Raw genomic sequence first — 70,378 nt, 5'->3', positions numbered from 1 at the left:
AAAAGAATAGCCAACAGGGGAGGCCAAAATATGGGAGGAAGTGATTCCTAATCTGAGTTTATATGTTCTCTATTGCCTCTGCTTCTTCCCTGAGCAAAAACCCAAAGCTACCCTCTTTTGGATGTTATAGCATCATGAATAGCATTCAAACCTGGATGGCAAATTGGATCTCATTCATCATGGATTGTACCTGACCGTTGACAGAAGAGAAGCCATCTTGCTTGATTTCCCTCTTCACTGAAGCCCCCTAATCTACATGGCTTTTTGTCTGACGCCTTCTCCCCCCCACCCCCAGAGCCCAATGCCTTTTCAGGGGTCACAAGAGGTTTCAGGAGAAATAGGAAGGATTCTCTTCCATCAGCAGGACAGGAATAGGATACAATCCTGTGTTTCTTCACAAGAACACACAAACCTGCCTTAGACCAACTCAGACCCTTGGTCCATCAAAGTCAGTATTGTCTACTCAGACTGGCAGCAGCTCTCCAGGGTCTCAGGCAGAGAAATGTCTTTCATATCATCTATTTCCTGGTTCTTTTAACTGGAGATGCCGGGGATTGAACCTGGGACCTTCTGCATGCCAAGCAGGAATCTACCAACTGAGCCACAGCCCCTCCCAAACACAGGAAGCGGCCTTATCAGACTCTCGGTCCATCAAGGTTGATATTGTCTACTCAGACTGGCAGCAGCTCTCCAGGGTCTCAGGCAGAGGTTGTTCACATCACCTGGTACCCAGGTCAAGTTAACTAGAAATGCTGGGGATTGAACCTGGGACCTTTTGCACACTGTGCTGATGCTCTACCATTGAGCCATGGCCCTTCCCCCTGCTGACATGTCATGCAATCCTGTGTCAGGTAACAACTGGAAGACAGTGATGCTGGTTCTGAGCCCGCTGGCCTTTATACTGGGACTGATCATTTTGGCTCTCAACATCCACTACAACAAGTAAGATGCGGGGTTGGCTCGGGATTTGCTTAGGTATTTATTTAAGCTTTTAAAAAAATTCAAGTTTATTAGAACATAGAAAATAATATAAGCGCATTTTCCTTCATGCATATTTAAATGTTCCCTATAGCACAACAGCATATACCCAGCACAGTTAACATTAAAGAATTTGACTGCTAAGAAAATAGAGCAGCGTACATAATGTTGTTATACATTTCAAAATATATCTTTCAAGAATGATTTACGCTATTGGGGGGGGGGAACATTGTTGGATTGGAATAATCTTTTTCATAGGGACCCCATGTTTTAAAGATTTTTTCCATTGAGAATATAGTTCCCCCCCGCAGTTTAATTTTGAATGTTGGATTCTCCCTGAATTCCACTCGCCAGGCCCTGGAGTACCAGATATTTAAGTTAAAGGTTGGTTTTGCCTTCAGATATTCCAGTACAGTTTGTTTTGCCGCTATCAGTAGAAAGCATAGCAATTTATGCTATTTCGAAATTTTAAAGTTAATCCCGGCAAGGCTGAACCCAGCTCCGAGTGACTTTGTGTATATATAACTTTGCCAGCTCAAGTAAAGATTTCTTTCCACAGCTTTTGTACACAGCCACCACACCACCATTGCCATTAGATACCACTGAGTTTCGTATTCAGTTCAGAGCAGGTTTCAGGTTTTGAGGGGCCCTGGGCACATTATTGGTTTATTTGTGTCATTTATACCCCACCTTTCTCCCCAATGGTGACCCAGAATGGCTTACATCATTCGCCTTTCCTCCAGTTTACCCTCACAACAACCCTGTGAAGTAGGCAAAACATTAGGAAGAACTTCTGACAGTGAGATCACCAATGCTGATCACCATTTTGGGGTCAGGAAGGAAATTTCCTCTGCGCCAGATTGGCTAGGAATCATGGAGGTTGTTTGCCTTCCTCTGAGCATAGAGCAGGGGTCACTGGGGGAGTGGGGGAGAAAAGAGAGTTCTGAATTTCCTGTGTTGGGCAGGGGGTTGGACTAGGTGACCCCTTGAGGTCCCTTTCAGCTCTATGTTTCGATGTAGGCTTAGGCTGAGAGTGTTCCACTGGCCCAAGGTCACCTGGTCAGCTCCCATAGCAGAGTGGGGATTTGAACCTGGAGTCTCCCAGACCCTAGTCTGACACTCTCACTACTGTACCAAGGTGGCTCTCACTGACAAAAGCTATAGCCAAAGCCCCATACACATGCAGAAATTGTTTCCCATCCATTCTTGTATGAGATCACCATTCAGGCTCAACTGCAAAGCGAGACACTGTTTTTGTCTTACAGCCAAAAGAGCCATCCATATAGAAATGTGCCTGCCTCAAATTGGCTCAGTTGAACACTCTATATTCTACTTTATGTGGTCGGCCCTCTAACAGGCTGCTCTGACATCATCTGCCGTTCCCGTGTTTTCTGTGCCCTACATCGGCATGCTGGACAGGGCTTTGTCAGGGGTGGCCCCCAGGCCTAGGAATTTCCTGCCCTGCCTTGGCTCCACACACTAAGCCTTCTCAAGATCTCAGAAACCGGTCCTATTGTCAAGGAGATCACAATGGGTAGTCTGTCACTAGCAGTAGAAAAGAGCAAGAGTCCAGTAGCCCCTTAAAGACTAACATTTCTTGCAGGGTAAGAGCTTTCCTGAGCCACAGCTCACTTCTGCAGTTAGAGCTAGAATGTGATTCCATCTATCCTTAAGTAGAGACAAGTGAATGGCAATGTAAATGTAAAAAGTAAATGACACTGTGTGTGTGTTAAGTGCCGTCAAGTCGCTTCCGACTCATGGCGACCCTATGAATCAATGTCCTCCAAAAAGTCCTATCTTTGACAGCCTTGCTCAGGACTTGCAAATTGAGGTCTGTGGCTTCCTTTATTGAGTCAGTCTATCTCTTGTTGGGTCTTCCTCTTTTCCTGCTGCCTTCAACCTTTCCTAGCATGACTGTCTTTTCCAGTGACTCTTGTCTTCTCATAATGTGACCAAATGTGACCACATTAGCAGGCGTGATTGGATTAGGTGTGATATGCTGAGGGATAGTAGGCGTGGAGAAATCGTCTCTACTTAAGGCTAGATGGACTCACATTCTATCTGTATCTGAAGAAGTGAGTTGTAGCTCATGAAAGCTCCTGCCCTGCCAGAAATTTTGTTAGTCTTTAAGGTGCTTCTGGACTCCTACTCTTCTACTGTTGTCAAGGGCATCTGATGAACTGATTCTCTGACCCAGCACTGATCTGCTTTTCTACTCTGGGTTGTAGTGCTTAGTCTGTGCTGTTAATAAGAACGTAAGAAAAGCCCTGCTGGATCAGACCAAGGCCCATCAAGTCCAGCAGTCTGTTCACAGTGGCCAACCAGATGCTCTCCTCCCCGCATTGAAAGCCTTTTAAAAATTTGCACAGCTCCCTGTTGCTGTTTTCAGACCCTCCCCCCATTTGCATTGAGGGGTTTAAACTGCTTTAATTTTTAATCTTACCTGCATGCCAACTTGGGTAATGCTTCCGTAAGAAGGCAGGATAGACGATGCCTACATTAAGGTGTGTGGGGAGAAGAATCCTACAAACTGCAAGGTGAGGTCTCGTGTTTCCCCTACCAGGAAGAAGAAGATGCTGTATAGTCTGAAAAGGTACCCAGAGAAAAGCCACCAGGTGAGCTTCGAGGAGCAGCTGCCCTTTTCAAAGACCCCCAGTGCCAGCCACAAGACACAGATCATCCAGTCATCTCCCTCCCCTTCTCTGAAGCATGGGGAGATTCTTATCGAATGGAAAGATGGAACCGTCACCCCCCTCTTTGACAACATGAGCTATCCGATCTGCTAAACATCGCTTGAGACAAATCTATTGCTTTCGAGGCACCGCCTTTCCCACCAGACCTTTTAATCAGCAAACGGGGCATAAGCCGCTTCTATGGAGTCGCCTTCTTTAGACTAACAGCCTTGATGAGAAAGCAAGTAACAAATGTGGCCGGTCACGTTTGCTACACTAATGTAAGACTTTTATGTCACTGAATGCCCAGATTTCCCCAAAGCACACGGGACATTGCCTGCATCTTGCTGGCAACTCTGAGGTGATACTGTCCTCAGGAAGGCACCGTCCCACCTCAATTTAACATGAGGAAAGTATTTGCTGTGAATTGCAGGAGTTCTTGTATCAGGCATGAGGCTGGTTTTTAATCTGTTGATCAGGCACGATAAATCCTGCTGTAAAGGCTCCCTAGGAGGAGAATAAAAGCTCTGGAAATGCGGACCTGGGTCCACCAAGCGCCTTAACAGCATCTTCTTCGTTGTGCCTTCGTCCTTGTGATTCTTCCCTCTCTACCAAAGGCTCAGCTAGCATTGGGAGGTTATGGGGAAACCAATACCTCTGCATAAAATAGGAATGGAGCAGCTATGCCAGCCATCGGTGGATCCAAAAACAGGACACGTGGAGGAAAGAAACCAGTTTTTTCATAAAGCTTCTCTGCCTGGTCTCCTGGATGGTATCTCCCCTTGCCCCAGGTAACCAGGGAAGTGGCTTATTTACCATCCTGCCTCAGTAAGCTGGTAAGGAGTCCTTGGGATGGGCTGCCGATTTCACATAGCCACTTTTTCTTTCCGGGAGGCTAACAGGGACTGTGCAAGCGAATATGATGACCTCTCAGCAGGATGATCCTGGCCTGAAAGGCTTTCCGCCTACAGCGGAGAGATAAAATGGAGCAAGAGGGAGTGGCCGGGAACGAGCAGGTGGGATGGGGCAGAGAAGAACCAGCAGGCTCATGACAGCCAGATAGAGTGGCGGACTGGCACCCTGGGCAACCAGGGTTCGAATCCACACTTCTGCCATGGAAGCTTGGCAGGGAAGACAGCATGGTGTAGCCTGATCTCATAAGAACATAAGAAAGGCCCTGCTGGACCAGACCAAGGTCCATCAAGTCCAGCAGTCTGTTCACACAGTGGCCAACCAAGTGCCTCTAGGAAGCCCACAAACGAGGACTGCAGCAGCATTGTCCTGCCTGTGTTCCACAGCACCTCATATAATAGGCATGCTCCTCTGATCCTGGAGAGAATAGGTATGCAGCATGACTAGCGTCTATTTTTACTAATAGCCGTGGATAGCCCTCTCCTCCATGAACATGTCCACTCCCCTCTTAAAGCCTTTCAAATCGTCAGATCTCAGAAACTACGCAGGGTTTGTACTTGGATGGGAGACCAACAAGAACAGCTCTGCAGAGGAAGGCGACGGCAAACCACCTCTGCTTCTCACTTGCCTTGAAAGCCCCTTGCTAGGATTGCCATAAGTCAGGTGCTACTTGATAGCACATACCTGGAAGTTTGCTGGGTGACCTTGGGCCCATCCCAAATTCTCAGCCTTGCCTTCCTCACAGGTTTGTTGTGAGAAAATGGAGAAGGGGAGAATGGTTTCCTAAGCCACTTTGAGTCCCAACAGGGGGGAAAAGCAGGATGAAAATAAATAAGTGCACCAAAACTGCAAGATTTTAAAGACAAGATGTTGTTTCTTAAACCACTGCAGGATTAATACCACCTTGATAGAGCAGCAGCCTGAAAGCGTCTCCTGGCAGAGGTACTGCTGTGTGGACATTCCCAGTGCATGTGTCAAACTGTATTGCTGCTCTTTGCTGTTCAGTTTTGTTTTGGATCCCACTAACTCAGCTTGACACCCTCCTGTGGTCACAGTCAGACTGTGCCTTCACCGAAATGCAGTTTGTTTTAGACGCAGTACAAAATAAAAAGTCTAAAACTGAATGGAGTTTCTTTTGAGGGGGGATCTAATGTCCCATACATGCCCGCCTTTCTTTATTTGGATCTCTCCGACAAAATTTTAGTGTCGTAAGGACATAAGAAAAGCCCTGCTGGATCAGACCCAGGCCCATCGAGTCCAGCAGTCTGTTCACACAGTGGCCAAACAGGTGCCTCTAGGAAGCCCCCAAGCAAGACGACTGCAGCAGCACCATCCTGCCTGTGTTCCAAGTCATAAAGGTGGAACTTTCCTTTATAAGTCATTGACTTCAACCAGTGCTCAATGCTGGAAATCCAAAGCTAGAGCATTCCTAACATAGGGCCACTTAGCCTGTGGGATTTAGATCAGTATGGCCCAGGCTAGCCTGATCTTGTCTGATCTCTGTAGCTAAACAGAGTCGACTCTGGCTAGTACTTGGATGGGAGACCACCAAGGGAAGTCCAGGGTTGCTATGCAGAAGCAGGCAATGGCAAATCACCTCTGAATATCTCTTGCCTTGAAAAACCTACAGGATCGCCATAAGTTGTCTGCGACTTGAGAGCCACCTAGCCCTGTCCACTTTCTAAAAGCATGTGGCGGGTGCTAGGAAAGGTGTCGTTGGGCACCACGTTGGAGACCCCTGGGCTAAATGCTTGTCTCTGAGAATTTAGTGGAATGGAAGCACCAAAAGCTTCTAAGACAGCTGGACACAACAACGGCACGTTTTTGACATTCCGTTGTTTATTCTTACGGAATCAACAGCCAAAGCTTCCTCTAAAATGCTCCTCTGATCGTTGCGGAGCGGTCACGTTCGGGAACAGAGAAACCGATGAGCCTCTCGGATCGTGGCCTGCATGTCCTGATACCCGGAAAGCTCGCAGGCCTCGTTGAGGGGCAGCCAGCGGAAGGCCTGGTGTTCCGACGAGAGCTTGACCTCCACATCGCTGTCCTTCATTTCAGCCAGCCAGTAGATAACGCTTTTGGGCTTGCCTCTGACCGTGTAGTTCAGCTCCTTCTTAAAGCCTTCAAGGATGGTGAACTGACTGGGGTCCAGCCCGGCTTCTTCCTGTGTCTCCCGGAGGGCCGTCTGGAGGTCATCTTCTCCTGGATCAACATGCCCTGACGCAGAAAGAGAAAAGGCAGGGCTCAGAAAAGCAAACAGGGTGCCTCTGTCCTTTGCTTTACCATGTGGTCCTAGGGACCCCTGCATAGCAGTGAAACAAAAATTAATCTGGGGCAGAGGCTGCCTTCATGTTTCATTCAAGAGGGGCATGCATTGAGAGCCAGTGTGGTGTAGTGGTTAAAAGCAGCGGACTCTAATCTGGAGAACCGGGTTTGAGTCCCCACTCCTCCACATGAGTGGCGGATGCTAATCTGGTGAACTGAGTTGGTTTCCCCACTCTTACACATGAAGCCAGCTGGGTGACCTTGGGCTAGTCACAGTTCTCTCCGAACTCTCTCAGCCCCACCTCTCTCAGATTAGCATCTGCCGAGGAGTGGGGAATCAAACCTGGTTCTCCAGATCAGAGTCCACCGCTCTTAACCACTACACCACGCTGGCTCTCCATAACACATGGGCTTAAACTATTTCATGCTATTGATTGTTTACCAGCTAGTAACAATTCTGGCCAGTAGTGTGGTATGATGGTTAGCGTGTCAGACTAGGATCTGGGAGACCCAGGTTCAAATCACCCCTCTGCCATGGAAATCTGCTGGGAGACTCTGGGCCAGCCAGCCCCGTACTTTCAGCCTAACCTACTTCACAGGGCTGTTGTGAGGATAAACAGTGTAAGCTGTTTTGGGTCCCCATTTGAGGAGAAACACAGGCTAAAAATGAAATGAATCAAGTCAAATTATCTCAACAACAACATAAGCATGTCAGTGATATAAAATAAACGATTCTGCTGCTTTCTAAATTTGGGTGTGAAACAGGAAGGGAGAGACAGAGACAAGCATAGAATATGCTGGTGGCAGCATGAAATTCCCTCCCACTGTTCCCTTGTTTCTACTGCAGAGGTCCCATTACGAGTCAGGTATAAATATAACCTACTCTCAAGCTGGCCTTAAGATTTTCCTGAGAAAAGCCAGACTTTACTTTCTCAGGAACATATTCGGAACAGGAACATCAACACAACAAACCACATGAGGGCTAAGAAAAGTGCTGGCGCCAGAAATAATGTTGAAAAGCACAGCTGAGAAACATATTTGGACACAGAAGCTGCTCGAGGATTCTGCTCGAGGATTTGCAGCCTGGCGACTCCTATGTGCCATGTTTGACGAATGGGTTTCTGGGAGCAAAATGCTATGGGGGTCACAGGCTGATAATACTACCATGGAACTGAAATCACCCCTCACTCTCAAAATATCTAAGGGCCCTCAGAGGCAGCAAAAGATAAAACATTCTTCACATACTCTAGATCAGAGGTCATAAGAACATCAGGAAAGCCCTGCTGGATCAGACCAAGGCCCATCAAGTCCAGCAGTCTGTTCACACAGTGGCCAACCAGCTGCCTCTAGGAACCCCACAATCAAGATGACTGCAGCAGCATCCTGCCCATGCTCCACAGCACCCAAGATAATAGGCATGCTCCTCGGATACTTTAGAGCAGCGGTTCCCAAACTTTTTGAGTCATGGAGCACTTTTCAGAAGAGAAATTCATCATGGAGCACTAAATTTCAACTAGCACCTATATACTAAACCAAATGACAGTAGTATTTTTCTTTCCAATCTCTTCATGGAGCACTAGGAGATGTTTCGCAGAGCACCAAGTGCTCCGTGAAGCAGTTTGGGAACAGCTGCTATAGAGGATAGGTATGCATCATGACTAGTATTCATTTTGACTAGCAGCCAAGGATACCCCTCTCCTCCATGAACATGTCCACTCCCCTCTTAAAGCCTTCCAAGTTGGCTGAAGTGTTGCAGAATGCTTATGAAGAGTCTGCCTGCTCACAAGTCAATCATTTCAAAGGCAGAAGATTTCATTCAGCAAGAATTAATTCAGCAAGAACAAGCCTATTAAGAATATCTCAGATCCAGTCAAAACCAAGGGGATACCTTTTGGAGGAGTCCAGTGATGAGTACCATACGATGTCTGCAAGAGGAGGTACTCAATATTGTTCTCAACAGTGGCGGCGGCAGATGGCGATGAGGCCGCCTCACGCAGCTTCCTGAAGATAATCAAGCCGCACGCTCTTATGGTCATGATTGTCCTACCTGGAATGAACATGAAGAGATCTTAGGAACTACAAATGCAGAGGTAGGGTCTGATATCTCCACCACAGGGATTCCCAACAAGGTGTTCATGGGCACAATGGGGCCCATCAACACCTTCCCTGGTGACCATCAAGTATCCGAAGAAAATGGGTGAGGCCAGATTTGGTTCCTGCCCAACAGGGCTTCTGATTGGCTGTGTGGACTAAAATAATGTTGCTTCAGAAATTCTGTCACAGGGTGGTGAGGGCAACCACACAACAACCATTGCAGGAGGAGAAGAGTTGGTTTTTATATGCCGACTTTCTCTACCACTTAAGGAAGAATCCGACCAGCTTACAACTGCCTTCCTTTCCTCTCCCCACAACCGACACCTTGTGAGGCAGGTGGGGCTGAGAGAGTTCAGAGAGAGCTGTGACTAGCCCAAGGTCACCCAGCTGGCTTCATGTGGAGGAGTGGGGAAACCAACCCAGTTCACCAGATTGGCCTCCGCCACTCGTGGAGGAGTGGGGAATCAAACCAGGTTCTCTAGATCAGACTCCACAGCTCCACCACTTTTAACCACTACACCACGCTGGCAGAGCCAACCACAAAATATCAGGGAAACAGATTATGCAGGACTCGAGTGCTTCTTCATTTCAGACACAAGCTCTGTTTAACAGGATGCTTTTAAGATTTCTTTCATACACATAAATATACCTATTGAACTAACCGAAGAACGCTCATCTGGTGGTACTGGTCAGATCGCCAATGGCCTATCAGAAGCTCTGCTGGCCCCACCAAATTTCTAAAAACACCTGGCAGGTACCAGGCAAAGAGTCAGCATGCACCGCGGTGGGGACCCCTGTTCCAGCAGGAAGAGAAGCAGGAATGAAATAGAAAATAGCCACAGCAGGGGGAAGGCTCAACCCTCCTAACCCCAAAAATGTTACGTTTGGTTGTTAATTGAATGTCTGAATGGCTGGAGCATAGGGATGCCAACCTCCAGGTGGGACCTGGGGTTAGAGTTGCAAACCTCCAGGGGGTGGCTGGAGATCTCCCGCTATTGCAGCTGATCTCCAGGCGACAGAGATCAGTTCCCCAGGAGAAAATGGTTGCTTTGGACATTGGACTCTATGGCATGAAGTCCCTTCCCAAACTCTGCCCTCCTCAGGCTCCGCCCCCAAAATCTTCAGGTATTTCCCAGCCCAGAGCTGGCAACTCTACCTGGGGATCCCCCAGAATTACAGCTCATCTCCCGACTGCAGAGATCAGTTCCCCTGGAGAAAATAGGTGCTTTGGAGGGTGGACTCTTTATGGCATCGTACCCCACTGAGGTCCCGGTCTTCCCCAGGCTCCATCCCCAAATCTCCAGGTGTTGCCCAACTTGGATCTAGCAACCCTACCCCTCCATCCCCTGCCAATGGGGACCTGTGGCAACCCTACCAGAGCCACTTACAAGCAAGCACCCTCGTTTTGGAAATACCTAAAATTTCAGTGGGAAACCCGATTTTAAAAGGCAGCCTTTGCATGTGGGGCCTTCAGCATTCATTGCACCAGCTAGGATTGGGAAATACCTGGAGATTTTTGGAGTAGAGCCTGAGTAGGGCAGGGTTTGGGGTGGGGTGGGACTTCAATGCCATAGAGTCCAATTGCCAAAGTGGGCCATTTTCTCCAAGTGAACTGATCTTTATTGGCTGAAGAGCAGTTGTATTAGCAGGAGATCTCCAGCTACTACCTGGAGGTTGGCAACCCTAGCACCGGCCTTGGGTCCCGCAGTCCACTCTGCATCCCGCTGCCTCCACCACCCCAAGTTGGATGGCGATTAGAAAGACAAAAAGGGCATTTTTTTTAGCGCGTGCAAAGTTAGACCCAGTTGCATGCTCTGCACAAGCGGCAGCTATTGCTAAAAAAAAAAAAATCAGCTATGCACTGAGCTTGCAAGTCCCAGAATACCCAGTTTGCAAGCCCTATTTAAATGAATGGGCTTACTTGGAAGCAACGAGGACTAGGAAAATGCTGTCATGTTATGCACACCAGCCTAGCAGTTTCCGATGAAGAATTCTACCCTGCCAAACACGATCCCGCACCTTCATTGCACTGCCCTCCCGCAAGAGACCCCGGGCAGATTGGGACTTCCCAATTGGCAGGCAGGCCTGCCAATCAATTCATAAGCGCCGCTCGCTGAATCAAGATGAGCGAAGGAAAGGGGAGGGAGAAAAAGTGAGTGTTCAATCAACGAAGGGAAAAGGAGATGGGGGCGTGGAGCAACGTAGAGATATGATTGGCTTTTTGCTGTGAGTGATGGAAGACGCACCAATAGAGGATTCCCAAGCTCTGAAAGGGCTCTCCTAAGACCGGGCTCAATAGCCAATCGATGTTGGGCGCGGTGACTTCCGCAGGAGAATCGTCATCTTTCCGCCTTTCGAGCGCCACCCTCCCGCCCTCGCCCCTCTAAGCACCCGATTGGCCAGAGGGGCCAATCCCATTGGACGCCTATCGTGGCGTGGGGGCGGGGTGGCAATCAGGCGCGAGCGTTCGAACGCCGGCTTGGCGGCGTTGCCATGGGGACGCGGCCTAGCCGTCGGCCCCAGAGCCTGGCTTGAGCATCCCAAGCGCGCTGCTCGGGTCTTCCTTCTCTGAGGTAAAGGCAGGTAGCGCAGGTTACTCCGGGTAAGTCGCGAGCGGGAAAGAGACCGTCTGTGTGTTAAGCAGGCGCTGTTGCTGTGGGAGCGTGGCCCCCCCCCCGGGCCTACCATGCACACACCTACCTGTTCCGTTACCATGGCGACATCACTCCCCCCCCCCACCACGTCGTGGCCGCTGGGAATTTAAAGTTTATGTTCAGTGCTAAATTCGGGGGTTCCTTTGCACGCGTTGGGGCATTCAGACACCTTCTGTACACGTGTATGCATTATTGCCTTTGAGAGCTGATTCGTTTAAAAATGCTTAATTTTTTTTTAATGGGGCAGGAAATAAGGCTATGGCAGGGTACAGGTTCTGTAAGTAAATAAATTAAAATAAGCCGTAGAGCTTTTTTCTGAGACTGGGGGGCAACTAAGCATGGGCAGTGCCAAAAGCGTCCCTGAGGATGGGCATAGGGTTGCCATCTCCAGGTTGGGAATTCCTGGAGATTTTGGGGGTGGAGCCTGAGGAGGGCGGGGTTTGGAAAGGGGAGGTGCTTCAGTGCCACAGAGTCCAACGGCCAAAGCGGCCACTTTCTCCAGGGGAACTGATCCCTATCAGCTGGAGATCAGTTGTCATAGCAGGAGATCTCCAGCTAGTACCTGGAGGTTGGCAACCCTAGCCAAGGCAGACTTATTATCAGCAGACGCCACCTTAGCTCAGTTAATGAACACAGGGAGGTGCAGGGGAAGAGATCCAAGAGACCAGGGAATGGAGCATCAGTCCCCCCCCACCCAAAAAAAGAGGTCAGCTGGGCTGAGGAGTAGGGTTGCCAGCTCCAGGTTGGGAAATACCTGGAGATTTTGGGAGTGGAGCCTGAGGAGGGCGGGGTTTGGGGAGAGGAGGGACTTCAATGCCATGTAGCCCCCCCATTGGCAACTACTAAGCTGGTATGCATACTATGACAGCATTTTCCTAGTCATCATTACTTTCAAGTAAGCACATTTATTTAAATAGGGCTTGCAAGCTCTGTGCATAGAAGATTTTTTTTTAAAGTAATAGCTGCTGCTTGTTCAGAGCATATATCTGGGTCTAACTTTGCACATGCTTGCAAAAATGGGTATTCAGGCCTTGTTAAGCTCAGTGCATAGCAGATTTTTTAAATAGCTGCTGCTTGTGCAGAGCATGTAACTTAGGGTTTCCAGCTCCAGGTTGGTAAATACCTGGAGATTTTGGAGGCGGAGCCAGTGGAGTTTGGGGAGGGGAGGAATTTCAGTGGGGTATAATGCCATAGACACCTTCCAAAGTGGCCATTTTCTCCAGGGGAACTGATCTCTGTCGCCTGGAGATCAGCTGTAATAGCGGGAGATCTTCAGCCACCACCTGGAGGTTAGCAACCCTAATGATAGGTAAGCTCCTATGCAGCAGTGGTAGAGGTGAAGATTGGGGGGAGAGGTTCATGATGGTTTCTACACAGGGGCAGGCTTGTGTAGTTTCCTCGCTGCTGCTGCTTTTGATTTTGGCTGTTACCGCACTAGGTATTCCCAGTGATGTATTAAGAGTTTGAAAATGTTATAAAAAAATACTGTTCGCGCTTTCTATGTATTCCCACCGATGTATTAAGAGTTTGAAACTGTTATAAAAAATACTGTTCGCACTTTGTTTGGCCCCTTTAGCTGTGACGATGTCTTCCAACCATTTTTTAGCCGTGGCATTCAAAAACCCTTTTAAAGCGATGTTTTTTATAACATTTTCAAACTCTTAATACATTGCTGGGAATAACTAGTGCGGTAACAGCCATAGTTGTGCAGCGACAGGATTTCCATGCAATGTGGTGTGAGGTATTCAGTATGCCAAAGAGGATGGTGATTCTGCTCAAAGGACACATTTCATCTAAAGTGTGCATTTCAGGCTCTGGGTGTTTGGGTTGTGTGACACCCAATAACTGTTGCCATTACATGCTCAAATTTATGGGACTTTTTTTTTTTAACTCCAAGATATACTGGAATTTGGCTTGGGATAAAAACATACCCCGCATTAAAAACTGTGAACTTTTATTATTTTGTTTTTTTTAAGAGCCTGGTGGCATGTTAAATATTTGAGAAGCAGGAAGCTGTTGTTAGACAAAGGAGCCAAAGGTTTGCTAAAGGAGGGCAGGGAAATGGCAGAGAAGTCTAATGGCTTTTTTACATTGTTCTCTAGTTCTTAAATGCCCCCTTAGAGCTTTGGTGTTTCCTCCTCTGAGCTGGAATATGAAGCTCTTGGCTGTGTTTTTCCTCTTTGTACAACTTGAAAGGAAGATGCTGGTTGCCATGCAACCAATCCCTCTAACAAGGCAACTGAAAAGCAGGATTTGAAGAAGCGACTCAAAATGTGTTGTGACAAATATACCATTACGTAGAAATGTAATGAAGATCTGTGCCTAGACTTTGCTTGCAGGGGGGGAAAGTTAGACACAGTTTAAAAATAATTACCAGCCCAGTCGAATTCGCAGCTTTGTTTTATCTATGCACCCGGAAGTTGAGAAGTTTCCAGTCTCCACAGCAGCTGTTGTTTAAAGGAGTTGTCCTAGATCAATTGTGGGGCAAAGGCTTTTCCTCTGAGATCACCAGACTAAAATTGATGTGACTGATTGGAAAATTCATCAAGCTTGTACAAATTTTAAAAAGTCAAGAAAGACAAAGATTAAAGTTAACCTGCTAGTTTTTAGCCACAGAAGCTCTTGGAGAATAAGCTAAAAAATAGGTAATACTTTTTCTTTCACTTTATCAACATTTGCTATTGAGTTTCAGGCTCTAGTCACTGCTTTAGGCAGAAAAAAGAAATTTAAACCCTCAATTTGTTGGTTCCAATAATACTAATGGCCAATATTATTATGATTTTGTACATACACACACATAGGAAAGGCAGCCTCCAGGTGTGACCTGGGGATCCCCCCGAATTTACCATTCATCTCCAGACTACAGAGATTAGTTCCTCTGGAGAAAATGGATGCTTTGGAGGATGGACTGTATGTCAGTGTAACCCACTGAGGTCCCTGTCTTCCCCAGGCTCCATCCCCAAATCTCCAGAAGTTTCCCAACTTGGATCTGGCAACCCTAACCCTTCCCCCATCCCCTGCCAATGGCCAGGGGAACCTGGCAACCCTAACCACACTGATCTATCTTCAGTGGTCAAACTGGTTAGAGCTATGAAAGGCTGAGGTTAGAAGGTACCATAAGAGAGAATCCCTTAACATAGCTATGCTAATTATATTCCCTGAAATCAGGAATGTGCTGTAGTCACCAGTTGGGGTTGTTGACATGCGGTGTGAGCATGTGGAAAGATGCTTGTGGGCTATTGCCTTTACTATGGAATCTTCCTCCCCGAGTGTGTGATTTAGTAGTCTCCCTGTTAGCTGTGTTGTTTTAACTTGCTCTGGATGAAGACTAAAAATGTGGTTAGTTTCCAGACCCAAGATGTCCCCCAAAGCTATGTTGTTGCGCTCCTTTGGCCGCAAGGACCTACCCAAACAGCTGAACATAGCAGAGAAACTATGCCTGGCATACCTTTGGAAGGCCCTGCATTTGTGCTCAAGAAAGCAAGAACTCAGTAAGGCCTGAGAAATCTCTGCATTTTCAATGAGAGAACATGGGAGGGAGCACATTTTTGTAATGTTTGCTTCGTTTACAAAATATATACCGGTAGGTAGAACATAAGGAGAGGCTAAGGGACAGCAGCAAATCCACCTCCCCTCACCAGAGTGAAGGATCCCACACCCCAGTATGCTTCAGCTAACCCACAGTTGTCTGGCTCAAACCTATTGTCTGGCTCAAACCCAAACCTGCTGTTTTTTAATGTGTGCATGCGCACAAGAACCCCTGTCCCCTCTGATGGGTACTTCACCTGTTGAACCACCTCCTAATAACTAGCACCTAACTGAGGAGCATTAACATTTTTTAATTGGCTAGATTCACATCTAGTAGCACCTTAAGACCAACAATATTTCCAGGATATAAGCTTTCGGGAGCCAAATCTGCTTTTGTCAGATCCCTTCATGTCTGACAAAGGGAGGCTGAACTGTTGAAAGCTCATACCCTGAAAATCTTGATGGTCTTTATGGGACACGAACCTTGCTTTTCTACTGCAGACCAACATGGCTACCCACCTGAAAGGTGGGGGTTTTTTGGTCATAAACTCTGGCTCCCACAAGGGTGTAACTTCACATCACCTTTGTATAATATTACTTACAAACTTTGGATGTTTAGAAAGAAAATGTGGCTGGAAGAAAGAGTCTGGCTGGGGGGTGTCAAAAGGTGCTGCCGCACCTTTGAGACTACAGGTTTATTGCAGCCTTAGGACTTAAAGCACTCAGTGGCTGCAGGTGTCGCTTGTATAAATTGCCAGCAGACTCTGAATATAGTTAGTTTTTGTCCTGGTGTTTGACCATGGCAAAGGCCTCCTTTTGGAAAAGGAAGCCACGGCCTGGCTTTGTCCTTTCCTCTTGTGGGAAGGGGAGAAGCAACAGCTGCTTCTCTTGGGTTGAAACTTAAAACGGAGTGACAAATGGCTCCCAACGCCCTACCCCGGATCTGCACAACTGGTGCCGATTATTTTTATGGACAAGTTTCCAGGGACTGGAACAGTGCTGGGTTTCGGAAGGGGCTAATTCTTCTCTCAAGTGCAATATGAAATGTTTCAGCATTTATTCTGTTTCCATCTTGTTTCTCTTCTTTGGGTATCATTGCTTCATAGATACATAAACAGCGTGGTGTAGTGATTAAGAGCGGTGGACTCTAATCTGGTGAACCAGTTTGGTTTCCCCACTCTTCCACATGAAGCCTTCTGGGTGATCTTGGGCTAGTCACAGTTCCCTCTGAACTCTCTCAGCCTCACCTACCTCACAAGGTGTCCTTTTGTGGGAAAAGGATGGGAAGGAGATTGTAAGCCGGTTTGATTCTCCTTAAAAGGTAGAGAAAATCGGGGTATAAAAACCAACTCTTCTTCAAATAAAATATTTATAATTTGGGGAAATTGACACACATACCCCCATTTCCACCAACAGATGGCACCGACAACAGGAATGTAGGTTTTCCTAACTTCTAGAGAGAGCCAAGTCTTCTTTGTTTAATACCATTAGAAAGAAAGGCAAAATATTTGTGTATGTGTTAAGTGCCATCGTTGCTTCCAGCACATGGCGGCCCTATGAATAAATGACCTCCAAAACATCCTATCATTGACAGCCTTGCTCAGGTCTTGCAGACCGAGGGCTGTGGTTTCCTTGCTTGAGTCAGTCCATCTCATGTTGGGTCTTCCTCTTTTCCTTCTGCCTTCCAATTTTCCTAGCGTTATTGTCTTTTTCAGTGAGCCTTTCCAGTGAGCCTTGTCTTCTCATAATGTGATCAAAGTACAATAGCCTCAGTTTATTCATTTTAGCATCTAGGGAGAGTTTTTTAAATAGGTGTGATTGGATTATTTACTTTTGAAAAATGACCAATTTGTGTGTGATAATGTGTCCTTAACAGAGAAGGGAACCTGTGGGGCTGCAAGGCAATTCTGAGTGATTTGTGTATACATTGGCTGCCAAGTGGGATTGAAAGATGGCTAGAAATATTTTACTACATCTTCTTGAAAAATCTTTGTGCACAAACCAGCAATCCCAACCGGATTAAGAACAACTGGTTTCTTTGGGAAGCGTACTGCAGTTTAAAAGTGATTTGCATTTTAAATCAACCTGGCTCAGTTCATGACTCACAATTAATCCTCCACATGTTCCTGGTGGATGTTGGCACGGATCCTCTTCCATGCAAATAAGTTGGTGCACAAATTAAGCTGCATACAGATGTTACAGCTGCCTGATGGCACTGCCATCAGGATAGGAGGAGCATTTTGGGTGGTCTCCCCGTGGAGATGGTAGCACTTGGATCTGTCATGTGCTGGGTTCCCGCACTGACTACTGCAGCCGATGGTGTTAGCCATGCAGCCTGACTTCTAAGAATGTAATAGGGTTGTGTTGGGGAGAGTGGAACTGCAGTCCCTGGTATGTGTGCATAGGATTTGGTGAATTCCCTCTCTTCTCCTGGCCTTCCTCTCTTAAATTCAGACTAAAAATCATAAGAAAGTTCTCTCTGCTCCTCTTTGTTTAAAAAAACCCCATTTAGCATGTGATTCTGCCTTGTAAGTTGTTAAAATATATTGCGGAGCCTGCAGTAACTTCACCCTCATGGGTATCATTTTCTCCTTTTAAAAAAGGGGGAAAAAACTCCTTTTCCTATCTCTTTATTCATCCTCATGTACACTTTTCAGTTGCTCTAATATCCCAGGTGTTTAGGGTAATATTAGACAGAAGTTCTATTGTTATGTTGCCATATAGTGGTGATGGAAAGTGCTGTCAAGACACAACCAAATGGCTATCCCGTAGGGTTTTCAAGGCAAGAGAAGTTCAGAGACGGTTTGCTTGGTTGGCCATTGCCTGCCTCTGTCTAGCAACGTTGAACTTCCTTGGTGGTCTCCCATCCAAGTACCGTACTAACCAGGGCCAACAATGCTTAGCTTCTGAGTTCTGACCAGGTTGGGCTAGCCTGGGTCATCCAGGTCAAGTCAAGACATGAACAGAGGTGGTTTACCATTGCCTGCCTCTACACAGCAACTTTGGACTTCCCTGGTGGTCTCCCATCCAAGTACTTGCCAGGACTGACCCTGCTTAGCTTCTGAGATCAGGGTAACCTGGGCCATCGAGGTCAGGGAAGAGAAAAACAGGTGGTTTGCCATTGCCTGCCTCTGCCTAGCAACCTTGGACTTCCTTGGTGGTCTCCCATCCAAGTACAAGCCAGGGCCGACCCTGCTTAGCTTCTGAGATCAGAAGAGATCAGGCCAGCTTGGGCCACCCAGGTCAGGGCAGTATGTTTGTAGTGGATTCCGCTAAAGACATTTTCTTTCAGGAAGCTTGTTTTCTTAAGCACAAGGTTGCTGATCGTGTAATTTGCCAGGAAAGACTGTATGAACCATTTATTTAATTCCTCTCTACAAGAAAGAATCAGCTGTAAGTCTAGGCATTTTTTAGCTGTCAAATTAATTTGTAACTGTGATTCCTGCATTGTCTTTAATGAAACCTAAAGAGGAAAGCATCAGTGACTTCAAATAAATTTGAAGTGTGTCACAGTCAATATGTATTTGAGAATTGAGCTCTCATGTGTTGCACATAAATACAAAGGAAATGCAGACTTGGAAAAAATGTGTGTGTGTAGCCACCCACATATTTCTCCTTTGGAGTAAATGTACTTGATTACAACAGTCCCAGGAGTATGCTTGAGATTGGAGCAGAACCTTTTATCTATTAATACTTTCAAACAGCCCCTTTGCCTTTGTTGCATATCGATATCCCTTCCATAGTCTTTTGATAATTAACCATGGGGAGCATTTGGGACACATGGTTGGCCAGGAAGAGGCACGTCTAAATTTAGGCACTCCTTTCTGCAGCTAGTGTGGTACTCTGTGCTGGTGCAGTGTGAAACTTTAGTTGTATAGGCTTGCAAGAATCAGACGGCAGCAGATGCAAGTAAGTGATTGTGTGTCCTGTCCTAGAACAAACTTCTCTGTGTACCTTAACTGTCTACTGTCAGCTTTCCCCCTGACTAATGGTCTGACTTTTCACCAACTGATTGATTGATGAAAGAGTTCAATTTACCCACTTCAGCACCTTGAGGTGTTTTGGAGGGGGGACTTCTGAAAGAAGGTAGAAATGTGTAGCCCAATAGTCACTGATTGGAGAAAAGAAAGTCTGAATCTATGATTAAAACTTTAATCGGTTTCCTTTCTGAACCAGTGGAAGCTTGTATTCCGAATATGTGGCATGCATAGAAGTGTCTTACATTGACTGGCAGAAGTAAGTTCTCACTGGGAAACTTCGGAAGCTACCACCTGTAGCCCCGGCATACAATATGATGATGATAACATGGTCCCTACCTTACTGGGTTGGTGTATGGATTGCTGGGAGACACTAAGTGAATAATTTAAAGGAAACGGAAAAACTGCTATATAGATACTAACTGCTGTTTTGTGTTTTCACTTTGTATTAAATTATATTGACAGACAAAGCAACGTGGGATTTTGTTTCGATGGTCTTTAGACTGTTTACAGATATAAATGTAGAGCCCAGTGGGGCAGAGTGGTAAGCTGCAGTACTGCTCTCAAAAGCTCTGCTCACGACCTGAGTTTGATCCCGACGGAAGTCGGTTTCAGGTAGCCGGCTCAAGGTTGATTCAGCCAAGGTCAGTGAAATGAGTACCCAGCCTGCTAGGGGTAAAGTGTAGATGACTGGGGAAGGCAACGGCAAACCACACCGTAAACATAGTCTGCCTAGTAAATGTCGGGATGTGATGTCACCCCATGGGTCAGTAATGACCCGGTGCTTCGACAGGGGATACCTTTACAGAGATATGTAAATGTACCATCAAGTCACAGCTGACTTATGGCGACCCCTTAGGATTTTCAAGGTGAGAGGTGTTCAGAGGTGGTTTGCCATTGCCTGCCTCTGCATAGTGACGTTAGTATTCCTTGGAGGACTCCCATCCAGGGCTGACTCTGCTTAGCTTCAGAGATCTGGCAAGATCAGGCTAGCTTGGGGTTATCTAAGACTGGCTGCAGTCCTAAGGACCCTTTCCTGGGAGTAAGCCCCATTGACTAATGTGGGACTTCCTTCTGAGTAGACTGGCTTAGGATGGCTCTCTTAGTCCTCCAAGTACTATTGCATGACCCACCCACCCCAATTGCTGCGGGACTTGTACAGGATTTCCAGTCAGACCATTGGCATGAAATGGGAGGTTTGTGGTCGCAGTGCATGAGTGTTTCCTTTGTTGGTCATGACTTCCATACAGAAACCTTTTGTGTTGTGTTTATGTTTTAGCCTGCCTCCAATCAAAGATGAGCTCATGTCTCTATGAATGCCTTTGTGAGGCAGAACTTGACAAATATTATCCCAATTTCACCGCCCTTGGCTTCCAGAAGATTGACGAACTTGCCAAGGTCTCCATAAAAGATTATGCCAAACTGGGGGTGCATAACATGAAGGACCGCAAGCACCTCTTTCAGCTCGTTAAAATAATCAAAGTCTTGCAGATGGAAGAGGAAGCGGCGGAAAAAAACAAGCAGCTGTTTCAGATGGGCGCCGTATGCCTCCAACCTCAGGTTACCCGACCTGGCCCTCGTAGGCAACTGCACTTTGATTTCGTCTCCGACAAAAGAGATGGAGAAGACCCGGAAACTGGGTTGTGTGCACTGTCCAGTTGCTTTGCAAAGAAAGATAAAGATGGCTTAGCCATGGTGCTGGGGCATGACTCGGAGTACAAAAGACCCCAGAAGGACATTACGAATGCGCCCCCCACTTGGACAGAATGCAAGCTAGACTTTCCAACTATGAGTTTGTCTAACGATATTGCCCCTCTGTTAGGGGATACCGAAGCCCCCATTGTACAAAGAGTCGCTCATATTTCTGGCTATAACTACGGAGTGCCGCATTCTTGTGTCAGGTAATAACTGTTCATTTGCATTCCTTTACATTGAAGACGGGTGTCAAAGCAGTTCTTTCCTGCGTCTATGGTGAGGGGGGGTAGAAGAAGGAGGATTATATTTTACGGCCAGTGACCCCAAGTACTATTTTAGGGAATGCATTGTGCATGCATTTCATTTGCTTTAATACGCTGAATGGTTTGTATTGCCATGTGCCTGGGTGTCTGAAACCTTATTTTGCAGGCCTAATACCTCTGAGAAAGAAATGCCCTGGACTGAGACAGACAAGATCCGGGTGTGCGTGAGAAAACGTCCACTGGGCTTAAGGGAGGAACGGCGCGGAGAAGTGAACATCATTACAGTGGAAGATAAAGAAACTCTCCTGCTTCATGAGAAAAAGGAGGCAGTTGACCTCACCCAGTACATTTTGCAGGTTGTTTGTGTGTGTTTTTGTGTTTTGAGCTCCTAAAATCTCCTGATTTGCATGTTAAATTCTTAATGTGGTATATGTCAAGCTTATCCACTTAGAGTACAGTCAAATAAGAGATGAAATAGACTTTACGTCACAGTAACGAAGTAGCTGTTTCTACTCCTCTTTACTCCTTCCAGAATTTCCAATCTGTCTTTGTGGAAAAATAATAATCAAAGGAATAACCTACAAACCTGAACATATAAAAAGCAAACTTCAGAGGTGGTTTGCCATTGCCTGCCTCAGTGTAATGACCCCGGACCTCCTTGGCTGTCTCCTGTCCAAGTACTAACCACGGTTGATGAAATCAGGCTAGCCTGGGCCATCCAGGAAATATTTAATACTGGTCTGTAAATGGACTGGACATGAGTTGCACTAAAAGTCAAACTTGTATTTCAAAATATTAAATTCTAGTTTCTCCTACTCTGCGTGTACTTTCTCTCTCTCTCAAAAGAGAACATGTTTTGGTTCTTGCCTGAGGCTTAAGCACTGAGCGAAGGCTGGGCTACCTCCCTAGTGAAATCCCCTTTTACCAGCTTCCACAGTTCTAGAAGGCAAGGATCCTGCAGCCCTTCAGGGCAGCGGCTCCATCTTAGTGTTCAATGCACTCCATCCCCTCCTTCACTCATCCCTCCTGACGTTTTTCCTCCTGTCAAAGATAAATGATTTTTCTAGCCAGCAGACTTTCCTTCTTTGCCCCAGGTCTCTTCTGCTGCCCAAGATCAAATTCCCATCCTGATCGACAGCAGCAGGAAAGGAAGCCTGCTGTAGAACGGCCCCCGTAGTCTAAGGAATGAGAACAACTGCCCAGAATACCAACCAGCATTTCAGCGGGCTTTGCTCTGTTTGATTGAAGTCTGTGCTGCGGTTCAGCTCTTCCATGCTGACTTGGAAGCATATTTTCTGTTGGGCTGAGAATTCTGTGCCAAAGTAAGGCCTCGAGAGAGTTCTTCACCATCCTTCCATGCTAGGGTTGTATTGGTGTAATAGAAAGTATTGAACACAAAAGGAACAACTGCAACAAAAATCAAAACCGAGGAAGGGAGAGTGCAGAGAAACAATATATATAATTGTATATTACCAGAAGTGAATACAAAATATATCTGTCTACATACGTAGGCAGAGATATTTTGTTGGTCATGCAATTTATTTCTTTGTGCCCATTACACCGTTGGTTGTTGCCTCTTTGTTCTTATAATTTGTTACTGTGTAACCCTTTTTCTGTTTCACTTTGAACTTTGGGATTCTGACATAGGGTGGTGGGGGAAATCACAAAATGGCTGCTACAGGAGGTGGAGCCAACTATAAATTGGCTGCCGCAGGAGGTGGAGCCAACCACAGAATGTTAGTGAGTGAGATTATGCATAACTCTAATAGTAACTCTTCAACAGATTTCCAGTGGCCTGTCAGAGGTCTTGCTGGACAAAAGCCCCACCTGTAGGGTTGCCAACCTCCAGGTACTAGCTGGAGATAATCGTGCTGTGGAACACAGGCAGGATAGTGCTGCTGCAGTTGTCTTGTTTGTGGCTTTCTAGAGGCACCTAGTTGGCCACTGTGTGAACAGACTGCTGGACTTGATGGGCCCTGGGCTGATCCAGCAGGGCCTTTCCTATGTTCTTATGCTGTTACAACTTATCTCCAGCCGACAGAGATCAGTTCACCTGGAGAAAATGGCCGCTTTGGCAATTGGACTCTATGGCATTGAAGTCCCTCCCTAAACCCTGCTGTCCCAGGCTCCGCCCCAAAAACCTCCCGCCGGTAGCAAAGAGGGACCTGGCAACCCTAAAATTATTTTATAATAATATAAACAGAATATAAACAGACCATAATAAAAGTTGAGAATACTACAATCGATATAGAAGGAAACAAGCCATATTCTCTCAATAGTAACCATAGATATAAGCAATATGTAATAATATAGAGTGCTAATTAATTATTAACTTAGTATTTTTTTTTATCTTAAATCTTAACTTTCTGAAAACACTTGACAGGCACCAGGAAAGGTGTCGGCAGTCACCACGGTGCCCAAGGTCACCCCGTAGTTGACCCCTGGTCTAAACATTCAGGTGTCTCTTCGTTTTAAAGGGGGACCCCATACTCCAGGCTGTATGTTTTGCGACCAGGGCAGATGAAAGGGGGGAAATTCCTTCTCACGCAAAATGTCCCTTTTGCTTTTCCAGCATGTGTTCTACTTTGACGAGGTCTTTGGGGAGGTGTGTTCCAATCAGGATGTGTACATGAAGACGGCTCATCCTCTCATTCAGCACATTTTCAACGGGTAGGGTCTCATCTTGTGCTTTTTGCTTACAGTAAAGTCTTGGTGGTGTTTGCACATTGCTTGTTTTATGTTCCCACTTCTTCCTTGGTTTTGCTTTCATGCAAACTAAGCATAAACTCTTGCATATTATCCCATCACAGGAGCTAGATTTCTTAACTGGGAATGGTCCCTATGTTTACCTTGAATACTTCTTTGTAAAGAAGCATCATAAATAACTTTTGCATTTCACAGCTATTTAACCCACCGTTCACAATTTGTTTTGCGCATGTCTGCTGGCTCAGAATTTGCTTCATGCAGCTGCCGAAGTGGACTCTACCTCATGAAAATTTCTGATTTGATAAATCTGTTTGTCTTTAAGGTGCAGCAAGAGCCCTTTGGCTGCAGAGAGTTAAGACGATTTTAGGTATATATCTCGCCATTTAAATGGCTCTCCATGTATACAATTAGACAACTCACAATGATCTGGAGCGACATGGAATAACTGGCTTAAGAATAATAGATAAGGCCAGAAAGAAATTAGGTGACCAACACTGATCATCTGCATCAATGAATATACTTCAGGAGACTTTGGATGATTTTGGAAAAGTATCAGGCTTTAAAGTGAATCAAGAAAAAACAAAGATAATATTTAAAAATTTATCGGAAATACAACAACAGGAATTTATATCATATACTGGCTGGGAGAAAGCTAACAAAGTTAAATACCTGGGAATTTGGATCACTGCAAAGAATAAAGATCTGTTAACCAACAATTACCTCAAGTTATGGGGTAAGATTAAAACTGATATGATTATATGGTCAAACAAAAAATTGTCATTAATGGGACGTATCTCAACGATCCAAATGAATGTCTTACCGAGGATGCTCTTCTTATTCCAAAATTTACCAATAATATCACAAACAAAATATTTTGAAACTTGGAGGAAAGACATTTCAAACTTCATCTGGCAAGGAAAAAAACCAAGGACTGCTTATAAATACTTGGTGGATCTAAAAACTAGAGGAGGTTTAGCACTGCCTAATTTTCAACTCTATGCTGAAGCGGTAGCTTTAGTATGGCTAAAAGACTGGATGAATTTGTCAAATGTACGTTTGCTAGACTTGGAAGGTTATAATAACTTAAGTGGATGGCATGGTTATTTGTGGTATGATAAAATTAAATTACAAGCAACATTCCGTAATCATATAATCAGGTCCTCTCTACTTCGTATTTGGATGAGATATAAACACATTTTGGAACCAGAAACACCGATGTGGATATCGCCCCAAGAAATGCTAACTTTGCGCCCACTTAGACCAGACAAATTTATTACTTATCAAGATCTAATTAATTGGGAAGGAAAGAAATGCTCACTAAAAGACTTTCAATTTCTTAAGGATGATTTACAATGGCTTCAATATTACCAAATCAAATCAGTTTTTGTACAAGATGCAAAAAAAGGTTTCTCTAAAGAAAAATCTCCTTTTCAAAGGATTCTACTAGACAATAATACAAAGCTGATTTCTAAAATGTATAATCTCCTTTTAACAATATACTGTGAGCAGGACACGATTAAACCAACTATGATCGATTGGGCTCAAAATGTGGGACATGATATTGTTTTAAATAAATGGGAAAGATTATGGTCTAAAGATTTAAAAGGAATAAAAGCACAGTCAGTGCGAGAAAACATCTATAAAATGATGTATAGATGGTATCTAACACCCAAGAAAATTGCAAAGATTTATAAAACGATGTCCCCTACTTGTTGGAAATGTAACAAAGAAATTGGTTCCTTTTATCACATGTGGTGGACCTGTGACAAAGCCAAAGACTTCTGGGACATGATTTATAACGAACTGAGATTAATACTACAAAAGAATATATCCAAAACACCAGAAATGATGTTATTGAGTATGATTCCAGACGACTTAGCAACACAAAGAACCTTTTTGATTTATGCCACAACAGCTGCGAGACTGCTTTATGCAGCGAAATGGAAAGGGCTAGAAACTCCAGAGAAAAAAGACTGGATTGTTAAAATGTTTGAAGTGGCAGAAATGGCAAAACTCACAGCTATTCTAAATGAAGAAAATGACGTTCGGTTTTTGGGGGAATGGGGGGCGTGGATGCATTATTGTGAATATGAGTTAAAATTGGGAAGAATGGAAGAATATTTTCTAATCTGATCCAGAGGATTATTTTTGATTTTTTTTTATATTGAATAAGCATAATTATATTTACTAACAGATTATGGTTTTTTATATATGGTATTGATATTTTATCAAGATTAGATTACCTATGACGGGATGAACTTTTTATTAAGAGGCAGATAGAGGTGATGGGGAAGTCAAAAAATTTTCCATTTCTTTTTTTTTTTTTCTTTTTTCTTTTCTCTTTTTTATTATATGATATGGAATTATAACAACTTTAGGTTAGAATTGAAATTCGATACTGGTATAGATGTTGTTTAATGCAATGGAAAATTTCTATCATAAAACCCAATAAAATTTATATATAAAAAAAAAAAAAACACTGATCATCTGCATGACAGGTGGGATGTTGGGATACAACAGCAAACACGTAGCGATGTTGTGTTTAAGAATCCCTGGATTGGGGCCACTGCTGTTGTAACAGAGGTAGAGGTCAGTTTGGCCGCGTTGCAAGTAGAAATCTCACTTCGAGCATCTCATGGATGCGGGTCCCTTCCCACCTGTGTTTTCCATACTACTGCGTGTTATGTACAACAGACATTTACAGGAAAGAAGACAGCGCCACAAAAATGTTTAAAGGAAGGGGGTGGGAAAACATGGTTAGCACTTTTGAACATTCTGCTGGAAGGTGCAGGACAGGCAGACACAGGAGTTATGTGGTTTGGTGGAGAAATCTAGATGGAGAGCAATGGGTTGCTGGGCTGAAACCCAGAGGTGGGCAGCCAGAAAAAGCTGGTTTGTGCCCTGATGAGATTTTTAAACGAATAATAGATAAGGCCCCCCTTAGCCAACGTTGCCATTGCGTGTCTAATTCATTTGTCTCTACTTAAGGATAGGTGGAATCACATTCTAGCTATATCTGAAGAAGTGAGCTGTGGCACACAAAGCTCCTACCCTTCCAGAGATTTTGTTAGTCTTTGAGGTGCTACTGGACTCTTGGCTCTTTTCTATTGCTAGTGGCAGACTAACACGGCTACCCATCGTCAACTAAAGAAGTGCAGCAACAAATGTTTGTGAGGATTCTCTACCCCTGACTCTGTATCAGCTCACTTTTATGACTAACCTCCTTCCCTGTGCCTTGTTGCCTTCTGTGGGTTGGATCCCATGGATCTGTTCCAAGAACGATGCTTCCCCTGAGGTCAGAACTGCCTCTTGCCACAGAGCAACATGCCTTGAGCCAAGAGGAAGTGCTGCCGTTAGCGGATCAGGTCTGTGGGATCCAACCCAGAACATGCCACAGGGTGTATGGAAAATTGCAAAAGGTGATGCCGTCCCTTGGAGATGTGTCCGTTCAGCTAGGAGAAACCGCAGCAATACATGAAAAAGCTTCTTGCAGGTGCCCTCTCAGCTTCATGACACCCATCAGCAAGAGAATTTCAGAGGGTGGCCATGCTGGTCTACAGTGGAAGAGCTAGTCCAGGAGCATCTTAGATTTTCAGGGTATGAGCTGTCGAGAGTCAGATACGTGGACTCAAATCTAGCCCTCCAGTAAGTTGTCTCCATCATCTCAGAGACTTTTGTTGGTGGGTAGGCACATTATCTGAACGTTAAGGTTTTACAAGAAGATTGCTGTTTTGGGGGGTGGGGACTTCTAATCTAATTGTCTTTCTTGTGTTACAGCGGCAACGCCACTTGCTTCGCTTATGGACAGACGGGGGCAGGCAAGACCTACACGATGATTGGCACGCACCAAAACCCAGGGCTCTATGCCCTGGCGGCTAAAGATATCTTCCGGCACTTAGAAACATCCCAGTCTGGAAAAGACCTTCATGTCTGGATTAGCTTTTATGAGATCTACTGTGGGCAGCTTTACGACCTGCTAAATGGAAGGAAGAGGTACTTACATACAGGAATGCAGCTTTTGCCACAGGGACTGTAAATCAGATGGAGCCACGCAGAAGTAAAGTTGCTTAGAACACCATCATCTGGAATAGGTGCATGTGTATGTGCATGTGCTCATTAGAATGTTGGACTAGTATCTGGGAGAACCAGGTTCAAATCTTTCTTGCTTGGTGACCTTGGGTCAGGCACACACACTCAGATTAATCTAACTGACCGGCTTATTTGTTTGTTTACAACTTTTGTATCCTGACTTTCTCCCCTCACAAGTGCCCCCTAGTCTGCTAACAATCTAAAACATAAATGATAAAAATACATTTGAAAACCATTAAAATCAGAAAAAAACCAAACACCCATCATTAAAACAATTAAAAACAGAGTTAAAATACATACAGAACATCACAACAACAATTAGAACATTGGTTAGGAAGGAGGGATTGTCGCGGTCCGTGCCGTTAAGGTAGCCCAGCTCCTAGAATTGACCTCTTCCTAAAAAGGGATCTGTATCTATACAGCCCGTTACCCACTAAGCAGGGATCAACACTTTCCATCTCTCGTGAGATAGACTTTCTATTTAATTGTTCCAGTAAAAATATGAAAAGAATATTTGAATAAAAATACTATTTATTTCACATAAAGTATATGCATGTAAACAGTTACAGAAATAAAAACTATATTAGTTAGTTCAACAGGAACAATAATGTCATTTTATGTATGCAAGCAATATTAGTAATATCAATAATCTCTATGACTCTATATGAGAGTTTCTCAAGTATATATTTCATTCAAGAAATAATACAGTTTACAGAAATCTTGTAAAATAATGGTTAGTGCATTGAATAAGTATTCTACTTCATTTTATGTAAATATAAGACATACTTTACCCAGTTATGTCATTGCAGGGTTTCTGTAAGGAGTCTATAAGTTCATTTAGAATAGTTAGATTTCCTTCAGGTATTATCAGTTATTTCAAAGAGAGATCTCTTTGGTTCCATAGTTTCATGTTAGAGCTGGTTCTATAGCTCTTAACATCAGTCTATTTGTGACTGAAGGCATGAAACCATAGAGTATATGTTTGAGGTTTATGGGTTTGAAGCCCATGTTCAAATTATAAAAAGGCTATGTGAAAGCCATTTCTAAGCATGCATTTGATGTAAGCATTGCTGTATAGCTAAGAGCCACTTTGATGGTTTAACTATACTGTAATTAATCAGTATTTGAAGCTATGTGTAAAGCTTATGTGTAGAGTATAAACTCTATTCTACAATCTCTCTGGCAGTGCCAATCTTTAGAGAGTATTGAATATAGCTCAGTTTAAGAGCTTAAGGCTCCATGGATCTCCATCCATGTATTTCCAATTATATGTATTTCAATTAGAGTAATTCTATGTGTTAGCCATTGTTGGCTGTGATGCATGTTCATGTATGCATGTGTATGTCAGACAGTTCTGTGTGAGACCTTAGTCTTAGAACTGACTGCAGAGTATATTCAGTGCTCTCTCCCTGTGTAGAGAAACCCCTGGAATATGCTCTGTTAGTGGGCTTCTTAGAGAAGCTGCATTTACATCTTGTCTGTCAGAACTAGGAAGTCTATATAAAGCATAGACCTTATGAGAAGACATTAGTCTTGTTAGAACAAATGAACTCTCAATGTCACCATATTCAAACATGGTAAGATCCATACCCTTATAGTCCGTAGAGCATAAGATCCATACCCTTATAGTCCTTAGAGCATAAGAGCCTTCATCAAGATAAAGCATCTGTACAGGCAGTTGTTCCAGACAATCAGTCTTCAGAGAGACAGACTGTGTGGCATAATAACTCTCTTTGTAAGAGTTCTCCAGAAACAGACAAGAATAAATGATTCACGCAATAATCAGTTTCCTAATCCATGCAAGGACTAGGCTGCCAAGGCTTTTACATCTCTTGGTAGATGGAGGAAGTCCATAGGTCAGCATGTTCAGACCATCAGGAACCTCTCTAACCTGTAGTCAGAGAGAGATCTCTATACCTTTTCAGAGCCATTTATCTTGTAGATGGGCTGGTTCAGTCATCTTTTACTTCCAGCATCCCTTAGCTAAGGCATTCTTTAAATAAACCATAGCTAGTTCAGTCAGTAGTTCAATAGGCTATTCAGTTATAAACGGTACTGTACACTTGACTGACATTTGTAAGTTAATGGATGTGACCTTGTCTATCTTTGTCCAGCTGTATGTTTTGCTTAATCGGCATCCCTGCAGCTGTGACCTTTAATGATATGAAATGATTTTAATAGCAAGTTACTAGCCTTGAGCTTAATGCAGTCAAGCAAGTTACTAGCCTTGAGCTTAATGCAGTCACAGGTGTTCCAGTCTATGAAATGACATCATTTCTATAACATATTTGTGCCCTCATGAAGCCTAATGGGACATGCTTTCATATCAAAATCCTGTTCGCATATGGTAGCCCATGACAGGATTATTGAGGGGATGCCGAACAAAACAAAGAAATTTTCACCTACTAGTGGAAGATGGCAGCCGAAGGGGACAGATTATTGTCCCTGTTGTAATGATAAAATGGAGAAGAGGTAGGGTTACCTTAGGTCCCCCCTCTCCATCAGCGGGAGGTTTTAGGGGGTGGGGCTGGGGCGATTGCATTTTGGGGGTTTGAGTGCTAAAGCGGCCACAGTGATGCTGCGCTTCTGGGGGTAAACCTGGAAGTGATGTGATCGCGTCACACGCATGTGCGATCCCCGCTTTTGAGCAGCTGGGTGGATTGGCAGACAATTGCCTGCTGAAACCACCCACCTGGCAACCCTAAGGAGAGGAGAACAATGTCTTAAACGGCTTGGAGCCCCCATTTGGAAGGAAGGGCTGTAAGTGAAGTAAATAAGTACAGGAACACACAATGGGGAAAAGACACACATGCTGGCCAGCATCCAAAGCACTATCGTATGAGTTCAGTGCACTATTTCATGGTATTCATCAGGTACCCATCTTGCATGCAGCATGCCAGGTGTATATGATAGGGATCTGCAACTCAAAGCCCTGAAGCTAAACCTGGCCTCTGGGGAGATAACTCTGTAGCCTTTCAGATGTGACCACAAAGGCAACAGGTTGGGTATGGAGCTACGGCTATAGCAATGGGACTTTCTGACTGTTTTTGAGATGAACTTGGCCTATGCTTTCCCCCATCCCCTTCTTAGTAACGGCCCCTCATAAACCTTACTCCAGGCCAGGTATATAGTTATCAAAAGCCCACCCACCCCTTCCTTTTTGACCATTTTGGCAAGCACTTCTTAACATTCTCTGCACGAGGCTGATATGTGTTTCAGTCACATTTCCCGTTTCTCAGCAAGGTGACCTGAGACTTGAGTGAGGCGGCTACGTGCTAAAGGAACTGCTTAGCGATATCGTACAGAGAAAGTGACTGGGAGGAGCCCTGTGGGGAGGGGGAACTGCAAACACTCCATCATCTCTCTGGATTATTCTCTGAAGCCAGCAGATGACAATTTAAATACCAACATAATTAATTTCTCCTCCACTGCTGATTGTCCAAGCTGATATATTCAGCGAATGTGTTCTGCCCCTGAACTTTTGAGTGTGAAATGAAATGAGGATTCCATCCACCCTGAGAAATTTCAGCTATACAAAAGAATTTAGAATGCAGGGTGTGTGTAAAGTGCCCTCAAGTCGCAGCCGACTTACGGCAACCCAGTAGGGTTTTCAAGGCAAAAGACTAACAGAAGTAGTTTGCCATTTTCTCAATATATCTTGATGACAGTATTGTGAAAGGAATACTTCTATAGGAGCCTAAGATTATGAAGGCAACTCTGGATGAAATATACATAAAACAAATTTTAGACTTTATAATTTACAAATGTCAGCTTAGTCAGCCTAAGGATTGCAATTTTCTTATACATTCATGTGCTTTCAAAATGGCATAGAACTGCATTATTCGGACCACTGAAGAAGGCTTCACAGCCTAAACACGTATGGTCTGAGCTGTGATATTGTTTGGGTGTATTGTCACACTGTTGTAATTTTGTGTTTTTATGTTTATTTGGCATGTTCAGCACAGATATATAGAGGCTAGAACAGTTGTTTATATTAATTTTGTGTTTGTATTACATTTATTACATATTATTCACAAAATCACTTGTATCAATATTAGCCCATGATTTCATGTTGATTCCTTACCTTTTGGGTACCTTATTGCAGTGTACTGTGCATTCAGATAAATACAATAAACTAACTTCTGACGGATGGTTGGCAGCCACTGGCCACAGACCTCGAGCCCAGCTGGAGCTATCTCACTGTTGGCTTCCAAGGGCATTGCAGTGGCAGATCCGTGGCTGCCAACTGGACTCTCGAGCGTACACAGAGATCCCTGTATTGGGGCTCTGTGTGTCTCCCGGGTTAACTCTCCTCCTCAATAGGGAAGCAGCAGGTATTGGTTACGAAGCACACAAGTCCTTCTCCTTGCTAATTGAATGTTTCCTCTGCAGGCTTTTTGCCAGGGAAGACGGTAAACATGTCGTACAAATAGTTGGGCTGCGGGAGGTCCACGTGGATACAGTCAACCTGCTTCTGGAGGTAACTTTGACTAGCAGGGTGATCCTTTTTATCTCGGGAGGGTTTTTGATGCATTAAGAGGGGATTGCAGAGCATGCTAACTCATTATCCTGTGATCAAAATTGCCAGTTAACTAAATGAAGTAAATCTTATAAGGGTTTGTCTGTAGACCTGCTGTTGGTGTCTCAGTGTGGTGGAGACTATCCCATTTTAACCCATTTGGCTTCTGTCTTGCTCTTGCCATTTTGTAACTGACTCTGTTTCCCCCCCCAAAGGTAATTTAAAAAAATCTTTAAATGGCAGAAATGTGGGAGAAGCTGTTCTGCTCTGTCATTAGCCCTTGGCGCATGGAGGGGGAGCAGAGATTAGTCCTCTTGGCCAGTGAATATTTGAAACGTTTGTTTCAAGTCTAGTAGCACCCTACAGACCAACAAGATTTTCGGGGTTTGAGCTTCCGAGAGTCAGAGCTCCCTTCATCCGATATTTGTATCTGACGAAGCGAGCTTTGATGTTCGAAAGGTCGTGCCCCAAAAAATGTTGTTGGTGTCTACGGTGCTACTGGACTCGAATCTAGCTCTACAGCCCAGTAACATCCAAGGAGCCACACTTGGTCAGCCTCATCCCAAGGACTATGCTTAATTCTGTGCTCAGTCACTCATGCAAGGTTGCTCTTTGGGATTTGGGGATAATATATTTTTGGGATAATATTTTTTTTAATTTGTTTTAAAACTCCATCCTACAAATTACAACAAACATAATAATGATGATATATATAAGCAGGAGAAATCTTTAAGTGGCCAAATAAAAGTATTGAAAATTCCAGGAAGCAAAACAGAAAAACATTCAAAACCAGGTGGTGGCTACCAGATTCTAAAAGATCTTAAGCAGGTTGTCTCAGAAGTACATTCCATTTTAGGCAACGAGGCTTACTCCCAGGAAAATGTTCTTTGGGTTGCAGTCTCGGTGGTGTGCTGGTTCGTGTGCCTCTTTAGCTTCTGGCTGACAGAACCCTTCAGCATGATTAGAACATGGTGGGAGGGGGGAGAAACTGTTTAGTTCGTGTCTGGCCCTGACAAAAGACAATTTGCTTGTTCATTTGCTTGTTCGTTTGCACTGTGTATTTATTGCACCTGAACAAGTTTTGAAGGACTTTTACAGCTGGCCTACACAAACGATGACCTTGTAGTGGTGATGGGTATAAAGCAGGTAGTTGGCTTTCAAAATCTATCACTTGGTATTACGTTGATGAGTGTTTTGGCTCGATGATGGTAAAACTTTGGATTCAAACCCAAGGGTTTTTTTCAGCAATTAGTCACCCACCACCTGATATCTGGTAAAGCAACAAGTAGTTAAGCAGAAAAAAATAGGTATAGAGTGCAGCTTTTTTAAATAGAAAAAGAAGGGAAGGAGAGAGCTAAAGAGCTAAAAATAACCATCGCGCTGCTTATTGAAATTCTGACAAAATAAAATTGGGTTAAAATTCATATAACATTTCTTTGGAGAAACTGAGCAGCTGGATTTTGCTCTGTGCTCGGGGAGGGGGGACTACGGCATCAGATATTGGATCCCTCGGGAATTCTTCCCCGGCAAGCTGGTCAGCAGCCCTGCTGGTTTATGGTCAGTATTACAGTTTTCCTGAAGTGCTCACAAAGGCTTTAGAGAAAACATAGATGAGAAGCCTTGCCCTGAGGTTTTAATCAGAGAAGATGTGGAGGAAGTGGTTTTATCTGTCTGTCTAATAATAATAATAGTAAATGCAGTCAAGTAGCAGCCAACTTATGGCAAAACCTTAAGGTTTTGAGGGCAAGAGATGCTCAGAGGTGGCTTGCCACTGCCTGCCTCTGCATAGCAACCCTGGACTTCCTTGATGACCTCCCATCCAAGTACTAAGCAGGGCTGACCCTGCTTAGCTTCCAAACTTTGTCAAGTTCAGTCCCCGGTATCTCCAGTTAAAAGGACCAGGCAGTAGGTGATGTGAAAGACCTCCTCCTGGGACACTGGAGAGCCGTTTACAGTCTGAATGGACAGAACTGACTTTGATGGACCCAAGGTCTGATTCAGAACTAAGCAGCTTTACGTGTTCATGTGTGTTTGGCAGCTTTGCAAACAGGGAAAGTTCATGAGGGGCGCTGTCCTTTCCAGCCATGCTCTCGTTCCATCTTGCACACCCAATGTCCTTAGTAAGTTGGGTGTGTATAAAATGCCCCTTTTAAACTTTGCTCTCTTTCTAGGTGATCTTGAAAGGAGGGAAAGAGCGCAGCACAGGGGCCACCGGAGTCAATTCAGATTCCTCTCGTTCACATGCCATTATCCAGATCCAGATTAAAGACGTGGCAAACCGAGTGTTTGGGAGGTGAGTGTTTTGAGGAACTTTGGGCGAGGCGGTGGGACCTTCATAATTCCCTCTGACGCACCACAGAGCTCAGCACCCCTTCACATGACGCAGCCGCTGGAGCCAGCATGGTGTAGTGGTTAAGAGCGGTGGTTTGGAGCGGTTGATCTGGAGAACCGGGTTTGATTCCCCACTCCTCCACATGAGCGGCGGATGCTAATCTGGTGAACTGGGTTGGTTTCCCCACTCTTACACATGAAGCTGGCTGGGTGACCTTGGGCTAGTCACTGTTCTCTTAGAGCTCTCGGCCACACCTACCTCACAGGGTGTCTGTTGTAGGGAGGGGATGGGAAGGTGATTGTAAGCCGGTTTGATTCTCCCTTAAGTGGTAGAGAAAGTCGGCATATAAAATCCAACTCTTCCTCTTCTTGGCAATGCAGACCCCTCACAGGTCATTTGTATAGCCAAACACCCACTCTGAACTCATCGGAGAATGGGCACATTGAAAGACGATGGCAATAACCACAATAACAACATCATAATCATTGGTTTTGTAGGATATCGTTTATCGATCTGGCGGGCAGCGAGAGAGCAGCTGATGCCAGAGACTCTGATAGACAGACAAAAATGGAAGGAGCCGAAATAAATCAAAGTCTTCTGGCTGTGAGTTCTGAAATCTTATGTTGGGTGTACTTTTCTGAGACGCTGATTTGTCGGCCAGTGGGATAGTCCCTGGCTTGGATGGGAGCTCTGTGCCTTGAAGAAGAACCTCAGTCTGGAGACCTGTGTGTTTTTCTTTCCATTAAAAAGGCTGAGGCCAAAGTTAAGCACTTTAAGGCCCAATGAAGCTGGTGGGAGCATCTTAAAAGTGTGGTTGAAACCATCCTCTGTCCATGGGCACTGAGCAGGGATTTTTTTCTCAGTTCCTTCTGCTTTGTATTTGATTGTGTTTTCTGATATTTCCTGGTGTTTTTTGGTTTTTTACATATAATGTGATTTGGTTGATCTTGTGTTTTTTTTAAAAAAATTGCCCTGACCTAGATGGCCCAGGCTAGCCCAGTCTTGTCAGATTTTGGAAGCTAAGCAGGGTTGGCCATGGCTAGTACTTGGATGGGAGGCCACCAAGGAAGTCCGGGTCGTGACGCAGAGGCAGGTAATGGCAAACCACCTCTGAACATCTTACCTTGAAAACCCTACAGGTATGGTTGCCAACCTCCAGGTGGTGGCTGGAGATCTCCCACTATTACAACTGATCTCCAGGTGATAGAAATCAGTTTCCCTGGAGAAAATAGCCGCTTTAGCAATTGGACTCTATGGCATTAAAGTCTGTCCCCTCTCCAAACCCCACCCTCCTCAGACTCCACCCCCAAAATGTCCAGATATTTTGCACCCCAGAGCTGGCAACCCTATCTACCGGGCCATCATGAGTCAGCTGTGACTTAACAGCACTTTACACACACTTTGGTTCCCCCCCCCCTCCCTTTGTGGCTGTTCAGCCAAAAATCAGGGTAGAATTTTTCAGTCCATAACCTCTGTCCTGTCGTCTGTTTTTCACTGTAGCTTAAGGAATGCATCCGCGCCCTGGATCAGGAACACGCTCACACACCCTTCAGGCAAAGCAAGTTGACTCAGGTAAAAAACAAAACAAAACAGGTCAATATCAGTCTGGGCAGGTGCCAGATGGGCCCCGTGGCTGCTAGGAAGAGGTGGCATCGCATTAATTATTGCAGGGAGAGTGGGAGGAAGGCAAGAAGTGAGCGGATCCATATATCCCCTGGGAGCCGAAGTTTTGTTAGGAGTTTGAGAACTCCCAAGACTGTTGCAAGCCCTTGCAGAACTGTAATATATGATGTAGCCGGGTGGGAGTTCAAGAATATCTTCCAGATTGTGAAGATTGATCAGCTGGCTGAGTTAGTTTCCCAAGGAAACAGTGCAAGTTCCTTTGTGCGGGGGAGCTTGGGGGAGTCCGGGATGCCTGACTCCTGTCAAGGCCAGGTCGGGGCTAACGCAGTGCAACACTGGGCTGTCTACAATTTTTAACTTTCTTATTTTATTTTGCTAGTTCTGTTTCTGCCCTGCCTCTTTCTAAGTGCACAGGGAGGGTAAGGACAGTTTACAAAAATAGGTACTAAAGATCGTAAATCACACCTTCCTCCTTCAAGGTCTTAAAGGATTCTTTCATTGGCAACTCCAAGACATGCATGATCGCTAACGTCTCGCCCAGTCACGTTGCTACGGAGCACACCCTAAACACATTGCGCTACGCCGACAGGTGAGAGGCAGGAGCCTGCCCAGAGGATGTTCTGAACCGAGCGGGGATTGGTGCACAATGCCTGGAGTACGCTCTCCTTTTGGGCCTGGGGAAGGTGGCCTGGGATCAGGGACAGTCTTGTCCCACGTCAGAGAAAATTGGTTTCTCCCCTCTTCAAAATGGGAAATGACCCATTCCGCACGGATGGGGATAGCAAGTTGGGTAAATGGCACGACTCTCCTTGGCAGCGCTAGCGAAATGGATAATGAAGATGGTTCTAGAGACAAAGGCCCTGGCCAGGGCTGTGAACAAAAACAGCCTGGACATTTCTCTGTGTGACTCTTGTTTTGTTTGCTTAGCCCTAATAACCCTGAATCATCAGGGTTATTAGCTTGATCTTGTCAGAGCTCGAAAGCTAAGCACGGTTGGTGCTTGGATGGGAGACCCCCATGGAAGACAAGGGCTGTTATACAGAGGCAGGCGATGGCAGACCACCTCTGCTCCAGCGTGGTGTAGTGGTTAAGAGCGATGGTTTGGAGCGGTGGACTCTGATCTGGGGAACCGGGTTTGATTCCCCATTCCTCCACATGAGCAGCGGACGCTAATCTGGTGAACTGTATTTGTTTCCCCACTGCTCCACGTGAAGCTAGCTGGGTGACCTTGGGCTAGTCACAGCTCTCTTAGAGCCATCTCAGCCTCACCTACCTCACAGGGGTCTGTAGTGGGGATGGGAGGGGAAGGTGATTGTAAGCTTGTTTGAGTCTCCCTTAAGTGGTAGAGAAAGTTGGCATGTAAAAACCAACTCTTCTTCTTTTTCTTCCTCTGTTGCGATGAAAACCCCACGAGGTGGAAGCTCATGGGATCTCCATAAGTTGGTTTGGGCTGGACAGCACACTTGACTTTAGCTGGCTGGTTAAAATACTGGTGGTCCTGAGCAGGGGAAGGGTTGTTCTAGGCGTAACGCTGACTATGGGGACAAGAGAAGGAAATTAAGATTTTGGAATAAGATCGTGGATGTGATGGGTTTTTGGAAATACAAACTTGGTGGCATTTGGCATGGTGCTTACACGAGTCGAATGGTATCTCACAGCATATCTTTTCCTAACACCTGGCTTTTCGTACTCAGGGTGAAAGAGCTGAAGAAGGGGATGAGATGTTGTGTCCCTGTCGTGAATAGGCGCCGGACAACAGGAAGCATGTCTCCAAAGCGCATCCAGAGTTCCCTGTGTGCGCAAGCTGGGGAAAGGTCCTCGCCGAAAAAGGTGAAACTGGGCTTGCCATCTCCTTTGGTGGCCCCAGCCTCTGCCAGGATGAAGACTTCTCCTACACCGTACCACCCGACGAACTCCCCTTTCTCTTCTACCCCAAAAGGAAGGGCCCGCAAAGGGCATCCTGGTGTTGCTTGGCTCGGCCACACCAGCCCACTGAAAGGCGCTTCAGGGGCGGGCCTTCCAGCCAAGAAGACGACCAAGGACCTCGTTCCACTTTTGGAGGACGGCCACCTCGGGCAGGACCGGGTAGGTCAGGTGGCTTCCTCCCCAAAAACCACGAAGGAAGGCAGCCAAGGAGACAGGCAGCGGGTCAGGAGCCAGAAAATCCAACCAGTGCACAAGCAGCTGATCTCCAGAGCCGATTTCTCCTTGGAGGACGCCCACTGTCCGGCAGCCCGTGTTCTGACCAGCAGGCGGGTGTTTGCCGAACAGTGCGCTGCAGCGTGGACGAGCTTCCCACCGCAGCAGAAGGACCGTGAGCAGCACCTCCGCCTTTACCATCAGCAGTTCCAGCAGCTGCCCATTCTGCAGGAGAAGCTGAGCTACCAGCCGCTGGAGAGGTTTCTGGGCCAGTACGGGCCACAGGAGGTCCGGGTTCGGCCTGAGCCCCCCGACCAGCCTCTTGCTTCCCCCCAAGGCCGAGACGAGACCATGCAGCTCGAGGACCTGGATGACAGCGATTTCAGCGAGGACTCCTTCTCACCCGGGCCCAGCCGGAGGAAGCCCAAGGCCGAAGTGGGCGGGGAAGGCAACCAGCATTCATTTTTCCTCCATCACCGAGAGTGCGGGACTGACGGGCGTGAAATCCAGCTCGGGCAGGAGCTGTTTTTTGAACTGCCAGAGCTCGAGAGTAAAGAGGTGTCCTTGCCGAGGGCAGAGGAGGCTGTTAGCAGCGAGGAAAGCATTAAGAGCCAGTCCGACTGGAGCACAGAAGAAGCCTCAATGCTCGATTCTCCTCTACAGAATGACACGCCGGAGAAACCTTACTGCTTGCAAGAAGACAGTGTTGAGGGCGACAGAAGCGGCGCAAAAAACCCTCTTGCTGGGCGAAACCTGCTCCATGGTCTCAATCTAGATCTAGGATGCCCTGGGGAAAGCTTCTCTGGTTCAGAGAAGGCAACTCAGATCTTGCCTTTTACCCACACGCTGGGATCCGCAAGATGTATCGCCCGTGGCCGGGGGGAAGACTCTTTCAAAGGCTGTTCAGGAAATTTAGAAAAGGAGCTCCAAAAAGTCTGTGACCTCTCTGGATCTCCGGCGTTTTCATTGGGCCTTGTTGCAGGAACGAGGACTCCGCTGACCGTGTCGCTCCTTGATGCTGAGAGAGCAGATGCTGCAGAGGAAGATGCTCCAGACCAGCAGTCAGGAAAGACTCAACGTGAGGAGGGGAGAGAGGGGACAGACTCCTTGAGCCCCAAAGCCCAAGTGGAAGAGGATCCTGGGCTGTTCCTTGGGAATAAAGCTGCTCCTCCAGCCCCCATGTGTGAAACAGATCCCTGGAGGATACGAGCTGTCCAGACTCTTTCTCCGCAAGCCAAGCCACAGCAGCTTTCACAGTCTTATCGCAGTCCAAAGCTTCCTTCTGCCTTGGGAGATGCGTCACCCTTGGGCGAGCTCCGGGGCTGTTTTTGCGGCTTCTCTGCTGGAGACGCAGGCCTGGCAGGGATCCTCTCCCCACGGAAAGGGAAGGAGGTCCCTTTGCTTCATGGCAATCTACATGTCGGTGAGGTTGCCGGCGGCATGGAAGCCACCGCAATTGCCTCATTCAGCAGCCCAGGGCAATTCCACTTGGGTGGGAAAGATGGCTCCGAGCCTATGACGCCGCTGAAGCACATTGACCCTCTAGAGAAGGTGTTTGTCTCAAGGGCATCGGAGAACCAGGAACCCTCCGGAGAAGGCCTCCCGCCACAGCCCAGCTTGGAAGTTCTGAAACTGGCGCTTGGCTGTTCACAAGAGCAGTTCAAGCTGACGTTTAGCGGTGAGGAAACGGGGCTCTTTAAGGACAAAAGCGCTTTGAAAGTGTTCGCTCAGAAATCTTCTGATGCAGCCGAACAGGATTCAGGGACGAACGTTGGCTCTCCCCAGAGCTCCCCGAATGACGCTTCCGAAAGCTCACTCTGGTGTAAGGAAGTGTTGGGAAGGTGAGTTATCTGAATCTCAGGTTTTATTTAGGGCAGTAGATCCTCACAGTGGGTGGCAGCTGCATTTGGTGTTGGGAAGCATGAGGTCAGCAGGTGGACCCGGCCGCCCCACACCACCACCCTTTCCATAGCAGCTCCCCCAAAAATAAAATAGCAAACTGCAAATCTCTCCCTCCTCCTCATTAACCCCCCCAAGCCCTGGCAAACAGGCAGGCTGTGCAGCGCCACCTGAAGATTGCCAAATGGGGGAGGGGCTCCCTCTTCAGGGAACCCATTCCCCAGAGAAGAAGAAGAGTGGTTTTTATGTGCTGACTTTCTCTACCACTTAAGGGAGACTCAAACCGGCTTACAATCACCGTCCCTCCCCCTCTCCACAACAGACACCCTGTGAAGTAGGTGGAGCTGAGAGAGCTCTAAGAGAACTGTGTCTAGCCCAAGGTCATCCAGCAGGCTTCATGTGGAGGAGTGGGGAAACAAATCCGGTTCTCCAGATTAGAGTCCACCGCTCCAAATGTTCAGTATGGTTATTTTTCTCCTCTTCCCCCTTGGCCAGAAAAACTTGGTTCAGGCAGGGCGGAAAGCTCTTGGAAGATGGGGGAAGGGGGGCAGGCGGTTGTCCTCTGCTGGCAAATCTGAGAGCTCATGACTGCTAAAACCAGTTGCGATAAGCGGAGCTGAGTGAGTCCTGTTAATATGTGTATGTTTGTGTGTGTGTATTTTTAAATGTCCCCAGTAGGCAAGTTGTGATCCAGATCCGTCAGGAACAGCTGGATGAAATGGCAGCCCTGTCTCTGCAGGAAGAGGGCTTGATCAGGCAGATGGCAGACCTGGTGAGTGTTCTGAATGCCCTTCAAAACAGTTTGTTTCGCCAGGGGCCCCCTCTGACATTGCATTAGTTCGAGTGCAGAATCTCTACACCAAGGGTGTCAAACTCATAGAATCATAGAGTTGGAAGGGACCACCAGGGTCATTTAGTCCAACCCCCTGCACAATGCAGGACATTCACAACTACCTTCCCCCCCACCCCAGTGACCCCTGCTCCATGCCCAGAAGATGGCCAAGGTGCCCTCCCTCTCATCATCTGCCTAAGGTCATAGAATCAGCATTGCTGACAGATGGCCATCTAACCTTAAAAACCTCCAGGGAAGGAGCACTTACCACCTCCTGAGGAAGCCTGTTCCACTGAGGAACCGCTTGAACTGTTAGAAAATTCTTCCTAATTCAGTGGAACTCAATTGATATTACATAAATATCACTTTGTCGTGCCAGGCCACACCTCACCAGCCCAGATTGAGAGTGGGGTGGCTTATCTGGGCGGCCCAGATAAGAGCTCTCAAGGGGCCAGATCCGGCCCTCAGGCCTTATGTTTGACACCCCTGCTCTACACTGCCGCCTGCAGGCAAGAGTCGGGAATGGAATGGTAGAACAGAATGCACCCTCAGGTTGCAGGTGGAGGAGATCTCTGTGAGTTAGCAGGGTTCCCCGTGTGAAACTCTCTGCAAATAGAAAAGTAGCATAAGGAGCGCCGAGAGAGGGGCTAGTGGCTCAGCGGTAGATCATCTGCTTGACATGCAGAAGGTCCCAGGTTCAATTCCCGGCAACTCCGATTAAGGGCACCAGGTAGTGGGTGATGTGAAAGGCCATTCTCTGCCTGAGACCTTGGAGAGCCGCTGCCAGTCGGAGTACACGACACTGACCTTGAGGATTATAGGGTTGCCAGCCTCCAGGAAGAGCCTGGAGATCTCCAAGAATTAAAACCAATCTCCAGACAATAGAGATCAGTTCCCCTAGAGAAAATTGCTGCTTTGGAGGGTGGGCATTATTGCATTATATCCGGTGAGGTCCCTGCCCAAAATATCCAGGTATTTGTCAACCCAGAGCTGTCAACCCTATTGATTAAGTAGACCAATGGTCTGATTAAGTAGGAAGGCAGCTTTGTGTGTGTTCAGAAGCTTTTCCCCTGCTGTGCTGATTTTCTATCTGCATGGAGTTTAAAAAAAAATGTAAAGTGGCATTCAGAGCTGGAGTCCATCCCCTGCAGTGGGGCTGTCCCTTCCACCACCCTGTTCTCCTGCATGGGTTTATCCACACCTGTGTCCCGAGGCTTTGGGGAATACAGATCTCTTAAGGGGAAAGATATTCATTAAAAAATAACTTTACAAAGTCATGCCCCTGGGGATGGAACCCTTTGGCACAGTCTCAGTACAGAGTGCTGGGTTTTTGTCTGGGGCAGCACCCAGGTGGTAAAATACCCTGCTACCAGACACTAGGCTGGTTCCGTGTGCTGACTTCCACATCAGCTGTAGCCACATCTGTTTGCTGAGACTGGATTTTTAGAGGGTTTATTCATATGGTGGTTTTTATGGAGGTGTTTTAATTGTGTATTGCCAGCCACGTTGAGTCTGGTGCATGAGGCAGAATGGCAGATAGGGTTGCCAACATGCCTGGAGAAATGTGTCCTGGCCCATTAATAGAGGCTTAATGAGTAGAAATGGGCAGCTGAAGCTTTTCATGGCGTGGAGGTAAATAACAACACCTGGTTAAATAACAATGCATTAAACTTCTACTACCCTGACTTGGATAAATTAATTCTTAAGGGATGCTTGATTGGGCTCATCCTCATAAATGGGTGCAGATGAGCAAAATTTGGGTTGCTTTGATTAGAAACAGAGCTGGGACTGATCACAAGGGTCATCTAATCCAACCTCCTGCACAACACAGGAAATTCACAACTACCTTCTCCCCCCTCCACCGACTTCCCCAGTGACCTCTGCTCTATGCCCAGAGGAAGGCAAAAAAACTCCAGGATCTCTGGCCAGTCTGGCCTGGAGAATTCCTTCCTGACCCCAAAGTGGCAATCGGCATTATCCCAGATCTCCCTGCTCAAAATAAAACCCAAACCTGAAACTATGGGTCTGCCTGGTGGTGGAAAAACGTGTCCGTGGGTTTTTGGGAAGAATATAAAATTGCATAATTTTTATGTATATAATTTTTCTACATAGGACTCATATTGTGGTGGCTGGCCTTCTGTTTGGAGGTCCTCCCCCCTCCCCCGGTTGGAGGACCTCTTTCTTCTGCTTGGTTGCTCATTTTTATGACCAGCGAATGTCCACAAAGTATACTCCACAGGGTTAGGGTGACTTGAAACTCCAAATTTACTTCAGAATCCACCAGGAAAGCTTTTTAACCGCATAGGATTGCTTTGATGTGTAAAAGTAATATAAATGACATAAGAACGGCCATGCTGGATCAGACCAAGTTCCATCAAGTCCAGCAGTCTGTTCACATAGTGGCCAACCAGGTGCCTCTAGGAAGCCCACAAGGAAGACGACTGCAGCAGCACGGTCCTGCCTGTGTTCCTCAGCACCCAATATATTTGGCATGCTCTTCTGATCCTGGAGAGAAAAGCTTCTCCCTGTCCACTCTCTCCAAACCATGCATAATAACCTGACTCTACACATCGCTTATTGCCCGAACTGCAGCAGAACCAAATCAGCTATTCCATTTACAGCCTTCCCCATTTGCGGAATTTCACCATCTATCTCTCCTCTCTTAGGATCTTGAAAACTTTGTGATGAGACTAGATGAGATCTTGTTGCTGAAACTGAAGTGCATCCAACGAACAAGAACTCGGCTTGAGCCCTTTTTAGCTACATGGCAAAAAATGTCCCCAGCTTAGCCAGGAAGAAGCTCTGCATTGACCCAGCCCCACCTCACCACCTTCAGTGGTCAACGGACCCCAGCAGAGGAATTTGCGTGTTCAGAGTTTTTCCTCGGTGGCATAGAGACTGAGCCTTAATTGCAGCTAAGGGAATCATTCAGCTGCAGTCTGAAATCCTCCAGGCCCCAGAACTCATTTCTGTTCTTTCTAAAAGTCCCATCTGCACATCTGTCTGGAAATAATCACAGCACTGTCTTCCTTCACAATGAGATTTTTTTTGTACTGAAAAAAATACCCCAATCTCACTGGGAAGACCAGTCTCATTTCCAAAAAACGCACTTGGGAAAAAGAGGCCGGCAACAGAGCTAGCAGGCCAGGCCTCAGCGCTCCAACTGGGCAGCCCCACGACGTTACTTTCGAATGCTGCAATGGTGCCAATGAATCTGCGCGAACCCTGAGTTCACCACAGACTCTTCCCGCCATGTCGTCTTGGCTCAGTTGGCACCAATAATGGCTTTCACAGATGAGCTTCCCAAGATGGGAGCTGAGCATCATTTCGCACCGAGTCCCTTGCAAAGATTGGTTAATGTGCTACAGGGTGTGCCACCCGAAGGCCTGGCAGACTGTGGTAAACGCAGCGCAACTAACAACTCTGTGCTTATCTGCATTCTGTCATTTCCAGGTTGCTTCCTTCAGGGCTTCCAGCACAGAGGCTTGGTGCCAGATGGTGGGTGGCAGCAGCATGCGGCCAGGGGGTGGTGCCTGTTGCCACTCACAGGAGTGACCCCAAGCCCTGGTGGTGTGCTGCCCCTCCCTTTGAACCAACGCTTTTATGCAAAAGGGTTGCAGCGAGACACAGCTAGCTTGTATACCCGTCTTCCACAAGGATTAGGCAGGTGCCACATCTGTGGCCCGAAATGCAAAGAGGAATTCAGAGGCTTTGCATCTGCTTTGGCTCCTGTGCGATCAGCCAGTAGCTGGAGCAGCCATTTCCTTGATAAGAGCTGGTATGTAAAGATTTAAGTAAAACTATAGGGGACAAACCCCCACAGAACTGGGTTAATTGCAAAAACTGCTCAGGGCAGAGCAGACCGGTTCGGGCAGCAGAGCTGACTTCTGGCTCTCACAGAAGAGCCCCCACGGCTCATAATTAACACAGCCAGTTTGATAATATCTGTCCCTCTTCAAGGAAGGGGGGGTCAGATTCAGGAGACAAAATTCAGCTCGTCAAGGAGGATGGGGGATCTCACTTGTGAACTATCGCAGGTCCCTGGACTTTCCGGGAAGAGGTTTTGCTACTTTGGGAGAAGTCAGGTTGCTGTAATGGGTGCACAAAGTGAAAGCTTTTACACACTGATTTCCCCCCAGTTTTAATCTACTACTTGTATGTTCAAAGCTTGTTTGTCAGGTAGTTTTCTAGGCCTCTCCAGGCCAGGGGAGGAGGGAGAAAGAGGAACTTCTGCCCCTTTACTTGATCGATGGCACAACAGGAGCATGGACTTCTCTAAACAACCTTCACAATCCAGCAGGCTCTGTGAACCGACCACCCGGTCCTGTCTTAGCTAGTTCACGCAAAAGCTCACTAGCAGAGAACTCATCCCAAGCCCCTGGAGTGTTTATGTACTCCCTGACGCAGCTGGCAGAAGGACAGCGCTTATTTTATTTGTCTTTACATTTTTATCCCGCATCATCTCCCGTACAGTCTCAGAGCTTAGATCCAAACCTGCTCGGCCCAATCTGCTCTTGTGGCCATCTTAATTAGTAAAATACTTAAAGCTGACCATAATTCACAGTGGGTAGCCGTGTTAGTCTGCCTGCAGTAGTAGAAAAGCCCTGACCTGGATGGCCCAGGCTAGCCTGATCTCGTCAGATCTCAGAAGCTAAGCAGGGTCAGCCCTGGTTAGTATTTGGATGGGAGACCACCAAGGAATACCAGGGTTGCTGTGCAGAGGAAGGCACTGGCAAACCACCTCTGTCTCTTGCCTTGAAAACCCCAAAAGGGGTCGCCAGAAGTTAGCTGCGACTTGACGGCACTTCACACACACACAGTAGTAGAAAAGAGCAAGAGTCCAGTAGCACCTTAAAGACTTAACAAAAATATATTTTTGTTAGTCTTTAAGGTGCTACTGGACTCTTGCCCTTTTCTATTAAAGCTGACCAGTTTTTCTTTCTGCTAAGAATGGGGTTGCGTTTCTGCACATTAAGAGATGAGCCTGTCCCAAGGAACTATGCAAATGCCTGCAAAGTAAAGTTGTTAGTATAAAAGTGACAAGCATAGAGTGTGTATTCTGACCTTTTTGCTGAAATCATTTTACTGCATTTTTAAAAAGCACCCTGTTTGCAAGCCAGCGTTCCAAAGTGTGTCAAAGAGCATGTTCTGATTACATGTAACCCAGTTTTGATTGTGAAAGTAGTTCACGGTGAGGCAGCAGACACCATTATGTCAGGTTTTTTTCCCAGAAGCCCTCGTAGGACATGCTGCCCACAGGGTCAGAAAGAGCCTCCAGTCGGAGAGCGTCACGTGGGATGCTGCCACCGCAAAGCAATCCCAATCATACTTCAGCTGAAGGGAAGGAAGATCACCCAGCAACCACGGGCAAGTAGAGGCTGACAGTCTTTGATGCTGACCCACATACAGTGTTGCTAAACAAGTGAGAATGTCACTGACAGGCCATATAATTGAGCACCACCGCAGCACCTGCGGTTCTCGGGCTTAGCCAACCATTTGCTCCTATTTCATACAGAGGAGAAAACCAGAGATAGGCAGCTGGAGAGAAATGACGATGGGGATGCCACCTTCAGAAACAGAGAGCTGGAAGGGAACCTCCAGGATCATCTAGTCCAACCCCCGCACAATGCAAGAAATTCACAACTACCCTTCCCCCCACTCTTCCAGGCCCAGAGAAAGGCAAAAAACCCTCCAGGATCCCTGGGCCAATCCTGCCTGACCCCAGAGTGGCAATCGACATTACCCTGACCATGCAAGAAAGGGCCAGGAGAGCCAAGTACTGACGCATCCCTTCCTGCCCTCCCTCTCATGATCTGGCTAAATTCACAGAATCATCCTTGTTACCAGATGGCCATCTAGCCTCTGCTTAAAAACCTCTCGGGAAAGAGAGCCCGCCACCTCCCGAGAACTTGGCTTGCCTGTAATCCCACTTCTAGGTATAGCACCAGGCTTGAACACATGAAGCTGCCTTATACTGAATCAGTATACATCTTCAAGTACTTGAAGGGCTGGCATATAAAGGAAGTGCCGAGTTGTTTTTTGTTGCCCCAGAAGGTCGGACCAGAACAAACGGGTTGAAATTAAATCAAAAGTTTCCGTCTAGACATTAGGAAGAATTTTGTAAGAGTGGTTACTCAGTGGAACAGGCTTCCTCGGGAGGTGGTAAGCTCTCCTTCCCTGGAGGTTTTTAAGCAGAGGCTAGATGGCCATCTGTCAGCAATGCTGATTCTATGACCTTCGGCAGATCATGAGGGAGGGCATCTTGGCCATCTTCTGGGCATGGAGTAGGGGTCACTGGGAAGTAGTTGTGAATTTCCTGCATTGTGCAGGGGGTTGGACTAGATGACCCTGGTGGCACCTTCCGACTCTATGACTAACTCACAAGAGCACATCTTTAAGCACAAGGCTTGGGTACTGCTGCCGACCGCTCTCTATCAACCTTGGGTCACTTGCAAGCAATTTCCAGGATGACTTACGGTAAAAACGAGTCAGATGGGAACCGGTGATCTCGCTATTGGCTGTCTCTGAGTCAAGTTTTGAAGCACCAGTGTTAAAAATAGTGAGACAAGATCTTTTATTACCTTGTCTCCTAAGCAAGCTCTCTGGGCCATCGTACCTTTCTCCGGTTAAAAGGCACAGGTAGTAGGTGATGGGAAGACCTCTGCCTGACATCTTGGAGAGCCATGGGGAGGGGCTGTGGCTCACTGGAAGAGCCTCTGCTTGGCATGCAGAAGGTCCCAGGTTCAATCCCTGGCAACACCTCTAGTTAAAGGAGCCACGCAAGTAGGTGATGTGAAAGGCCTCTGCCTGAGACCCTGGAGAGCTGCTGCCGGTCTGAGTAGACAATACTAACTTTGATGGATCAAGGGTCCGATTCAGTAGAAGGCAGCTTCATGTATGTTCCCGGGGGGGCGGGGGATGAGGCTGTTCCTTGGACTTTTCATCCCTAGAACTGCCCCCCTGGAAGTTTCCAGCCCAAAGTTCCCTGGAAATTATAGTGTGCCAGGACTTATGGATCCTTAAACTAAGGAGCTTGGAAAGTCTCACAAGCAAGGGATCTTTCTGTTGATGAGGTTGAAACCATTCTTCTTTACCCACTTGGCCCTGCCTTAACCCACTCATGGCTGCTGCCAGAAGAGACAAACTGGAGGAACTGGCCCTGAGAAAACTTGGAGATTTAATCAGCTCTAACTGTTTCAGACTGGGATTTCCTAGAACACAAGATCAAGACACTGTGAGCGGCATTTCAAAAGTTTTATTAGTATCCCTTTCTGCAGAACCAAAATACTTAGCAAATTACTTCAGAGAGTCATCTACTGCTTAATATTTTATGCATTTAGATCTTTAACCATGTACAACATAATACACTTTTTTTAAAACTATCAAAATCAAACCAAAAGTAGGATTCCTATTTCTAGATTTTAATAGATTAATGTAACTATAGCAGTGTGTGTGTGTATGGGGGGATGGCAAATGGAACCAATGCAGTGAATACTAAAAAGAAAGTGCTTGAAAGATAGGACTTCCCCATTTCTCACACAGTATTAATTTTAAACTGTCGGCTGATTTTTTCAGGAACACTTCAGCTTCCGCGTAAATTTAGAAAGGGCCTGGGAAGGACAGAACAACCAAGAGATTCCAGGGTCTCCCCTGCGCCCTGGTAGCCACTGGGCAAGAAGGGAGTCTGGGGGTTCACAGCTTACCCGCAACCGAGGATTTGGTTTCACCCTTCATGGGGCAGCAAAGAGCAGGCAGGCAGGGCCAGAACACCAAAGGAAGAGGTGCAGCTTCCCTCTGCATAGAGGCAGTTTTCAGAACCAGTGTTTCTCTAACTTTCAAACCAAAGATTCCCCCCCGCTCCCCCCAGAACAAAACTGAGAAATCCATTGCACTCAAGGTAGACCTCTGTTAATCTTGACAGAGAGTCCATGTTTCAGTACAAGCAGACACACAAGAAAGCAGCTTCAAGGAACCCAAAGATCTGAGTCGAGCGGCTACTTCTCCAGCCGAGTCCAGTGCAAGAGTTTCTGGGGGGGGGGAGTGGCAGTGGAGGGGGAAAATAACAACTAGCCCGGCCTGACTATGTACAACCCGTCAAGGTTCTCTGTGGCCTAGCTAAAAAAAAAAAAAGGGGGGGTGAATACTCAGGAAAGGACACTTAAACTTTAATTGAAGGGTTGGGCTCTCTCCAGCAGGAACGGCCTACTGGCAGGCTGTGTGCCAACGGGTTAGCTCTCCTGGGAAGGCAGGGTTTTTGCAGCCATCTCCTTTCCACGCCCACAGAGAGAGCCGCATGACGATGGCGAGGATCAGGCTGGCAGGGCCAGGGGCGGGCTCCTCTGCCCTCTCTTCAGCTGGCTCCTGCCCGGGTCATTAGATCTTCCAGTGCATTGTCCTGGTCATTGTGGTGTAATAATAAAACTTCTTTTATGTCCTTCAGTTCAAAGCCCATTTCTTTAAATTTACTCATTAGCTGGAGGAGTGCTGTTGTCTGAGAAAAGAAGAGTTGGTTTTTATATGCCAACTTTCTCTACCACTTAAGGGAGACTCAAACCTGCTTACAATCACCTTCCCCTCCCCACAACAAACACCCCTGTGAGGTAGGTGGGGGTTGAGAGAGCTCTAAGAGAGTTGTGACTAGCCCAAGGTCACCCATCAGGCTTCGTGTGTAGGAGCAGGGAAACAAATCCAGTTCACCAGATTAGCCTCTGCCGCTCATGTGGAGGAGTGGGGACTCAAACCCGGTTCTCCAGATTCAGAGTCCACCACGCTGGCCAGAAAGGGGGTTGGGAAACGGAAGGCAACATTAAAGATTTTCTAGAAAGACACCCCCACCTGGAAGAAAGCTTGCTAAGAGCCAGCTACGAATCTGGATTCTCCTTTTAAGGAGTGGCCACGAACAGGACACAGCCCCAGTCAACAGTTTCCAATGTGAGAGGAAGATCTCCCTAAGATAGGGGCCCCCAACCTTTCTGAGCCTTAGGGCACATTTGGAATTCTGACATGGAGCGGTGGGCGCAGCAAAATGGCTGCCACAGCTTGACTTCAATAACAACGCAAAGCCTTGTGCTGTGGAGGCAGCTGCTGCCAAAGCAATGTTTTTTAAAAATCTGCACAGCCAATCAGAAGCCACCTGGCCCCACCCACTTCCTAAAAAGTCTCGGCACCCAAGAGCACCACGTTACGGACCATTGCCCTGGGAAGTCAGCCCAAGCTATGAGTCCTGCATAGAAATGTCCCTTTCTGAAGACGACACCACACTTGATTCTTTAAGGTCACATCTGAAATGCTTAAAAGCATCAGCACTGTAGGATCTGGTCGCCCATATGGAGGTCTCTGGGTTTTGTTGGCAATTCTACGGCCCCGCACCCAGCAGGTGAAGCCTTACCTGCTCCTCTGAACACTGGTGCATTTCCAAAGCAGCTTCTACAAGGAGTGGATCGAAGCCCTTCTCGCAGAGCTGTCCGTGGACAAACAGGTAGTCCAGAACCTGCCAGGAGACCAAGAGAGGAATTGAGGCACCTTCTATGCCTGCAATATCGGGCTCAGGACAATGCTGAAGATGGACCTTTTCTCAGCTCTCCAAACGAAGATTCTCAGGACCGGATCTTGGCAACAGATCCTCCTACGTGGACAGCTTCATCCGCCCAAGTTTACTGGACAGTGCATTCGACCTTCTCAAACTTCTAAACCCAAGTCTTAAAAGCTGCATTTTTAGGATCTCTTTTGCGCTGACCCTCTGAACTCCCCAACAAGCATTTCCAGAACTTGGCCATCGCTTTAAGGCCAGGAAGAACCAGCGACACTCAGGCATGTCAGCCCTGGTATGGCCACATCCTCAAGTTCTGAAAATGTCTGGCCAGCAGTTACTTCAAGCACTGCTTTCCTTTCAGGGCTGATATGAGTTCCCAGGCCCGGTACTATGAAGCAGCATGCTAGGCAAAGGGCTACAAACACTTTATCAGAAAAGCCCTGCAGGATCAGACCAGGGGTCCATCTAGTCCAGCATCCTGTCTCACAGATTGTCCAACAATAGGGCATAGAGGCTGAGGCCTTTCCCTAATAAGAACATAAGAACCCTGCTGGATCACACTGTGGTCTGTCTAGTCCAGCATCTTGTCTCACACAGTGGGTCAACCAGTTCCACTACAGGTCCAACAACTGGGCAGAGAGGCCAAGGCCTTAAGAATAGAACATCAGAAGTCCCCTGCAGGATCAGACCCGTGGTCCATCTAGTCCAGCATCTTCACTCACACAGTGGCCAACCAGTTCCTCTGAAGGTCCAACAACCGGGCAGAGAGGCTAAGGCCTTCCCCTAATAAGAACATCAGCCCTTCTGGATCAGTCTAGTGAGGGTCTATCTAGTCTAGCATCCTGTCTCACACAGTGGCCAACCAGTTCCTCTGGAGGTCCAACAACAGGGCATAGATGCCGAGGTCTTCCCCTGATGTTGACTCCTGGCACTGGTAGGTATTCAGAGGTGTACTGCCTCTGTATATGGAGTGGTAGTAGCCATCCAATCTCACCACCCTGGCCCAAGGCTGGTTCCCATCCAATCTGACACCCTTCCTTCACACACCCCGGCAGCAAGACAGACTCTCTCTATGGCTCTGACCTGTTCTATGTTCTCCCCCTTCTTCTTCATCGCCTTCAGGACATCCCCACAGGAGTAGCCCATATTGACTACCGTTTCCACGCACTGCCTCTCGCTGGAGGAAAGGGCCTGCAGGTCGCCTTCATACGTGGGGCTGCCAGGCCATTTCGCACAGCTGGTGGCGTTGGGCACTTGAGATGTCGAGAAGCTTTGGTGAGTTACCTGGAGGGAGGGGGAGAGAGAGAGAGAGAGAAGGTGGAATGCAGAACTCCAGCAGGAGAGGCGCAAGAGAAAACTTCATTCAGTCTTCCACCAGCAAGTGCCGGTGGGCAAAACTAGGCCTGAATGTGAAATCAAACCCTCTTCTCCCCCCTATGCATGGATTCACTCTGTGTGGCTGTAGGCATATCCCTGCCTGCTGCTGTCTCTCCCCTCTCATCAGTAAAACGGCAACTGTGATTTACCTGACTTGGCTGTTGCAAAAGCAAGAACCTGTGGAGACAGCAAAATTGTTTGCAAGTGATTGTCCTCAGTGCCAATACAGGAGGAAAGCCATTCCCTAGCTAGGGCGTTGCCAAAGAGAAGAGCACGTTAGGAGGCTGCCGAGTAGCTGCTAGGAATCGGCAGTACGAAGCCCAATTTTGCACAGCCTGTGCCCTCCGATTCAAAAGGATCTAGACTTTTATACAGGCATTTCTTTGTAGCCTGTAAAACACCGGAAAGTGGGATGACCATCTGTACAAAAGGCTATTTGTCTTATGTAGCCTCACTGTGTCCAATCATAGCCCAGATGTACTACAATTTATCTGAATTTTGACATGTCTCTAGTTACAGAGCAGAGTTCTTGGTTGACACCACATTTTGCTGCAACACTCTGCTGGTGAGTGAGGGTCAAGAGCATGACAGACACCCCCAACACGTCAGAACACCCTTGAACACATGAACACATGAAGCTGCCTTATACTGAACCAGACCCTTGGTCCATCCAAGTCAGTATTGTCTACTCAGACTGGCAGCGGCTCTCCGGGGTCTCAGGCAGAGGTCTTTCACATCACCTACTCACCTAGTCTCTTTAACTGGAGATGCTGGGGATTGAACCTGGGACCACCTGCATGCCAAGCAGATGCTCTACCACTGAGCCATGGCCCCTCCCATCTGTGCTCATGGCCATCACTACTTTGATGACTTTCTGTTTGGACAGCCATCATGGTACAGTGGTTAAGAGCGGCGGTCTCTAATCTGGTGAACCACATCACCTACTCGCCTAGTCCCTTTAACTGGAGATGCCGGGGATTGAACCTGGGACCTTCTGCCTGCCAAGCAGATGCTCTACCACTGAGCCACAGCCTCACCCTTCTGGGCCCAGACGTACAGCAGGAATTAGAAGGTCAAATGAAAAGAGGGACAGCTGCATCATTTCATTGCATCGAACCTGATGACCAAAAGGCTGGTTCAGGTGCGAAGCTGTCGAAGTCTACACTCAATGACCCTCCTCTTCTATTTTCACACGTAGCAAAACAGCCTCGCAGAAAAGCAGACCAAACCAGGCTTTTCTCCAGAGTAGATGCTTTGGAGATTCTTCCACGGGACAGTTTCGGAGAGATGCCTCTCATGGGAAAACGAACAAGGGAGCACTTGCATGCAGACATAAGAAATAGAAAACTATGAGTTGGTTGGTAATCACAGAAGTTGACAGCTTTGACCGGCCGACTCACAAAGATCAAGCCCAAGGCTCTTAAACGATGCCATTCTACTTGTCCTGGGAGAGTACTTGCACGAACATGACCTACTTTCCTGCAGCGAGGTCTCCCCACAAGCAGAACACTAGTTAACAGACAGGCGACTGGATGTGACCTTCTCCCACAATGTGTTCAAAAAAAGAACTTGCAGGGATTTCTCTCCCCCACCCCAGAACAAAAGTGTTTGAAAATGTAAATCCCTCTCCCGCAGGCTGAAGCTGTATCCTCTGTTCTATCATATTTTCACTACAGGATCCCGGCTCATCTCAAAGCTCTAAGCCTAAACTCGTTCACTGAGATGATGACTCTGATTAGCAGGTAATTAATACTCCCATTTTACAGGTGGAGAAAAAGGCTGTGCCGGGCCTCAGGGATCATTTCCGTAGGGTGGCTGCCTTGGTCTGCCGTAGAAGAGCTCCAGTTCAGCCCAGGAGCGCCTGAGAGACCAACACTGACTTTCAGAGTGTGAGGTTTTGAAAACCAAACCTCCCTTTGTCAGGCCCAGGGGTGGAGCAGTTCGGCAGAGATTTCTAAACCCACCGTTCTCCCAACAAGGACTCAAAGCAGATTACAGTGAAAAATTTAAAGAGCACAACAGGAAAAAACCAGTTTAATACTGAAAACGCAGTTGGGCAGCTGGCCGCTGCTATCCCCAACAAGATCCGATCCTCAATTAGAAGCCTGCCTAAACAACTCTGCCTTGCCCAACTGTTAGAAGCACAAAATTGTCAGGGAGGCTGTTCTACAACTTAGGTGCCACCACCGAAAAAGCCCTTGCACGAGAAGAGGCTGGTTTAAGAACTCGGCATAAGGTGGATTCTCGGACAAACCTAATTGCTGCAGAGGTCCATACTGGGGGTCCTGCAACTACATGGGTCCTAAGCCATCAAGCGGGAACTGAATCCAGAAATGGACAGAAAGCCAATGTCACCAGCAGACCACAGGCGTCAGGAGGAGGGAGGTGAAGAAGAGTTGGTTTTTATATGCCGACTTTCTCTACCACGTATGGGAGACTCAAACCGGCTTAAAATCGCCTTCCCTTCCCCTCCCCATAACAGACACCCTGTGAGAGCTCTATCAGAGCTGTCACTAGCCCAAGGTCACCCAGCTGGCTTCGTGTGTAGGAGTGGGGAAACCAACCCAGTCCACCAGGTTAGCCTCTGCTGCTCATGTGGAGGAGTGGGGAATCAAAACCGGTTCTCCAGATCAGAGTCCACTGCTCCAAACCACCGCTCTTAACCACTACACCACGCTGGTACGGCAGCTAACTCTGGATAGCGATCAAGCTGCTTTATTTTACCCCAGAGGAAGTTTCTGGACTGTCTTCAAGGCAGTTCTCTGTGTACTGTTGGAACAAGCCTAGCCTTAAGATGACCATCATGTGGATCAGCGTGACCAAAGCAGCTCAGTCAGGGCAGGGAGCCAGTTTAAGCGCAAGATGAGGCTGGAGGGGGGGAAATGCCACTGCCTTCCATGGTTCCCCCCCTACCCCGACTACCTGTTTCACGATGCAGGTCTTCCAGAAGCTTCTGCTTCTGAAGTGTAGTTTAACAGGAGGTCAAAATTAACTGCCTCTGATCCCAGAACACTTCTTTTCAAAAGCTGAGCCCAGAGCATAATTTGAAAGAAGAGCCCTTCTGGATTAGGCCAGCAGTCCTTCTAGTCCAGCACCCTGTTTCACACAGAGGGCCCAACAGACAGAACACAGAGGCCGAGGCCTTCCCCTGATGTTCCCTCCTTGACACTGATATTCAGGGGTTGACTGCCTCTGGGCATGGAGGTTCCCATTAGTCACCACGGCTAGTAGCCATTGATGAACCTCTCCCCCGCAAATCCCCTTTTAAAGCCATCTGTTTGAACACATGAAGCTCCCTTATACTGAATCAGACCATTGGTCCATACAAGTTAGTATTGTCTACTCAGACCGGCAGTGGCCCTCCAGGGTCTCAGGCAGAGGTCTTTCACATCACCTACTCACCTAGTCCCTTTAACTGGAGATGCTGGGGATTGAACCTGGGACCACCTGCATGCCAAGCAGATGCTCTACCACTGAGCCATGGCCCCTCCCATCTGTGCTCATGGCCATCACTACTTTGATGACTTTCTGTTCGGACAGCCATCATGGTACAGTGGTTAAGAGCGGCGGTCTCTAATCTGGTGAACTGGGTTGGTTTCCCCATGAAGCCTGCTGGGTGACCTTGGGCTAGTCTCTCCGAACTCTCTCGGCCCCACCTACCTCACAAGGTGCCTGTTGTGGGGAGAGGAAGGGAAGGCAACTGTAAGCTGCTTTGAGATTCCTTAAAGGTAGAGAAGAAGCGGGGTATAAAAACCAACTCTTCTTCTTACCAAAGCAAAAATAAAGAATGGAATAAAGATTCTATTGTTCTACTTTATGATTCTATGACCTTAGGCAGATCATGAGAGGGAGGGCATCTTGGCCATCTTCTGAGCATGGAGTAGGGGTCACTGTGTGTGTGTGTGGGGGGGAGGTAGTTGTGAATTTCCTGCATTGTGCAGGGGGTTGGACTAGATGACCCTGGTGGTCCCTTCTAACTCTATGAGTCTATAATTCTAAAGAGGGCTGACCAAAAAAAATGTATATGGTGGCCAGATGTTGCTCTCTAAGGGCCTTCTGCTTATTCCATAGCTCTAAAATGGAAACCGTCTATGGGAGGCTCTTTAAGACTTGGCTTGGCCGCCTCACTTCAAAGGCTCCCCCCAAGGCAATCACAGAGTTGAAGGTGCTGAATTTTTTGGCTGGGCCAACAGCCAGCATCGACTGTGCAAGCACCATCGCGAGACAAGCAGAGTCAACATGCCAGAGGTACAGGAAAAGAACCAGGTCCCATGAGAAAGTCTATTCCCCCTAAACCGGATTTCCACGAGGAGGAAGGCAGGAGTCTACAGAGAGCTAATGAGAAAGGTGTGAGCCAAACTGGCTTCATTACAGGGAAAGCAGCTAAGTGTCCAGAGACTCTCAAACAAAGCCGTGTATTATAGGAAAAGAGGCCTCAGTGTGACCTGGAAGTTATTTTTACCGTAGAGTTAAGCTTAATCCACACAAAAAAAGAACCAGGATAATCTCTACAGAGAAATCCACTCTCAACCCACTGCAAGGTTTCAGCTGGCGGGAGGACTGCGAACAGCCCCCGCCCAGGGTTCTGTCATCGCTCCTTGGGACAGAGAATACAACAAGCCCGACCCGGACTCACAGCACATCTCAGGTTTCCTGAGCAGCCTGGCCAAAACCGACTCAATCAGGGAGCAAGCAAACCCCGCTAGTCACTTCCACAGCAGCAGGCTGGGTCCTGGCAGATCCATTCTAGAAAGGTCGGCACCTCCTCTTATGCAACAAGCCTTCCCCCAGACACACGAGGATTTCGTGGCACCCAGGGAAAGCTCACTGCATCAGAGAAAAGTGCCTCCACCCTTAGCGGGATGGATACACAGAACGTCAGTAACAGAATGCAGCCAGGGTCCCTAACATGATGTCCATGGGCACCGTGGCGCCCACCAATACCTTTCCTCATGCCCACTAAGAAAATAATTTAAATATTCATCTTAAAAGGCAGCCTGTTAAACAGAGCTTTTGCCTGAAATGATGAAGAGTTAGCCTGTTCCACTGAGGAACCACTCTGTTAGAAAATTCTTCCTAATGTCTAGACGGAAACTCTTTTGATTTAATTTCAACCCGTTGGTTCTGGTCCGACCTTCTGGGGCAACAGAAAACAACTCGGCACCCTCCTCCATATGACAGCCCTTCAAGTACTTGGAAGATGGTTATCATATCTTCTCTTCAGGCTAAACATACCCAGCTGCTTCAACCTTTCCTCATAGGTCTCCAGACCCCTCACCATCTTGGTTGCTCTCCTCTGGACACATTCCAGCTTGTCTACATCTTTCTTAAATTGCAGTGCCCAATACTGAACACGAGGAGCCCCGTGGCGCAGAGTGTTAAGCTGCAGTACTGCAGTCAAAAGCTCTGCTCACGACCTGAGTTCGATCCAGACGGAAGTCGGTTTCAGGTAGCCAGCTCAAGGTTGACTCAGCCTTCCATCCTTCCGAGGTTGGTGAAATGAGTACCCAGCTTGCTGTGGGTAAAGGGAAGATGTCTGGGGAAGGCACTGGCAAACCACCCCGCAAACAAAGTCTGCCTTGGAAACGTCGGGATGTGATGTCACCCCATGGGTCAGGAATGACCTGGTGCTTGCACAGGGGACCTTTACCTTTTTAATACTGAACACAGTACTCCAGGTGAGGTCTAGCCAGAGCAGAGTAAAGCGATACCATCACTTTGCGTGATCTGGACACTGTATATCTGTTTATGCAACCCAAGATCGCATTTGCCTTTTTAGCTACTGCATCACACTGCTAACCCATGTTCAGTGTTTGGTCTACTAAGACCCAACGATCCTTTTCCCACACACTACTGCTCAGACAAGTCTCCCCCATCCTATAATTATGCATTTGATTTTCCTACCTAAATGCAGAACTTTACATTTATCTTTGTTGAAGTGCATTTTATTAGTTTTAGCCCAATTCTCCAGCCTGTCAAGATCATTTTGTTTCCTGGCTCTGTCTTCTACTGTATTTGCTACCCCCACCCAATTTAGTATCATCTGCAAACTTAATAAGCATCCCCTCTATTCCTTCATCCAAATCATTTATACACAACACCGAATGTCCGTTAAGACAGGATCTTAAATAGCCCCTGTCCAGTCTACTTCCTTCCCGTTGCCCTCTTGGCGGGCCAGAGAGAAGCATTGTAGCCCATGCAGCACTTACCACTGTGGCCGTGGTGAGAGAGGGAGTTTCTTCTGTACACGCTACTGAAGTGGGCAGGGAAGGCAGTAGGGACGTGGAGGACAGAGTCCGTGTCTCTGGGCCACTGTCCACATTTAGCTCAGACAGCCCAGCCACGCGGTGCCCATTCAGTTCGCCGGCTTTGCTCTGCAACGAGCTGAGGAAAGTGCCGTTGCGGAGGCAGCTGGCGCTGCGGTACACGTTCGTGAGCTTCGCCGTCTGCAAGTCGCTCTCATCCAGGTCAAGCTTCGGGAACGAGAGAGATTTGATATTGCTCACGGATGTCACGGGAGAGAGGGACACTTTGGAAGACAGCGACATCTTTTCGTGGCCCCCCAGCTGTGGCAAGGCAATCAGGCCGTTCGGTTTGTGGAGGGGCTTGAGGTCCAACGTGGCCAGGACTTCCTGGCCCTGCAACACGGACTCAGGCAACGCTCTGGAAACACCACTGTTGTCTCCCGGTTGGGCCACAACCGGCCCCGTCGTGCCGACGTGGATCTGCAGAATGTTCTTCAGCTCCTCCCTGTCGTCAAGTGTCTTTAATTCCAGCTTGTCAAAGGGGTCTTCCTCGCACTCGAAGTCCGCCGGGTTGAAGTCGGCCTTGGTGTGGAGCGGGCTCAGGACCTTCTGCTTCAGGGCGCTGTTGCTGGCTGGGGTTGGGGTCAGGATGTAGTTGTGGTGCAGGCTGGCGAGGATGGGGTTGATGGGAGGCGGCATGACAGCCCGAGGCCCGCAGCCTTCCGCAAAGCCGGCCTGGCTCTGCTCCTCCACGGCCGCCCGGGAATTGACCAGGGCCTCCTCCTCCTCCGCCTTCCGCTCGGCCTCTTCCTGGGCGGCCTGGATTCTTTTGATGTTCTCAGCCCACTCGATGGTCCTCCTTTCCAGGGAGAAGTCATACTGCAAGAGAAAAAGCCGGAATGCCCAGGCACAGGTTAGTAGCACCATCCTCTCTGAAGCAAAGGTGACACAGTGGACAGGGAGAAGCTTTTCTCCCTCTCTCATAATACTACAATGCGGGGTCATCTGCTGAAGCTGGAGGGAGAGAGATTCAAAACAGACAAAAGGAAGTATTTATTCACACAACGCATAGTTAAACTGTGGAACTCCCTGCCCCAGGATGTGGTGATGGCTGCCAACTTGGAAGGCTTTAAGAAGAGAGTGGGCATGTTCATGGAGGAAAGGGCTATCCATGGCTCTTAGTTGTATACCCTTGACCGAAGAATGGTACACTCCTATCTGGGATGGTCATCCTCTTCCACCGAGCGCGCAGCTTCAGGAGGGATGCCCATGGGGCAGTGAGGGAGGTAGGAGACATCCGCCTAACCAACCAGATGAGCCGAATCAATCCTGACAATCAATGGGGTGACAGATGTCATATCCAGATCGTCCTCACATCCATGGCTCTTAGTCAAAATGGATACTAGTCATAAGAACATAAGCAAGGCCTTGCTGCATACCTATTCTCTCCAGGATCAGAGGAGCGTGCCTATTCTATTAGGTGCTGAGGAACACAGGCAGGATGGTGCTGCTGCAGTCATCTTGCTTGTGGGCTTCCTAGAGGCACCTGGCTGGCCACTGTGTGAACAGATTGCTGGACTTGATGGGCCTTCGTCTGATCCAGCAGGGCTGTTCTGATGTTCTTAATAGCCACTGTTCCTCTACATAAGGAAATATTTAGGACTGGAAAGCAGTTCACTTTAGTGGGCACCAGTGTGGGGCTGAAAATACAACCCACCTACCCACATTCCCAGATGCATGAATGACATTCTACAGCTGAGAAAGCCTGGGGTGGGGGAGACTGATAACTCTTTGTCATTCATACACCCTGGCCTAAGTACTTGCGCTGTCTGTCATGAGACAATGCTTGCAGGATAGAGCTTGCTGTAGAATTGGGGGGGGGGGAGAGGAGAGGCGTGCTCCAGCTCCTTCAAAACCACTTAGGCAGATCATGAGAGGGAGGGCAGGAAGGGATGACCCAGTGCTCGGCCCTTGTGGCCCTTTCTTATATGCCCAGGGTAATGCCACGGCCCTTGTGGCCCTTTCTTATATGCCCAGGGTAATGCCACGTGGCACTCGGGTCAGAAAGGAATTTTCTTCGAGGCCAGATTGGCCCAGGGTTCCTGGAAGTTTTTTGAAGGGGTCACTGGTGCAGTGGGGAGGGGGCGGTTATGAATTTCCTGCGTTGTGCAGGGGGTTGGACTAGATAACCCACCCTGGGGGTACCTTCCAGCTCTATCTTTCTATGATCTGGCCTGGCACGGAGCTTGGGGGGACCTCCACTTGCTCATGCATGCTGTCGACTTACAGAAGGAAGCATCACTCAAAGTACAGGAGCTGGTAACAGAATTGTGAATTACAGTCTGTTTCCTGGCAACACACAGGATTTTTTAAAAACTTTGTTTTACAACATTACAGAAAAGGATCGTTTTTTTTCCTGCCTTTCTGGATACCGTTTGCTAGGAATCGGATTAAACAGCCCTTGACTTTATTGTATTACATGACAGAATATGCAAGTCTGTTCATATTAGCAATGACAGGTGGTTTTAGATTCAGGGGATCTAAGTGTCAAGCTAAGCTGATGCAATAACCTGCAAAGCCCCTAGAAGGCCTGAGACTGAGTTAATGAGTTGCACCTGTAGGGTGACTCAGCCTGAAGGTGATGAGTTGCACCTGGAGAGTGACTCAGCCAGGTAACACTAATTGCTGCCTGGAGATGGCATCTGTATATAAGTGTAAGACTCTGTGAGTCTGTGTCGGGAGATAGTGGTGGAAAGAGTGTGTGTATAACACTGTGAATAAATAACTGCATTTTCTACAAGCTCTACTGGTACTGGTGGTTATTCCTGGGCGTTGGCACAATCCGCCAGCTCCCGCGACAGACAAGAGGAGTCAATGTGTATCATTTAATGCATATCGACTTTAGACTCTTCTTTAATCAAGCAGAGTACGGGCTTCTAAGATGGCAGCTTCCAGATACTCCACTGTTGGTTAAGAACATGAGATATTAAGAACACAAGAAAGACCGTGCTGGATCAGACCAAGGTCCATCAGGTCCAGCAGTCTGTTCTAGTATCATCATGACTAGTATCCATTCTAACTAATAGCCATGAATACCCCTTTCCTCCATGAATATGTCCACTCCCCTCTTAAAGCCCTCCAAGCTGGCAGCCATCACCACATCCTGGGGTAGGGAGTTCCACAATTTAACTATGCATTGTGTGAAGAAATACTTCCTTTTGTCTGTTTTGAATCTCTCACCCTCCAGCTTCAGCAGATGACCCGGAGTTCCAGTATTATGAGACCTGACTTGAGTGGCAAACTCTTGCTTCGGAGCTCTGAAAAAGACTGGAGAACATGCAGATCAACGGCAGCAATTCTATTTTAAAGGACCTCAAACCAGCCAATGATCCAGCAGAACCAGTGCAGGAGAGGCCAAATCGAAGTCAAAATTTTTTCGCATATTGCAAGTTTGTAGTCTGTTAACAACATTCAGCACAAGCTCCACCAAGTTCAATGAGATTTACTTACTGGTAAGCGAGCGTGCCGTATTGCAGGTCACCACCACTCACTCACGAGCTGCAGGTTAAGACTCACCTGGGCTTCCCTCACGAGTTGCGGCGAGTCAGGCAAGCAGAAGCCAATGGGCAGGCCAACTTTAGCCGGAGCCTTAAACTTGTCTCCTATCTTGAATGGGACATCGTCAAGGTAACTGAAGGGCCCTAATAGAAGGAGCAAAACACACATCAGAGGCTGCACGTTTACCTGTCAAGACAAGACACCTGTTTTCCCCAGCCGTGGCAAAGACCAGAATCAGAGTAATGCAAAAAAAAAAAAAAAAGTCTGCGGCCAACAAACTCAAAAAGCAGCCCATTTCTTCTCAACCTTTACAATCCAAAACTCTGCAGCTATCTACACTCTCGCATCAATAGGAATGCTGAGTCTCCATAGGAATTCACTAACAAAGCGAGTCCTGTATATCTAGTTTGCGTTGCCTGCACGTGTGCACAGAAGAACCAAGGCAGAACAAGGGGCTTAGACACAGTAGAATCATAGAGTTGGAAGGGACCACCAGGGTCTTCTAGTCCAACCCCCTGCACAATGCAGGAAACTCACAACTACTCCCCCCTACACCCCCAGTGACCCCCTACTCCATGTCCAGAAGATGACCCTTCAGAGTTCGCGGCCCCCTTCCTTTCGTCCCTTAGCTACCCATGAACAGAGCAACAGACAGGGCTACTGGTTTCCACAAAAATCGGAATTAGAAAATTTTCTGATTAAAATTTAAATAATTTAAATACAGTTAGCGAAATATAAATAATGTTAGTGAAAGGCAGAAAATACAGGTAAGCCGAGACCACATACAATTCGTGAGGTTTGTCCCTGCTGCATCTCACACATTCAGCCCACCTAACAGGACTGACCGGCCGCAAAACTGCCCCGACGGCTACACAGAAAAAAGATTATGTCAACATACGCAGCTCTAGGCTGATCCTGCATTGAGCAGGAGGTTGGACTAGATAACCTGTATGACCCCTTCCAACTCTAGGATTCTATGATTCAGGGCGGGTCAGATCAAGTATTCCCTCACCTGCCCGGGATGTCTGACAGGCCCACAGAAAGGGGCTGTGGCTCAGTGGTAGGTTCCAAGTTCAATCCCCAGCATCTCCAGCTGAAAGGATCAGGTAGTCGGCAAGGTGAAAGGCCCTGGAGAGCCGCTGCCAGTCTGAGTCGATGATACTGACCTTGATGGACCAAGGATACCAAGGCAGCTTTATGTGTTCAAGTGTTGACACCAACAACAGTCCACCTGGGTAACAGCCTCAGCAGCCGGTACAGGAAATCCCTGTGTAACCAAAGCAAGTTCCCTCCCTGCTTGTCTTGCCCCAGTACTAGCCACAAAAAGAGGACCAGTTACCCCAGCTTCTCCAGAACAGAACACAGTCCCACAAGCAAGCAAGTCCCAGCACTTCCTTCACCATAGGTACCGTGAAATGCATCTGCTTGACATTTAAAAAAACGCCAGATTAAGCTAAGCAGGCAGCATCTGAGCCGTCACAGCAAACGAAAGCAAGAACAAAAGGGCTTTTCAGTACTTTCTGGCATGCTATTAGCTTACACCATTCAAACCTAGTATTGAACATAGGCTTCATACAGACGGGTGGAGGGTGGGGTGGGGGTTCCCAGCTTCCGCATCATGCCTTTTTCTGAACGTTTCGAAAGAACCGCATTTCATTTAAGAACGAGGGGCAATTTTTCCCTCAGGGAATGAACCGTTCAGTAAATGATAGCACTGGCTTCCAAATGAGGCTTCCAAGTTTTATGTATACAAGAAAACACTGAACACAACCAAGGCCAATTCTACTCAATTAGAACACTTTCCATTATTTTTGATGCAAAAATACAGTCTGAGCAACCTGAAGTACAGACCTCCCTTATGTCAGAAATAACTGCTTGTCGGAAAAAGTTATGTCTGTACTGTCAATTTGAATTTTGAGGGGACTTGCTAAAGTTTTTAATCACAGCAGCAGCCATGTAAGAAAACAGAGGCAGCATTCAGAACATAAGAAACACTGGGGTTGTGTATATACTCAATTCGACATCCTCTTTTGGGTTCGCTGACCTTCATGCCTTGACTACAGCCTGACCACTACAGATCAAAGCTTATGCCTGCCCAGAAAAACTGGCCTCGGACAGGGTCTCTTGCAAAAGAAGCTGGCTTTTATACCTGCTTTTTCTCTTCCTTTAAAGAGTCTTAAAGCGGTTTACAATCGCCTTCCCTTTCCCTCCCCACAACAGAAACCTTGTGAGATAGGTGAGGCGGAGAGAGCTCGGAGAGAACTGTGATTGGCCCAAGGTCACCCAGCAGGCTTCATGTGGAGGAGTGGGGAATCAAACCCGGTTCACCAGATTAGAGTCTGCCACCCTTAACCACTATTGCCAAGCTGGCTCACAGTGTCCAAATTGTAGCCAGGCCACCAGGCAGAAATCAGGCTCTTCAGGCAAACTATTTTGGAACAAGACAATGGTGAGGAAGCACCAACGGAGAGGCCTGAATTCCTTGCCTCTTCCTTGCAACCTCAAATCCTGCATTACAGATTCTGTGAATTCCATCATTTGTTGACAACGGAGAATCTGCCTCATCCTCCAAAAAGACTCCTTCTCCCCCATTAACCAAGATTCAAGTCCAGTAGCACCTTAGAGATCTAAATACTTTATAACTATTCCAGACTTTGAGACTACTTTATGACTATGAGATGTTGACAATTTTATGGCTGAAATATAACAGCTCCTCATTTAAGAGGGAAATACACACAGGTATTAGTTTCCCTTTTGTGTGGAAGACTACAACAGATGAGGAAGTCTTTATATATACATTAATTGTCATCCTGCAAACACCACGTACCTACAGTCAAAGAGTTTTTAGAAAGCTATGTACATTTTTAGTCTGGAATTGTGATTGTTTTGACCACTGAAGAAGGCCATTTGGCTGAAACGCGTTTGGTCAAAGTCTAATTTTGTGATTTTATGTCTATTTGTGTTGTAGGTTTACACGAGCATGTTGGTTTGGTAGGCTATTGCAGGGCCTTATATATGTTTTTGATTTTAGCCTGTAATAAATATATACATATTTTGTATTGACATAACCTTTATATTGTATAACTTTGGGCCTTGGATGTCAATTTTTTTATTGATCTTTGGGAATGTAACTCTGTTGTTTTTATGGTTAAATATTTGTCCCCTCTGTTGTTGGTGCACCAACAAAATTCTTGGAGTATAAGCTTTTAAGAATCAAAGCTCCAAGGATTCTTCGCTCCAAGGCGCTCCTGGGCTTGAATCTAGCTGTTCTACTGCAGACCAACACGGCTGCCTTCTGAACGCCCCCCCCCCCCCCCGCAGCCAAATCAGGCTTGCATTTCACTTACCATGAAAGTCAGATCCTGACTTCTTAGAAGCCATTTAGAACCTGAAAGACAATTTGAGAGAGCGGAATTAGTAATTGTCAGGAGCATAACCACACGTTTGTCACATTTCCTATTATATTCTGTAAATATTAGCTCAATTTGATTTATGTAATAGCGGAGGGGGGGTTAACTATCCCGCTTTTTTGATAGAGCTGCATGAATTCCTCTCACAGCAGCCAGCACAAAAAGTTAAGGTCCTCCTACACACCCCTGTTGCCATCTAGTCAGAATTCCAAAGGCTCCCACATGCCCAAAAGATTTGGAGACCCCCTGCTGTAGGGTTTTCAAGACAAGAGATGTTCAGAGGGGGCCTCGGCCTCTATGCCCTGTTGCTGGCCCTTCAGAGCAACTAGTTGGCCGCTGTGTGAGACAGGAGGCTGGACTAGATGGACTATTAGTCTGATCAAGCAGGGCTCTTTTTAAGTTCTTATTGTAACAAAATAAAGCAGGGGTCCGGTGACACCTTAAAGGCTAACAATATTGCACCATGAATGTTTTATAAGCTACAGCTCACTTCTTTGGAAGCGTCTATTTTTGCAGAGATTTAACCTTCCACAAATGCTTAATTTCAGGAGCATTTCCACATAAGCGCACACCGGCACTGACCAATGGGTAGAGAAGAAAAAAGAAAAGGGAATTAAACTTAACCTAGAAAACAGAAGCTGGGTACCCAAGGTTGGGTGGGATAAATAAAATATATTGATCGTGAAAATATAATTTATTTAAGGCGCTATGTCAAGATAAAAATTATTTTAAAAAATCGTTAAAACAGCACAATGGCAATTCCTAAGGTTGATATACTATAACCATGTGCCAGACACGTTTCGGCCTATTTGGCCTTCCTCAGTGGTCAATTAAAACCCATGTAAAACATACACACATATTTACAGATATATAAGCATATACAATTATTTATCAGAACAGGCATGTATATAGGTTGTATATTATATTTCTGATTATACAAACATCGGGTTAGATTGTCTGCAAGTTGTTATACTGGGCTGTATATGTCTCCCATATAAAATGTGTGTGCAATTATCAACCTGGTAAAACAAGGAAGGCCAAACAGGCCGAAACGCGTCTGGCACGGGGTTACAGTATAATAACCTTAGGAAAGGCCATTGTGCTGTTTTAACGATTTTTAAAAAACAATTTTATCTTGACATAGCGCCTTGAATAAATTATATTTTCACTATATAGTTTATTTATCCCACCCAACCTTGGGGACCCAGCAATGGGTAGAGAAGTCCATAGGCAGGCCATACCACTGGCAGCCAACGGAGAGCTGTCTGGGTGCTTGTGGCCATATGCGCCCCGGGGACTAAGGTTACTCGCATAACCCAAGGCAGTGAAACAATCATTTCTATTATTCGCCAGCAACCGACAAACCCTCAGAGTGGAAGGAACGAAGCAAGTGAATCTAAAGAAAATCCATGACGCTGTAGTTTGGGGGTTAAAATAGCTGAAAGCTCATTATTTTGGAAGCAAAGTGGGGCTAAATCAAAGGATGAGCTCGGAACCAGACACTACCAGGGAGTGACACAGGCTATAAAAACTGGACTAATGGAAAGGGGGACCTCCCACATCAGTGAAGCGTTTGGAGTCCGGCAATTCTAGTTTTGTGGCTGAAAGAAGAATGTGTTGTGCAAGCTAACAGCCTGCGTGCCAATGAGTACCTGAGGAGTGCTTTTGGAGGCTTTTCATTTTCTGTACAAAGCCTCAAAAATAATTGATGGTTTTCACCCTGCTTGTAACCTTGAGGCTCAGGATATGCCTCACAGAAAGTTTTTTTGGGGGAGGGACAACCACTACCACCTCCTCCAACAATGGGCATTGAAGAGCAAACAGAAAAACTACAAAAGGATATTTTAGAAAAAATACTTTTACCCTGCTTTTTGTCCCCAAGACTCACAAAACAATTTACAAACAACAAAAGCAGCAACCAATTAAAATATTCCTTTGAAATGGGGTGTTGGAGGAGAGTGTTACGGATACCGTGGACTGCCAAAAAAACAAATGGGTTATAGATCAAATCAAGCCTGAACTGACCCTAAAAGCTAAAATGACTAAACTGAGGCTGTCGTACTTTGGTCACGTTATAAGAAGACAAGAGTCGCTGGAAAAGACCATCATGCTAGGAAAAGTTGAAGGAAGCAGGAAAAGAGGAAGACCCAACAAGCGATGGATTGACTCTCTAAAAGAAGCCACAGCCCTCAATTTGCAAGACCTGAGCAAGGTTGTTAAGGATAGGATGTTTTGGAGGACATTGATTCATACGGCCGCCATGAGTTGGAAGCAACTTGACGGCACTTAACACACACACACAATTAAAATATGGTCAAAGCTCAGTCTGAGAAAATGAAGACAAAGCCAGCCAACAGCACAACAAAACAACATGGCACTCAACAGCCAAATAGGATCCCCATTTCAGCTCAGCCCCCAAACCACGCAAACTGAAGTTCTTTCCTCAGCCTCCTTACAGATAGGACAGATGGACCAAAGAGAGAACTCCAAGGCTGCCTTACCCGTTGCCTGCACTTCTAATGGCATGGGAACAGGCAGCAGGTGACCCGAATGTCCAAGCAGGCTTGCAAGGGCAGGGGGAGCCCACAAAGACCTCTGGGTCACAAACCGTGAAGGAGCTTTCAAGGCCTAAGCCAGCCCTCCAAGTGGGATCAGGAAATAAACTGGAAGCCACAACAGCAAGAAGAAGAGTTGGTTTTTATATGCTGCCTTTCTCTACCACTTAAGGGAGACTCAAACCGGCTTACAATCACCGTTCCTTCCCCTCCCCACAACAGACACCTTGTGAAGGTAGGTGGGGCTGAGAGTGTGTGACTGGCCCAAGGTCACCCAGCTGGCTTCGTGTGCAGGAGTGGGGAAACAAATCCAGCTCACCAGATTAGCCTCCGCTGCTCATGCGGAGGAGTGGGGAATCAAACCTGGTTCTCCAGATCAGAGTCCACCGCTCCAAACCACGGCTCTTAACCACTACACCACGCTGGCTCTCATGTTCTAGACCACACCCGTCAGAGCTCGAAAGCTAAGCAGGGTCGGTACTTGGATGGGAGACCACCAAGGAAGACCGGAGCTGCTATGCAGAGGCAGGCAACGGCAAACCGCCTCTGCTCATCTCTGGTCATGAACACCCCACGGGGTGGAACTTCATGGGGTTGCCATGAGTTGGCTGAAAGTCAATTGGCAAGCTTTGTTTTAACTGTGACATCTAAATGGAAACAAACTAGAACTTCGAGTGGTTTTGTGTTTCACCTTCTTGCTAGTGAACCGTCTCATTATTTCAGCCATGACAGCACACAGACACATATATCCTATATCTCAGCTGAGCCCTTGTATCAGCTATAATCACGTTAGAAGAGAGAGTCTAGCAAAGCAGAGAAAAAGAAGTTGGGTTTTACTGAAACAAATTTCACACACCACACCTGGAAGAAGCAGCGTTGGTTTTTATATACCAACTTTCTCTACCACTTAAGGGAGAATCAAACCGGCTTACAATCACCTTCCCCTCCCCATGACAGACACCCTGTGAAGTAGGTGGGACTGAGAGAGTGTGACTAGCCCAAGGTCACCCAGCTGGCTTCACGCGTAGGAGTGGGGAAACAAATCTAGTTCACCAGATTAGCCTCCGCCGCTCATGTGGAGGAGTGGGGAATCAAACCCGGTTCTCCAGATCAGACTCCATTGCTCCAAACCACCACTCTTCACCACTACACCATGCTGGCTCTCCACGCTGGCAAACTACCAGGACTCCCAAGCTCATCAGCCTTTATGTAGTCTGGGCTCTGGCTGTGCTGGGATTGTACAGTATAAACTGCCATCAATTTTATACAAATAATTAATATAGTCAACGCATTATTCTGAAATCAGACTTGCAGTGGGGCCAGAAAACACAGTGAAGCCAAGCTAGACTGCAAGGGAGGAGGCCGTTAAGAACTCAATGTTTGTGTAGCAGTTTAAAGTGATTCGTCTTGTTACTACAACCACCACCCTGCAGACAGGGAAAAAATTACCAAGCTTATATTACTGGTGAGGGAATTAAGAGGAAGTCACTCACGTTGGGCCACTGAGTGAGTTCACGGCAGGGGAGAGGCAGTGCCTGGCTACACCAGATATGCAGGAACAGGCTCCATTAACCATCTGCACTTCCACCAAAACAGACGGCTTCTCCCAAAAGTCAGCAGCAGCTACAGCAGATATGTAGTCGAAGCACAGGTCGTCAGAGTCAGACACTGATCGCTGGCATTCCCCTTTTGTACAGGGGACTCTCCAGCTCCACAAGGACTATACCAGTAGCCAAAAGACAAGACGCATACAGAGCATATGACTATTTATCGCCCATAACCCCCACGTCACATTGGAAGCCACTTTCATGTTCATGCCCACCAAGCTCAGCAGACAGAAGGTTGGTCCCGCACGCTCACGGCATCCATCACCAGTATGACCATGGAAACCTAACCCCCCAACAAACCTACTAATATATTTAAAAGTTTTTACCCCCTTTTCTCCTACTGTTGGTCTTTAAGGCAGCTTACAAAATCCCAGGAAAAGAGGAAGACCCAACAAGAGATGGATTGACTCTATAAAGGAAGCCACGGCCCTCAATTTGCAAGATCTGAGCAAGGCTGTCAAAGATAGGTCGTTTTGGAGGACATTGATTTATACGGTCGCCATGAGTCAGAAGTGACTTGATGGCACTTAACACACACGATCCCAAACACAGCCTCCTTGCCTTTCCCAAAAGCTGTGCCTGCTTTCGGTGTCATCCCCTTTAGGGCAGCCCACCTCTCATGAAAAGGCACTGGTATGAATACCCCTGGATGGCTGTCAATTACAGGCATCAATGTAAATTACCCCTGGATGGCGACATGCCTCTGCAGAGGCAAAGTTTCCTCCTGATTCGGCAGATTTTTGTGGCAAAAACGGTGGCCAAAGCCGCACCAGTGGAGGGGCACACGTTGCGTGCCCTCCCTCCTCCAGTCCTCAAGGTCTTCCTGGAGCCTTTGCACCTTTCTTCCTCCACACTGTAAGAGCCTCCACCCTGGAAGAAGGCTACCAAGCATACATATAGCTGTCAGACATTGCCAG

The 70,378-nt window shown here is 46.9% G+C and overlaps 3 protein-coding genes across 3 annotated transcripts; 1 reads left to right on the top strand and 2 right to left on the bottom strand.

The window, feature by feature from the left end:
* Positions 1-6,465: 6,465 nt before the first annotated feature.
* Positions 6,466-8,863, bottom strand: NUDT2 (nudix hydrolase 2). Its single transcript, XM_056849090.1, has 2 exons — positions 8,716-8,863; positions 6,466-6,779 (listed from the first exon to the last, which is right to left on the bottom strand). Exons 1-2 carry the CDS (start codon positions 8,861-8,863, stop codon positions 6,466-6,468), a joined length of 462 nt encoding a protein of 153 aa, XP_056705068.1.
* An 11,513-nt stretch (positions 8,864-20,376) lies between these two features.
* Positions 20,377-43,966, top strand: KIF24 (kinesin family member 24). The gene is made up of 12 exons (XM_056849089.1): positions 20,377-20,981; positions 21,205-21,394; positions 23,611-23,708; positions 27,522-27,737; positions 32,226-32,313; positions 34,524-34,645; positions 35,182-35,287; positions 36,185-36,256; positions 36,787-36,896; positions 38,002-40,287; positions 41,024-41,117; positions 43,844-43,966. The coding sequence occupies exons 1-12, from the start codon at positions 20,377-20,379 to the stop codon at positions 43,964-43,966; spliced, it is 4,110 nt and encodes a 1,369-aa protein (XP_056705067.1).
* A 5,497-nt stretch (positions 43,967-49,463) lies between these two features.
* Positions 49,464-65,278, bottom strand: UBAP1 (ubiquitin associated protein 1). Its single transcript, XM_056848819.1, has 6 exons — positions 65,237-65,278; positions 61,908-62,032; positions 58,296-59,210; positions 51,793-51,993; positions 50,566-50,667; positions 49,464-49,668 (listed from the first exon to the last, which is right to left on the bottom strand). The coding sequence occupies exons 1-6, from the start codon at positions 65,268-65,270 to the stop codon at positions 49,528-49,530; spliced, it is 1,518 nt and encodes a 505-aa protein (XP_056704797.1). The 5' UTR covers positions 65,271-65,278; the 3' UTR covers positions 49,464-49,527.
* Between the last annotated feature and the right edge of the window lie 5,100 nt (positions 65,279-70,378).

Source organism: Euleptes europaea, chromosome 4 (genome assembly GCF_029931775.1).
Source record: "Euleptes europaea isolate rEulEur1 chromosome 4, rEulEur1.hap1, whole genome shotgun sequence".
NCBI classification, from domain to species: Eukaryota; Metazoa; Chordata; class Lepidosauria; order Squamata; family Sphaerodactylidae; genus Euleptes; species Euleptes europaea.
Note: the sequence above shows the minus strand (reverse complement) of the source record. Positions and strands in the feature narration are given on the sequence as shown.

What these genes read in the sequence shown, in the direction of transcription:
- UBAP1 (XM_056848819.1), bottom strand. Translation starts at nt 65,270, where the DNA reads ATGGCTTCTAAGAAGTCAGGATCTGACTTTCATG. An exon ending in AACTCGTGAGGGAAGCCCAG is followed by an intron (nt 59,211 to 61,907) that starts GTGAGTCTTAAC and finishes TTTCTCTTGCAG; the next exon opens with TATGACTTCTCCCTGGAAAG. An exon ending in ACCAGTGTTCAGAGGAGCAG is followed by an intron (nt 49,669 to 50,565) that starts GTAAGGCTTCAC and finishes TTCTTTTCTCAG; the next exon opens with ACAACAGCACTCCTCCAGCT.
- NUDT2 (XM_056849090.1), bottom strand. Translation starts at nt 8,863, where the DNA reads ATGACCATAAGAGCGTGCGGCTTGATTATCTTCAGGAAGCTGCGTGAG. An exon ending in TCACTGGACTCCTCCAAAAG is followed by an intron (nt 6,780 to 8,715) that starts GTATCCCCTTGG and finishes TTTCTGCGTCAG; the next exon opens with GGCATGTTGATCCAGGAGAA.
- KIF24 (XM_056849089.1), top strand. Translation starts at nt 20,377, where the DNA reads ATGAGCTCATGTCTCTATGAATGCCTTTGTGAGGCAGAACTTGACAAA. An exon ending in GTGCCGCATTCTTGTGTCAG is followed by an intron (nt 20,982 to 21,204) that starts GTAATAACTGTT and finishes CTTATTTTGCAG; the next exon opens with GCCTAATACCTCTGAGAAAG. An exon ending in GCAAACCGAGTGTTTGGGAG is followed by an intron (nt 34,646 to 35,181) that starts GTGAGTGTTTTG and finishes TTGGTTTTGTAG; the next exon opens with GATATCGTTTATCGATCTGG.